At 36.3% G+C, this 72089-nt stretch overlaps 3 protein-coding genes across 6 annotated transcripts; 1 reads left to right on the top strand and 2 right to left on the bottom strand.

Moving 5' to 3' along the window:
* Positions 1–16897: 16897 nt before the first annotated feature.
* Positions 16898–17989, bottom strand: GPR15 (G protein-coupled receptor 15). Its single transcript, XM_049785656.1, has one exon. It carries the CDS (start codon positions 17987–17989, stop codon positions 16898–16900), a length of 1092 nt encoding a protein of 363 aa, XP_049641613.1.
* Positions 17990–27264: 9275 nt separating this feature from the next.
* On the top strand, positions 27265–35669 carry CLDND1 (claudin domain containing 1). 4 transcript variants are annotated; one of them, XM_049785668.1, is made up of 6 exons: positions 27265–27348; positions 29262–29312; positions 29520–29802; positions 32061–32171; positions 33972–34109; positions 34264–35669. In XM_049785668.1, exons 3-6 carry the CDS (start codon positions 29538–29540, stop codon positions 34482–34484), a joined length of 735 nt encoding a protein of 244 aa, XP_049641625.1. In that variant the 5' UTR covers positions 27265–27348; positions 29262–29312; positions 29520–29537; the 3' UTR covers positions 34485–35669. The 4 variants fall into 4 exon arrangements, with proteins under 4 accessions (XP_049641625.1, XP_049641623.1, XP_049641622.1 ...); XM_049785665.1 differs by having other exon boundaries at positions 27293–27348; positions 29269–29312; XM_049785667.1 differs by having other exon boundaries at positions 27314–27348; positions 29247–29312.
* Positions 35670–52490: 16821 nt separating this feature from the next.
* LOC126025940 (olfactory receptor 5K1) lies at positions 52491–53459 on the bottom strand. The gene has a single exon (XM_049785658.1). It carries the CDS (start codon positions 53457–53459, stop codon positions 52491–52493), a length of 969 nt encoding a protein of 322 aa, XP_049641615.1.
* Between the last annotated feature and the right edge of the window lie 18630 nt (positions 53460–72089).

Raw genomic sequence — 72089 nt, 5'->3', positions numbered from 1 at the left:
AGCAATGTGACTGTCCAGCATTCCAAAAAGCCTGATTGGCTGGTCACATGTTTACCATATGGGCAGGGAACGTAATGGAATGTAAGCCTGAGGTGTATAAAGACTTTTCCAGAGGCTTCCAGAACTATCTTCAACTTTTATCAAACACAATAGAGTTGAATGGGTTGGAGTTAGGTCTGAGAATGGATTCTAGCACAACCAAGAATGTTCAATACAATTGAAATTTTAAATTTTTGTTATTGATACTGTATGCAGAAGAACAAATAAAAATTAACACCTTGCACTCACTCCCTAGGCAATGTGAAAGGCCACTGGACCAGGATCTCTAAGGGAAGGTAACAGGCAGAAAACTATAATAGTTAAGCACTCAGGGGATTCAAGTAAGTGCCTATTTTTCATTTGGAAGAAAAATGCCAGTATATTGTTATCTTAACAATGCTTATAATTGTACCCATGAGTTGAAGATGAATGTTTAAAAACGAAAACAAAACAAAGGCTTTTGGTGTCTAAATAAACTCAACTAATATCCTCTTTTGTATAATGAGTGGATTGAAATAGATGGTCTTCACAACTTCTTTATCACAATGTATATGTTATATTCTATAAGCATTTTTTAAAATATGCTTTTAATTCTATTAATGTGTTATGATAATGTCGATGTTAAACATAGTATTTTAAGTAGTTACCATATTTTGAAATTCAGAGAGCCAAATTTCTGTCTGAAATTTGGCACCTTAAATGTAGCTGAATTAGTCTTTTTAGCTAAGTTTTTATTTTAAATTTTTTGTATTTGTTATTTTTAAGATTCATGAGGGATTTTTTTTATCATTCCTTAGTTTTACTGTTCTGCATAGTGTTCCCAGAATTTTTTTTCATAAACCCCCCAACTGTTTAACATGCTAAAAAATCCCACATTAATATTGTTTTAACTGTAATGGAAAGCAGAGATGCATGAAAACAGATATAGCTAAATATGCATGAAAATAGAAATAGTTCAAGAGAAATTGGGGTTAAAATGGAGACACTCTTCAAGTAAAGTTGAGTCAGTGAGTGCAGTGATCCATTAGTGACAGCAGTGTTGCCACCAGTGTTGTGCAAGAGGATGAAGGAGTGGTAGTGGCCTCACAGTCATTTCTCACTAGCCAGTGACTTGACAGAATTGAACCGAAATACAGTTAGAGTTATTAATATTTTCTTTAGGGTTTTGCCAACTAATTATGACATTTTCTGAGAATGCTTCCAATTCAGGTTCTTATGTGATTTATAGCTTAGATACATAAAACTACCATGGACAACTTTTACCTAAAGAAACAATTAGAAATAATGAAGGGGCTATTTCCTGCCTCCAAACCCCTTTCTTATACTCCTTTCTCATCCCTCTCTACCTATCAGATAATGTTCCAGAGGGCAGTTTGTAGGCAACAGAATTATAAGCATGGAAAAAAATATATTAGCTGTTAGTTTTCCTACATAGAGGCAAGCACAAAATATTCATGGTATTTTGAATTTTGGATTTGTTTGATGGAATACTTCAAACTTTTGAAGATTTATATTTATAGATTTCTTCTGCTCTGTAAGTCATCAAAAATGTCAATGCCAAAAAAGACTTCAGCTTTACAAGAAATATCTTGCCTGTCTCAACATTCCTCCTGTCTTTAGAGTAAAACCGTGGTCCTTTTATTCCTCCTTGTCTCTTCATATATAATTTGTATAAAATTATATAACTATATTTTGGTGTTAATCAACCTAATTGGAAAAACTATTCACAGAAACTTTGAGACATTGGCTCATAGGAATAAAGATTATCCTATTTTTCTAACGGTGTTTTCTGTTAGATAACTGGAAGCTAAAGAATAAGTGTATTCTAAAGTTTTGAGTAAAAATACTTGTTAAATATAATTTAAAAAATGTATCTCAGAAGATAAAGGTACAAACCATAAGTGAGAACCCTGAGTCTTACAGACCTGCCTACTTGGGGATATACTATATAATACTATAAGTTTATATGTACTTCCTCAATACTAAAGTGATATATCTTAAGTCTTCATGATTAAATGATTTTAAATTAAAATTTTACTTATTTTTCTTATTTTGGAGTCTACATGGCAGTGTTTAGGGTTTACTTGTGGTGTGCAGGGTTACTCAGGTATAGCTTAGGGCATCGTGTGTGGTGGCAGGAATTGAATCTGGATCAGCTGTACTCTCTCTGTGGTCCTAAAATTCACTTCTGCAAACATGTTGATTTGTAATTGTGCATTGTTTATTAAATACTATTAAAAAACAAACATTTCTTGGTTAGTTTACTTATTTAATCTCCAAAGACCTCAAAGAAAATAGTGGTATCCTCATTTTTCAAGTGAGAAAGCAGAAGCAAAGAATACCAATAACTTCTTCAGGTTTGCACAACTTTAAAAGTGATTTTTTTTATTACAGTTTACAAAACAAATATGTCTGATTTTTAAGCCATCACCATCACATTTATTTCTCACTTCATTATTTTAAGGCATTCCTAATTTTAATTTTCCCAGGAAAGCTGGAGAAAGTTTGGAAATAGTGAAAAAGTGCAAATAAATAATGTCTATAAGATTAGTCATCTTTGTAATTCTAATAATTATTCCCTATTTTTAAGATGTCACTGAGGACTTTACTAAGTCAGTCCCCCCAGACATTTCTCAGGCCATTTTACCATGCTCTGCTTTTTTGATTACTTTAATATGGAAATACATATACTACTAGTTTTCCATTTTATGATATCCCTCTTATTTTTATTTTTTTAACTTTTATTGAGACCAATGTGAATTACAAGACTTTTACAGTTCTATTTAAGGTACATAGTGACAATGAATTAGGGCCGTTCCCATCACCATTGTTGACCTCCCTTTGCCTCTGTTCCCAGCATACATCCCATACCTCCTCCATCCTTAGCCCCCTGGACTGCTAGTGTAACAGGTCCCTTTTGTGTAGAGCTTGTTGTGGTTTGGGTCTCTTGATTCTATTGACATTGACTTCAGGTTGGGCATTTAGTTCTGATCATCTTTTTATTTCCACTTGATGCTTATGAGACTGCTTTGCTCCTGGTACCATTCCCTTTAATTTTTTTCTCAATTTGTAGGAAGCTATAGAAATATGAGGCTGAAAAAAATTATTTTTGTTCTATGGTTCTGTTAAAAAAAGAAAGAAAGCTGGAAGGAGCCCCTGTCTAGAAGCTATAAATATAAATTTAAAAGAAGAAAAAAAGAAAAAGAAAATAGCCAAGACTAATGTGGCAAGTTTTATTTTTTGTTTTTATTGTTTGTTTTTTGTTTTTGTTTGTTGCTTAGGCACAGTAAGTATTGGGAGAAATTAGAAAGGAAATTCCATTGGTCTGAGAGATACAGGGTATCTGCACCCTTGAAGCATACCCTTGAAGCAAACCTTCAAGCATACCCTTGAAACCGACTATAGGCTCTGGAGAAAACATTTCTCTCGAAAGGGTTCTCAAATACTCCAGAAATTTATTTTGTGTAAGCAGAGAGATACTACAATGAGTAAGGAGCTTGCCTTACATTTTGCTGACCCAGATCCCATTCCCGGCAACACATATGGTCTTCCAAAGCAAGGCAGTAAATTCTGAACATAGCTATTAGCCCCATATTAAGCAAATAAAAGATTTTATATTGTCTCCAAAAAAATGTTATCCTCATTTGTTACTTGAAGTTTACCTGGAAATAAACTTCAAGACAGTAATAGTCGAGTTCCACTGGGAGAAGAAACTATAGAAAGAGGGGACAGGCCTCTAACTGAGTGGAAAACCTGACCTCTCTGGAAAACAACAAAAGGGAGCTGACTAGTTTCCAAAGGTTGATTTATATAGGAAATAAAGTGTGATAATATAGGTGAGTCATTCAACAGTTTAATCTCATAACAGTCAATCAAAAAATTGCATTCTCAGGGGCTGGAGAGATAGAATGGAGGTAAGGCATTTGCCTTGCATGCAGAAGGACGGTGGTTCGAATCCTGGCATCCCATAGGCCCCTGAGCCTGCCAGGAGCGATTTCTGAGCATAGAGCCAGGAGTAAGCCCTGAGCCTGCCGGGTGTGATACCAAAACAAAAACAAAAAATAAAATAAAATAAAATAAAATAAAATAAAATAAAAATAAAAAGAGGGGAAGCCACTGAACTCTGCTGGAACTCAGATGCCAGCACCCCTGTCTGCCTATCTTCTGTGCTGTGCTCCATTTCCAGCCTGATTTCATCCTGTGTGTGGCTCATCTGAAGATGGCTCGCCTTCCCTGGAGCCTTCCCTGGAGGTGAGTTTACAAGCCCAGAAAGGGTGGAGCCAGAGGAGCATGGCAGCTCCGCTTTGCTTCCCGGTTCTTGCACATCATTTAGCCAATGAATACAACCACAACACGTAGAAAAACCCACAATACAAGTGTGACAATGGGGAAACAATGTAGGCCAGTACCAGACATAGAGAATGACGATGGCAACTCTAATGACTTGAACATGACCAACCAACTAGTCAGCCTCTCAGATAAGCAGTTTAGAGTCGCAATATGGAAGATGTTCAAAGAACTCAAAGAAAGTATAGAAGAGAACACTAATAAGAATCAAGAGAATATGAAGATAGAAATCAGAAAACTCCAAACTGAAATTTCAGGTCAAATAACAAGTCTGAAAAAACAAGGTTGAGCTTTCCCACGGATTAACAGCAGCTGAGGATAGAATTAGTACACTGGAAGATGAGATGAATAACAATTACATACAGCAGAAGAAAATGGAAAAAAGCCTTAAAGCAATTGATTAGACAATGGAAAAATTACTCAAAGAATGGGAACAGATGAAAATAGAAGTCTATGATAAGCTCAACAGAAACAACTTAAGAATCATTGGAGTCCCAGAGATCCAGGAAGAAAATCTGCAGGAAGAATCAACGGTCAAGAACATCATCAAAGAGAAACTACCAGAGCTAATGAACACATGCGATCAAATCCTGCATGCCCGAAGAGTACCAACTAAAAGAGACCGCAGGAAAAACACCCCAAGACACATCCTAGTCACAGTGACGAATCCCACAGATAGAGACAGAATTCTGAAAGCAGCAAGATCGAAAAGAGAAATTACATTCAAGGGAAAAACCTTGAGATTTACTGCAGACCTGTCACCAGAAACACTATAGGCCAGAAGGCAGTGGTGGGACATAGTAACAAAACTCAATGAAATAAATGCTTCGCCTAGAATACTGCACCCAGCAAAATTCACTTTCAGGTTTGAAGGAACAATACATGGTTTCACAGAAAAACAACAGTTCAGAACAGACTCAAAACCATTCTTAAAAGAAAAACTGAACAGCCTACTTTAAGACAAGACTGACCAACAGACACACCAAACTTCGATATAAAGATGGCACTAACTTCCAGGACAATTCTTTCTCTCAGAAACTACTTTGAGAAACTCTATGCCACTAAAAATGAAAACCTGGAAAAAAATGGATTAATTTTTGGACTCATAATCTTCCACTGTTGAATGAAGAGGATGTAGCATATCTAAACACACCCATCACTATTGAGGAAATTAAGACAGTAATCAAATGTCTGCCCAAAAACAAAAGTACAGGCCCAGATGGATTTACTAATGAATTCTTTCAAACCTTTCAAGAGGAACTTCTACCAATTCTGGCAAGACTCTTTCATGAAATCAAAAAAACAGGAACACTTCCAAATAGCTTTTATGAAGCCAACATCACTTGATACCTAACCAGACAGAGATGCTACCAAAAAAGAAAATTACAGACCAATATCGCTGATGAATACAGATGCAAAGATCCTCAACAAAATCCTGGCAAATAGGATTCAATGCCTCATTAATAAGATCATCCACTATGATCAAGTAGGTTTCATCCCAGGAATGCCAGGCTGGTTTAACATCCGTAAATCTATCAACATAAAACACAACATCAACAATAAGAAAAATAGAAATCACATGATCATATCAATAGACGCAGAGAAAGCATTTGATAAGGTTCAACACCCATTCTTGATCAAAACTCTCAGCAAAATGGGAATGGAAGGAACCTTTCTTAATATAGTTAAGCCATCTTCCACAAGCCAGAGGCAAATATTGTCCTCAATGGAGAAAAGCTGAAAGCCTTTCCTCTAAATCTGGCACAAGACAAGGCTGTCCTCTCTCACCACTCCTATTCAACATAGCACTGGATGTATTTGCTATAGCAATTAGGCAAGAAAAAGATATCAAGGGAATCCAGATAGGAAAGGAAGAAGTCAAGCTCTCGCTGTTTGCAGATGACATAATACTCTACCTAGAAAACCCTAAAGTCTCTTTGAAAAAGCTTCTAGAAACAATAGACTCATATAGCAAGGTGGCAGGCTACAAAATTAACACACAAAAATCAATGTCCTTTCTATAAGGAAGAAATGGACATTAAGAAAACAACCCCATTCACAATAGTGCCACACAAACTCAAATATCTTGGAGTCAACTTGACTAAAAATGTGAAGATCCTATACAAAGAAAACTATAGAACTCTGCTCCAAGAAATAAGAGAGGACACGGGGAAATGGAAGCACATACCCTGCTCATGGATTGACAGGATTAACATCATTAAAATGGCAATACTCCCCAAAGCATTGTACAGATATAATGCGATCCCTCTAAAGATACTCATGACATTCTTCAAAGAAGTGGATCAGGCACTTTTGAAATTTATTTGGAACAATGAACACCCTCGAATAGCTAAAGCAATCATTGGGAAAAAGAATATGGGAGGAATTACTTTCCCTAATTTTAAACTGTATTACAAAGCAATAGTTATTAAAACAGCATGGTATTGGAATAAGGACAGGCCCTCAGATCAGTGGAATAGGCTTGAATACTCAGAGAATGTTCCCCAGACATACAATCACATAATTTTTGATAAAGGAGCAAAAAATCCAAAATGGAGCAAAGAAAGCCTCTTCAACAAGTGGTGTTGGCACAACTGGCTAGCCACTTGCAAAAAATTTAACTTAGACCCCCAGCTAACATCATGTATGAAGGTAAAATCCAAATGGATTAAAGACCTCGATATCAGACCCAAAACCATAAGATATATTGAACAACACATAGGCAAAACACTCCAGGACATTGAGGCTAAAGGCATATTCAAGGAGGAAACTGCACTCTCCAAGCAAGTGAAAGCAGAGATTAACATATGGGAATATATTAAGCTGAGAAGCTTCTGCACCTCAAAGGAAATATCGCCCAGGATACAAGAGCCACCCACTAAGTGGCAGAAACTATTCACCCAATACCCTTCAGATAAGGGGCTAATCTCCAAAATATACAAGGCACTGACAGAAATTTACAAGAAAAAACATCTAATCCCATAAAAAAAATGGGGAGAAGAAATGGACAGACACTTTGACAAAGAAGAAATACAAATGGCCAAAAGACACATGAAAAAATGCTCCACATCACTAATCATCAGGGAGATGCAAATCAAAATAACGATGAGATACCACCTCACACCCCATAGATTGGCACACATCACAAAGAATGAGAACAAGCAGTGTTGGCAGGATATGGAGAGAAAGGAACTCTTATCCACTGCTGGTGGGAATGCTGTCTAGTTCAACCTTTTTTTTAAAGTAACATTATGTAATATAAATTTAAGTTTTTCTCACTTAATACATAATAGAATACTTTCCTACATATTTTTGTGACTAATGGATACACTAACTTCTCTTCCCCCCCCCTTTTTTTATTTAAACAACTTTATTACGTACATGATTGTGTTTGGGTTTCAGCCATGTAAAGTACACCACCCATCACCAGTGCAACATTCTCATCACCAATGTCCCAAATCTCCCTCCTCCCCACCCAACCCCTGCCTGTACTCTAGACAGGCTTTCTATTTCCCTCATACATTCTCATTATTAGGATAGTTCAAAACATAGTTATTTCTCTAACTAAACTCATCCCTGTTTGTGGTGAGCTTCATGAGGTGAGCTGTAACTTCCAGCTCTTTTCTCTTTTGTGTCTGAAAGTTATTATTACAAGAATGTCTTTCATTTTTTTTAAAACATAGATGAGTGAGACCATTCTGCGTCTTTCTCTCTCTCTCTGAATTATTTCACTCAGCATAATAAATTCCATGTACATCCACGTATAGGAAAATTTCATGACTTCATCTCTCCTGACAGCTGAATAATATTTCATTGTGTATATGTACCACAGTTTCTTTAGCCATTCATCTGTTTAAGGGTATCTTGGCTGTTTCCAGAGTCTTGCTATGGTAAATACTGCTGCAATGAATATAGGTGTAAGGAAGGGATTTTTGTATCGTATTTTTGTGTTCCTAGAATATACCCTAGGAACACAAAGATAGTTCAACCTTTATGGAAAGCAATATGGAGATTCCCCCAAAAACTGGAAATCCTGCTCCCATAGGACCCAGATATACCACTCCTAGGAATATATCCTAGGAACACAAAAATACAATAATACTTTCATGCTTATTGGAAGCATTTTTTATAAATTTAAATTAGAGAAGCAAAATTATTGTAATTTTATTTTATTTATTTTTGGGGTACCACACCTGGTGACACTCAGGGGTTACTTCTGGCTATGCGCTCAGAAATAGCCCCTGGCTGGGGGGACCATATGGGACCCTGGGGGGATCAAACCAATGTCCGTCCTGGGTCAGTCACTTGCAAGGCAAATACCCTACTGCTGTGCTATCTCTCTGGCCCCAAATTATTGTAATTTTAAGTTCTAAATACTGTATGATATATTGATTTGCATAGGTTATTTTCAATTCTTTAGGAGTTTTCTAATTAAAAAAAAATTTGGGCCACACCTGGCTCCATTCAGGGGTTACTTCTAGCTCTGTGCTCAGAAATTGCTTCTGGCAGGCTTGGGGGACCCGATGGGATGTTAGGGATAGAACCCGGGTTGTTCCTGGGTGTTCTGCATGCAAAACAAGTGCCCTATCGCTGTGTTATCATTTCAGCCCCTTTCAATTTGTTTTTTATTAATGCACAGAACACAGTAGTTAGGGCACTGCTTGAATATTTCTCTTTTTAAATAGAGTAACTGGCCTGGAAAGCAATAGATCATTCAGTGGGCTGAGCGCATGCTTTGGATTCTGGAAAGTGGATTTGATACTTAATGACCTGGATTTGATACTAAAGTGACCCCCCCTGAGAAGCACTGGATGTGACCCAACGGAAAAAAAAAAAGAGCAACTGGTTGACTGTTTCCAATTGCCTTCAACTTCTTTGAATTTATATTTTTGTTTAAAACATGAGGCCACAGTCTGAGTTTCTTTTCTCATGTACCATTTCTCCACCTAAGTTATCAGTTTTGCTATCTGCTTTACTTATTTTTTTAGTTTGTAATTTAAAATAAATGTTTAGAATTTTAGAATATTAATACTCAAGAATCTTTAAGGGCAAAGAAAACATTTTAATATGGAATCTCCATGTGAATATTTATGTATATAATTGTGACAATATTAAAATGTAACCATATTAAAAAAACTAGAATAAGTGATTTGTATTTAATTATGTGCTTCTTCCTATATATAGAAAATAATCAAAGAAAGTTATTGATTTTCAATTTTCTTTGTGCATAGTAAGTTATTTATTTTTGATTAGAAATTAACTATAGAAACTGAAAACTCCATAAAGAAACCTATCTACGGGGCTGGGAAGGTGGCACTAGAGGTAAGGTGTCTGCCTTGCAAGTGCAAGCCAAGGAATGGACCGCGGTTCGATCCCCTGGCGTCCCATATGGTCCCCCCAAGCCAGGGGCGATTTCTGAGCACATAGCCAGGAGTAACCCCTGAGTTTCAAACAGGTGTGGCCCCACCCCCCAAAAAAACCAAAAACCAAAAAACAAAACAAAAAAAAAGAAACCTATCTACTCCCTCTTTAAATCTTTAGATCTTTCAGACACTAATAGTGAATTACATAGGATGAAAATGGACCAAGTTATTTGATCAACTATGCCTTTTATTTATTTATTTATTTATTTATTTATTTATTTATTTATTTATTTATTTATTTATTTATGTATGATGTATTTATGTTTTGGGTCTTCACACTGTAATACTCAGGGTTCACTCTGACTGTATTTTGGGATCATTCCTGGCAGTGCCCAAGGAACCATAGTAGTACTGGAGATGAAATCAGGATTGACTACATTCAAATCAAGTGCTGCAAGCTCTGAACTGCTTTTCTGGCCCTGATAGGCTTTTTTTTTTCCTCCTAATTTTCTCTTTATTGAAGCACTGGCTATAAACATGTATGTAGTTGGGCTTCAGTCATTACTTCTGAGCCACACCAGGGTGTTACTCGGGTTACTCCTGGTTCTGCACTCAAGGAATCACTCCTGCAGAGGCCCTGTTAGACATTTTAAGAAATAGTTTTCATTCATATTATTTTATTGTAATTAGTGACAAATTTATACTAATACTGCTATTTTATTTTGTACTTACTATATTTTTCTTTGCTTTATTTTCTCTCTTGCAGTCTTTCAAATACTTTTAGTCAATGAAAAAGATGCAGCAAATTCCTATCAGCTGCATTTCTATGCCTTATAATTTTTATTTGTGTATGTGTTTGCCTTTTTTAGGAAGGGACAGATTTATGGTAAGCTTTTGTGAGTGGGTGACTATAATATGCTAGCTTAGGGATCTAGAAGGCAGCTATCAGTGTAACAAAATTATGGTTGTCACAGTGTATTGTGTTTAAAAAACTGCATTCAAAGTTTAGGAATTTAGACTATTTTCAGGGAATTTTATATGTACAATTAAAAAAAATGGATAGCTTTAAGCTAATGGTTGCACTGAGGAATGAGTTACTTAACTTACAAGTCAGGCCAAACATCCACAATAGATACCTGAATTCTGTGTTATTTTCTGTGCATCATCAGTAGTCCCGGAGAGGTTAAATATAGCTAAATATATATGAAATGTATTAAATGTGAATGCCTGACTCTAAAGTAAAGTGAAATATTTCAAAGCCAGAGTGATAGTTACAGAGGTTAGGGTGCTTGCCTTGTGTGCAACTATCCTGAGCTCAATCACTAACACTTCATCTGGTTCCCTGAGCCTGCCAGAGTGATCACTGGCATGGAGATAGGAGTAACTCCTCAGCAACTCTGGGTTGCTCCTCAAACCAAAAAAAGACCAATACCAAAAAAAAGAGGTAAAGGATTATCGTAAAGACCTGCCCTAAGAAAAAAAATTAAAAGTGTTTTATCATGTAATTTGTATGCATAACTTTTTAACTTTATTTAAGAACATTACAAGAATATCTTCTGCCTTATAAGAAATTAAAAGCAAATGAGAAAGTGCATTCTGAAATGTAGAACATAAAGAATATAAAAAGGGAGATATTTCACAACTGATTTGAACTAAGAATAACATAAAAATGAAATACTTTATGTTAGAAATGATAGACCCTGGTAGAAAAAAGTTAATTTTTAACAATGTTGACAAACATGAGATACTCATAGAAAAAGTCTAACTTTTTTTTTCATGGTAATGATAAGAAAGTAGTTAAATTTTCTGAATAAAAATAATGTCAGATTAACAAAATCCTTTACTTTATCTACAGAATATTACAAAAGATAATCCAAATGCTAAATCATCATTCTTTTAGATCTGTTAGCTAAATTATCCACAGTGAAATTAACCCTCAATAGCCAAATCAAAAGAGCTTCACTGTAAAAATTTTTTGAGACTACACCCTGCTCTGTGTTCAGCAATGGTTCCTGGTGGGTCTTGGGGGACTATAAAGCAGATAAAAACCTGTATCATATATGTAAGAATATCTTTCTACCTGCTGTGCTATTTCTTGAATTATCCCTCTACCTCCTCATTGTAGTTAAATGTTTTGGATCTTAGCAATTTAACATTCATGTATGTCAACCAAGATTGTTTTAGTTTACAAATACCTGCTAACTAAAAAAAAGAAACTAAACAAAAATGAGGTCTTCTAACTAATATATTTTTGCCATTTTTAAATTAATAAATATTTCAATGAGTTTGTTTTTTTAAATATATTTTTTATTTAAACATCTTGATTACCTACATGATTGTGTTGTTTGGGTTTCAGTCATGTAAAGAATACCACCCATCACCAGTGCAACATTCCCATCACCTATGAGTTTGTTTTTACATTTTAGTTTATTATAAAAACATCCACTTTATTAACAGTTTGACACATGAGATATTTAAAGTATGTTTTACTTTTGTGTTGTTGTAGTAAAATTTAAATGCAATTACCATATATCAAATAAATTTGGAAAATATAGTTATATTAAGGAAAAGATAAATGTGAAAAGAATAATTCCTTCTAAAGTGGATTCTTACACTTGAAATATAAAAATCAGGGCTCTTTGATTTTCTTTTTCCTACCACTTATGTGTAAAGTCTAGATCAAATCACTTACTCTTACTCACATATTTGTAAAATTCAAAGAATGATGACTCAAGGGAAATAACTTAAAATAAGAGCAGGAGTCTCCCATAAAAATATATATACCAAATTCCATAAAGTTAAAAATGCAGTAATCATTTATAAATATTCTGGTAGTTAGAATTATTCTTTTACTTTCTTTCTGATTGATACTTCTTTCTCTCCCTGGCTAAAAGTCATCATCTTGCTACTCTAGACACCAGTCACACTTTTAATACATTTATTATTGATGACTTGTGAATGAGCTCTACAGAAAAACTTAAGAAAACTTTTTTCTGTGGTCTGCCTTGCACATTTGATGAATAATTTCTGACTTGAGACATAAAAGGGGAATTGAGAATGATTTGAGAATTCAAGATTAGTCATAGAGAAAGCTTTTTTTCACTCAGATTACCATCATATCCAATAATCCTGCATCATTTGATCTATTAACTGATGACCCCAAATAACACTCTATTCTCAGTCACGCACATAGCTTCCCTTTAAGACAGTTACTCTCCCTTGATTCTTCACAAAAGTGATTTTTAACTTATTAGAATGGACAAAGGAGGAACTCACAAAAATAACAGGTTAGTGTAATACTTCAATATTAGTGAAATGAAGTGTGTTTGTAACTGTATTTTAGTATACTTATCTTAAAATTAATTATTAGACTATTGTAACCAAACTTTAATGAAGAACTCTTTAGAAATATGATATAGAAAAATTACCTTAGAACTTCTTGGGAATTTACTTATCCTCTCATATTTATCAATAAAATCCTGGCAGTGACTTGGATGGTCTAAACAAATACAGTGATAACTTAATATATTCAGTCCTTAAATATTTTATTTTAATTTTCTAACTTTAGATGACAAGGCATGATTGTGTTAGGATTCAAATTGACATATTTTCAAGAAATTTGTGTTAACATGCTTTTTTGTAGTAATACAAGTTGCAATAAGGTAACTAACTCTCAGCATAATTTAATTGAAATAATAAAAAGAAATAAAAAGTTACAAATATGTCATTGTTTTTCCCTATATCTACAAATACATATGTATATACATAAATTCTGTTTATATTAAAATTGAAAAACGTTATGGCTTTTAAAATATGAAAAGTAGAACATTACAAAATATACAACTTTTTAAATGCTATTATAAAAGTTATATTTAATAATAGAGAATCTATGAATGACAAGATAACATAGAAACTTAGTCAAATTTTAAAGTTTTTCTATCAGGTTATAGTTAATCTTTGAAATTATGTATACTTTCTTCCATTACTAATGTATTATAAATAAAAATTACACTAAGATATTTCTATAGCTAGTTAAAACATTAAAAAATGAAAAATATATTTTCTTTTATGTCATCTTAAATTTTTCCAGAAAAAATTAAAGAAAATAATAGAAATAAGATTCTTAGTATTTGTTAGATTGATGTGATCAAAATTATTTGATATCTGGTTAGAAAAATTACTTTTTGGTTTGTAAATTTTTTATCAACATTTAATAATTAGTAATATAAAGCCAATTAATTTATAGCTTTGCAAAACTATGTTCAAATAACAATATAATGATTTGAGAATCCTATTGACATAACACTATCAATTACCTTTCAATCTTAAGGATTAAAGTAATCTGTTTAAGGTCTCAAGACTAAAGATAGGGCCGGGAGAGATAGCACAGTGGCATTTGCCTTGCAAGCAGCCGATCCAGGACCAAAGGTGGTTGGTTCAAATCCTGGTGTCCCATATGGTCCCCCCGTGCCTGCCAGGAGCTATTTCTGAGCAGACAGCTAGGAGTAACTCCTGAGCACCGCCGGGTGTGGCCCAAAAACCAAAAAAAAAAAAAAAAAAGACTAAAGATAAAGAAACACTTGCTAAACCAGGTTCCAGACAAAAATCTAGATGATTAGTTGAGTTACTGTTTTAAAGATAAAATTTCTCAAATGTAATGACTTTTGTGATTTAAAGTAGTGATTTTGTTGATATGATTTTATAAAGTGAATGTCTTCTACCTCTGTATATTTTGTTTTTAAGCTTTATTAATCTAGTTCATTACTTTGAATTAAATTTAAAAAAATACAAAATTTTATTTAATATGATTTGTTTACCTTATATTTGTTATAACTATTAAAAGTTTATTAAAATATGAACATTCATGGTAATATTAGTTAGAAATGATCACTGGGGACAAGAACTCGGTGCTGAAAGGAGGTAAAGTGATATGTATGTTAACCCTTTTAATAACAATATTGCAAATTACAGTGACTAATTAAAAATGGAAGTGTGTGTCTGTGAAAGGGAGAAAAAAGAGAGAGATGTAGGGGAAGAAGTCTGGGGAGAGAAGGAGGAAAATTAGGGGCACTGATGATGGGAAATGTGCACTGGTGAAGGGGTGGGAATTGGACATTGTATGACTGACAGTCAATCATGAACAAGTTTGTAACTATATAGCTTACAGCTATTTAATTAAAATTATTTTTAAAACCTCAAAATAATAATATTAAGTCAGTAATTAATATAAACTAATTTATGGTAGGTCACTTATGTAAGGAGCTTACAGTTCAATTAATAAAGGTTTAAGATAAATGAGCAGATTGACCAATTTATTAAACCAAAGTTTGTATTTTATAGTGCAAAGTATAAGAAGATATTCCTCAATATTTAGGATGGGGCCAGAGAGATAGCATGTAGGTAAGATGCTTGCCTTGCATGCAGAAGGACAGTGGTTCAAATTCTGGCATCCCATATGGCCCCCCGAGCATGCCAAGAGCAATTTCTGAACATAGAGCCAGGAGTAACCCTTGAGTGCTGCCAGGTGTTACCAAAAACCAAAAAAAAAAAAAAAAATGGGGATGTACTATAATGATAATGACAAATCTGATAAACTTGAATTACATCTCTAAAATGTTGTAAAGCTTTATCTGATTTTTAAATTTAATGTTTACAAGTAAAATAGTAATTTTCCAGTTAACAATGGGGTAAAACCCCCTTTTCTCCCGAATCAAATAATGTTTACTTCAATATTCTTGCTGCTTCAAAGCCTTTGGACACTGATACAATTACATGTTTTTCATTTCAAAGACTGTATAAAGAATATATGTACAGGGCCAGAATGATAATACAGTGGTTATCTATATATGGAAGATATATGGAATATAGTATAGTGCATCTTACTTGAATACAGTGAACCTGGGTTAGACTCCCGGCACCACTTCAGATCCCCCAGACCAATCAGCACTGACTTATCAATGCACAGCCAGAAATAAGCCCTTAGCACCATTGGATGTGGTCCAAAACACAAAGAAAGAATATATGTACAAGTTGGGCAAAGTAATAAATAAGTTTCCTAGATTTGGAAAAATTATATATAATACCATGAACATTTAGATATTTCACTTAGACTGAATTCAGAGCTTCTTATCCTCTATCACTGAATAAATTTTTGAACTTATTTATATACAATGAGCAAATAATGTTGTGGGGAATGTGTAGCACTAATATCTTAATTAAAATACAAAACAATGATCTAAATAAGACATAGCCTAGCATTTAATAACTTTAATTATAGTAGTAGTAATGTATTCATTTGATTAAAGAATAAGATAACTGAATAATTAAAACATGTAATTAAAGCTAAGTCATAGCCTAATTTATAAAAGCAACAAAATATAGTAAAACCCCACTGAAAGTAGTTATTAAAATAATGTAATGAGCTACATATCTACAGAGAAAAAAAGGTCAAATTTTGCTCTTCACTTACTTACTAAAATACTCTAGAAGACAGAAAAAAATCCCAAATCATAAACACAAAACAAAATGACTTTATCTCCCATGATTTTTGCCTATGTAAAGTTAATATCAATGATAGAAGTTGAAAGATAATGTTGGAAGATATGAAGGATTGAATACAAAGGTTTTAAGTTGTCAGAACCTTACTCTGTTCCTCAGGAAACATTAGTTAATGTGCATAGTAATATTGTATCATTATTATTTAACACTTTTTTTTTGCCATTTGCTTTGCTATCACATTTCTCATAGATGCAAGTCAATCAAATCCTTTCAAGGTGGTCTTGTTGGAGCTGAGTATGTGAAAAGTGTGTAGATCAAGATACCATTTTTCTCTACAAGAAGAAGACATGAAAAATGCATTAACAATCTTGAAGGAAGAAACTGGTATCAAATAGAAGTCTTAATCTCAGAATTGAAGGACATAAACGAATTATAGTTTGTTTGGTGAACTTAATTGTCAAAGCTCAAATCAGGCTACTCAGTTGAAAAAAAAAAACACATGGCCTAATTTCACAAAACTAGAGATTTTTCAGTCATTGCTTTAAAATCCGACCTTGTATTTATGAAGCACGTTGCTGCATTCTTCTTTCTTTGTTGCTGACACAACTAAGCCACCAGTAGATCAAAAGAATTTTAATGTCTAGCTCCTTTTAGAGGGACCTAGACCTCTTCCTCCTTCTGACAAGATCTTCTGAATAAACATAGTTGGAGAAAACATGAGAGAAGTGAGTATCTGATGTTTCAGTACTACTCCCAAAGTCAGAGTTCTTCAGGCAAGAACAAAAGCAATGCACAATAGCCCTGCGGATATAACTGTCAAAGATATAGTAAATGAAAGGGTTGACACAACTATTGGCAAAGGCCAAGGGCCCACTCACCTCCATAGCTAGCTTGAGAAAGTGTGAGGTAAAGTGGGGCTCTTGCTCTTGCTTTTGATGCAACCCTAAAATAATGGACAGGAGCTTAAAAGTGTTAAAGGGCAGCCAAGAGAAGACAAAGGCAGCCACCACAATCAAGATGATCTTCATGGATTTCCTCAGTTTTTTGTTATGCTTTCCCGACTGCTGGTAATGGACAAACAACTTCCTCATAATACAACAGTAGCAGGTCAAGATGCTCACCAAAGGAGCAAAAAAGGTGAAAATTAAGGCCACCAGAGCCCAGGTCAGCTTGATGAAAGAAGCCTTCTTCTCTGCGCAGTATGGCTTGCCATCAATAAAAGTGAGCTCTCGGGACAAAAGAATAGGCAACCCCAGAAGGCAGGAGATAATCCAGATACTGACACAGACTTTATAGGCACACTCTCTCCTTCTGAATTTCCTGGATGTGGCTGGAAATATGATGGCCAGGTAGCGATCAACACTCATGCAAGTGAGCAGGAAGACACTGCTGTGCATGTTCACTGAGATCACGTAGGAGCTACCTTTGCACAAGAAAGAGCCTGTTCTCCACTGTCCTACAGATGCTTCTTTGTCCACCCAGAGAGGCAACGTGACCAGGAAAATAAAATCTGAGGCAGCCAGGTTGAAGATGAAGATGTCAATCAGTCTTCCATTGCTCCTTTTGAAATGCAAAGCTCCCATCAAGGCGAGGTTGCCCAACACTCCAACCAGAAACATGGCACCGTAAAGGATGGGAAGCAAGACTGTTGTGTAAGAAACATGGGAGTTGCTCTCAGTTGCAGGATTCTGACTTGTAGTATAGAAATAATCCAAATACCCTGAGGGTTCTTCTGGATCCATTTCGAAAGGTGCCAAGTCAGGTAAGTTTTCTTATTAAGGAAATTTTGGTCTGAATGTTAGAAATTTCAGGGCCACTTCTTTTATATAGTGCTTGTTTCTTGCCCCACCCACCTACAAGAACTCTGAATAAGTATAAAAACAGTTTTTAAAAATTAAGTGCTACCAATTCTTTGAAAGGGCGCACAGAGCATACCACCTGCTTCGTGTGTGCTGTGGTTGTGGTTTGCTTTATTTTTTGTTTGCCTTTAAAACTGAGATATCTCCCCGCCCCTCACTTTTTCCTTTTATTTTCTTCAAGACATTAATTAATTTCTTAACAAGCAATTGAACATAGAATTACCTTTTCTTTTTACTTTACTTTTTACTCTACTTTCTACATTTTTGTTTTTCTGACAGTGAAAAATTAAAGATAGCCTCCATTTCACATAGAGAATGCTCTTTTGAGTTTTAGAATTTAAAGGTGATATGAAGCTGTTTCTTAAAAATTTACACTGTGGTGTTAGATGAAGAAAAATTAGTCTTTCGTAGCCAAAAGGAATTTAATTAATGATTTTGTTTAGAAAAACTGTATTTTTGTGATCCGGTATAATTTGCAAAGGCAAATTTATTGAATTTTCAATATATTATTTTGTAAAACAGACATTTCGTTATTTTTGTAGCGTACAAACAGCAGGGTTTAAAAAAGCCACAAAAAGCTATTTTTACTTTCTTATCTGCAATTGTAATTCAACCAATGAAGTTTTCTTTTGTTACAAAGATATTTACTTGATCTGCATTTATCTCCCTTACTATCACTTAAAAAATGAGTCTTTATTAGATTTTAGGTTCCCTCTCATCTTTCCTTCTTTACACTTGATCTTTGTGAGCGCTTTTTTTAGCCTTGACCTATATGTTTTTCATTAGTACTTCTAAACATTAGTGAACATTAGAATTACTGATCTTGTCACAGATGTACCTATGTTAAATGATGCTATATGAGTTCAATATAAGTACTACAGAAGGATGGTATTTGGTTCAAGCAAAGCATTTAAGCAGACAAAAATAGAAAGGATCTTATCAGATTTTTCCACATATATTCCCCTCTTTTGTTTGGTTTGGATGGTTATTTGGGGAATAATATCCAGGTGTATTCAGGAGCTATTCTTACTCAGTGCTCAGAAGTCACTCCTGTAGGTTTCCTGTAGGGAAACATGGTGCCAATTGAATCTAGTGCACACCAGTGTTTGGAGCTCTTTTCTGTGAATTCCTTTCTATATTAAGAAAACAAGAGTAAAAGTGAACAACTTGTGAAAATGACTCCATTTATTTTCATGTTTTATCCACCGAAGTGACTCATTGTTCTTTCATACTCTTCTTTCATTCATCTCATTTAATCTTCCAAATTACAGTTACAGGTTTATATTATTGTTTGTAGAAGAATTTATACCTGCAGATGACAAAACCATTGTTTAACTTATTTTAGTTCTTTCTTCCGAATCTTTTTATTTTATTTTATTTATTTATTTTTTTTTTTGGTTTTTGGGCCACACCTGGCGGTGCTCAGGGGATACTCCTGGCTGTCTGCTCAGAAATAGCTCCTGGCAGGCACGGGGGACCATGTGGGACACCGGGATTCGAACCAACCACCTTTGGTCCTAGATCGGCTGCTTGCAAGGCAAACGCCGCTGTCCTATCTCTCCGGGCCCTTTCTTCCGAATCTTTAATTTTATTTTACATTAGTATATCAAAAACAACAGCCCTGTCTTTGTGCCCACTCCACCTCTCTTCTTATGTGATTTAATGTCATTTCAGTCCCATGCATGTAAATCTAGGCAAAGAGAGTCATGAATTCTCTAACTGAGGGCAACCTCAGGGAAAAAGTCACATGGGAGAAGATTTATTGACCAAATCTTTATATTCTGTGCCTCTGACTATTCACTAGGGCACAATCTTCAGAAAGGTGAGATATTAATACTTTGAAATTTCTGGGTTAGAAATATTTTCCACTAGTAATACCTAAATATTTAAATCACATCCATTTTGTCAAAAAGTTGAAGTAGTATAATATTTACTTGCAATGATTGATAGAGCTAAACATAATACATGAACACTATATATGTGATAATCATATATATATGCCATGCACCATATAATCATACCAATCATATAAGACATTAAGTGGTCATAATGTGTATTTTTACATGTAAATACATAAAATATGTATGTATACATATAAATGGTTAAAACATGCATGTAAATGGTTATACAAATGAATGTATGCATAAAAGATTATGTATATATGTAATGCATGATTATATCTAGATAAACATATATACTATAAGATTAAAATATTACATTCGCAACCAGAATGTTTTTTGGTATTTGAGAAGATAATATTTTTAGATATATCAAGAGTTCAACACAAAACAATTAAAAAGTTTATGGTCACAAACTATAGAAATAATATAACTATATTTATTTTATAGGCTTTCAGTTTTCTTGTAATAGTAAAATGATTTTGTCTGTTGATGAAGGTTATCTCAAATGAACCCTATTTTCTCAGCCAGCTTTTTATTTGTTTGGGTTTTTACTGGGTGGAACTCATAATCTAATCAGAGCCCAACGTTTAATAGTTGCTCTGGTTATACTCAGGGGACATTTTGTTGCTGGATATTGAAGCTGGGGCTTCAGTTTGCAAAGCATGTGTACCGGTTTTTGATTTATATCTCAAGTACTTCTCAACTTTGAAGCAGCAATAGTTAAAATGACTTGTTTTTGATGTATTTCATAGTTCAGACTTTCAGTAACTTTGGAAGATGGTAACTCATAGTAGAATGCTGAAATATAAGAAAATAAATCAAAGAGGCTAATCATAGATCAATTTATATGGAACTCCATCAGAAACAAATGAAATACTTTAAGTGAAAAGGGAAGTGGAAATAACATAGTACTATATAGTTATAATAGAAAGAGTAAAGCTATTATAAAATCCTTTTTCTAGTTGGCTAGAAAATGTTGAAGAGGTCATAATCAGAAATAAGTTTCATGAAACAGTGATTTTTAAACACTTGGGATATTCTTTATAATAAACTACCAGCAAGCTAACCAACCTCATGTAAACAATAAAATAACCAACCTCAGATGAACCAAAACTCAAAAGCAAAACAGGCTAACAATAAGTATGTGAAAGAGTAGTCTCAATATGGTGACAAAAAATGAGTAGGATGTATATTTTATCATTGAATCACAGCATGCATTGCCACCTATTAAGAACTGTTTTTCTAAACAAACAAAAAAGAAAGCAAAGCAAAACAAAATCAACCATTTCCTTCAGTTTATGGCAAAAACAGTGCCTCCATATCTGTATTCTCTAAGAATTTCTACAATATTGTTTATAAAGAAGTTATTATCTCATTTTACCATTAGGGCTTTGATGTATGAACGCAATGATAATGAACAACTAGAAGACATAGGCAATCACTATTTCTCCACTAGTCTTTAGCATATTGTAACGATCCTATTGTCTTTTTTTAACTTTCAACTCCAATGTTTAATTTGTTTATAGATATGACATTTATAACATTACATAGCTTCCAGGAATTTATCAGCATAAATGTGCATTTGTATATATTACATTAAACATACCTCTAAAAGTCCAACTTTTTCAAAGTCATTATTTTACAGCTGTGGATGCCAGGCCACATTAAAGTTCATTGGAGCACATACTAAACTGAAGTTTTCCGAACTCTCATATTCATTGAATAACACTCATTAGGAGTGACCTCAATAACTTAGAGTTAATAATCATTCAAAGCAATTTTTTTTTGAGGGGAGGACAGCCACTGGTGCTCAAAGCATCCTCCTGGTTCTGTGCTTAGATATCACTTCTGGAAGAACTCATAAAGCAAGAGCCTTTCTCACCATTCTTATAGCTCTAGCCCCCAAAGTGATTTTTTACACATACTGAAGTTTAAAGTTACTGTTTTATTTTATTTTATCTGTTTTTATTTCTGGGGCACATCTGACAGTGTTTAGAAGCTGGCTTTTTTTTTTTTTTATCTTGGGGCAACTCCCAGTGGTGTTTAAGAGACCATATGTGGGACCAAGTATTGAACTAGTTGGCTGTATGCAAGGTAAGTGCCTTAGAGTCTTTACTCTCCAATCCCTATGAGTTAGGTTGTTTTTTTTTTTTTTTTTTGGAGGGGGGGAGAGTATGGAGAGAGGGAGAAGTGAGTTTTTTGGACCACACCCAATAGTGATCAGGGACTTATTCATAACTCTGTGCTCAAGTGTGATCCCTGGACATGCTAGGATCATTGTGGTGCTGGGGGTCAAACCAGGATTAGATGACGGATGAATCCAAGACAAGTTACCTTGAGCATTATCTTTCCAGTCCAACTATTTTAATTTATATTGCTTAAACAAATATATATTTTGCTTTGTTATTGTTTGAATAGCTTCTAAAAATTATTTACCTTTAAAATTAAACTTTTTTGAAATATAGCCAAAGTGCTGTGTTATCAGATTGCATGTAGCCCTTGTCTGATCTTTTTTTTCTTTTTGTCTGTATTCATTTTCTACTCTTACCTTTGTGTACATTTCCTAGACTGGAAGTGAAAATACATGAATTCACATAATATTCCTAAACAGTCTATCTATGATAGACTTATCTTGGAGTTAAACTCGTTTTAATAATAATAACAACAAAATTGAGTCATTAAATTTTAGAGATTGAAGTGGCATTTAAAAATATTTTAGTAGAACAGTTTTACAAATGAGCAAACTTGGATTCTGCCCAAAAGCCAATATAAATTACTTAAAACAAAGTGCAATTGAAATTTCTCATCTTTGGGGCTGGAGCACAGTGGTAGGGCATTTGCCTTGCACAGAGCCAACCTCAGATGGACCCCAGTTTGATTCTCAGCATCCCATATGGTCCTCTGAGCCTGCCAGGAGCGATTTCTGAGCACAGAGCACAGAGCTAGAAGTAACCCCTGGGTGCCACTGGGTGTGACCCAACATCCCCCCAAAAGAAATTTCTCATCCATATGGATCAATTTACCACTCTATTTTTTTTTTTTTTTTTTTTTTGGTTTTTGGGCCACACCCAGTGGTGCTCAGAGGTTACTCCTGGCTGTCTGCTCAGAAATAGCTCCTGGTAGGCATGGGGAACCATATAGGACACCGGGATTCGAACCAACCACCTTTGGTCCTGGATCGGCTGCTTGCAAGGCAAACCCCACTGTGCTATCTCTCTGGGCCCAATTTACCACTCTTAAAAAACATGCACAATTTGATAACTGTTGATAAGAGGAAATAACTATCTTTGCCACATTTTTCTATTTGCCATGTTCTTGATTGAGTTTTTTTGGTTGTTCTTTAGTGAATGGGTATAAGAAAATTAAAACTTTTATGTATGTTTTGAGGATGATTATTTATTGGAACCCAGAAACCCAGAAATTACATATATTTTTATTTTCCTCCCTTCTGCACTCCAACGTTCAAACAAAAAAACATTCAGGACAAAGGGAAGTGAGAAACGCATAATGTAGGCACTTGCCAAACAAGTCTCGAGGTATGTTAAGTAAAGAATAGATATAATGCCTGGGAGTTAGCTCTGAGGACTGCAGAGCATGCTTTACATACTGGAGGCTAGTTTGACCCTACTTGTACTTCACTACTGCTGGGAGTGACACTAAACCCAAGCCAGAGCATTGCTGGGTATGTCCTCCAAACAAACAAAATTTAATTACATTAAATTTCAATAGAATTTGGAATTAAATGAAGTTCTCACACTAAAAGTTTTTCCATAAGCACAAAATGTTAACAAATTCAAATAAATGACTATCTAGATTTTTATCTTTGGGCCTTATTTAAAATGTAGCATAACACCTTTCAAGTAGAAACTAAACATATCCTTAACAAGTTAAGGCAACTATCTAGTTCACTTTTGCTTTTATAATCTCTATAAATCACCTTCATATTTTATTAGAAATATGATAAGCCAACTCCTGTTTCCAAAATGACTTAATAAGGAACAGAGGCATAAAATTAACTTTATTAAATAGTAAGGATTTATTTTACTTACTAACACAACAATCAAATATACATAGACATGAAAAAAAGATCTCCACAATGCATTTGGTAGTTCTGGGATTGGATATGCTGAAACAGTTTTGATCCTCTGTGTTTAGTAGGTGAGGATGTTTACAAGTTCAAGCACGCACTTTCAGATCCATTCTAAACTGATGAGTCAGGTGTGTCTTGTGTTTTCTAGGTTTTCTGCAGACTTCAGAGCTAAAAGAGTACCTTATTTTTTCCCCGTGTCCTTTCCAAAACATCTTCTGAGTAGTAAAGACTTACACAGGCTTTAAATTCAACCAGAGGGGCTCCTGAACAAAGATCTTTTAAGTTCTAAGTGAAGATGCCTGAACTCAAGTGGCAATCTTCCCTAAAAAAAGTGGTCCTTTACTTCATGAATTTGCTAAAGGGAGTAAGAACACCTCCCTCTATAACTAAATTATTTTCAATAAGCTGAGGAGTGAGAGAACTTTTAAAAGTTTTTTATACTGATCCTACTTAAACATTATAGTCACACAATAAATAGTAGGAAATGCTAATAAAAATTATTATCAACTATACCCCAAGCACTGAGTTGGACATTGTATATATATATTGATTCATTTAATCCTCAAGATGATCATTTAGGATATTGCCATCATATATATTTTGAGGCAAACTAAGACTTTAAGAGGTAAAGTGAATTGTTTGTTGCAGAACACATTAGCTTACCCCAGTTTTAAGTTGGAGAAATTGCTTTTCTCCCTGGGCTCAGTTCCCTTATTGGTATATTGAGAAACACGTCTTTCTCTCCCTTTTACCTGGTGCTACACATGTGATTTTACTGGAGAGGTAGTTCTGAAGGTAAGGGATTTCTAATGATGGCCAAAGGATGACATATCCTAATGCGTGCCACTGAAGAGTCAGATTGCACATTAACACCTGTGCATCCCACCAATTTCTTTTTTTTTATATATTTTATTTTTGATCAAAGTGAATTACATATCTCTCATAGTAATATTTTAGGTACATATTAGCATCGAATCAGGAGAATTCCCACCACCGAAGTTGACCTCCCCCGCCCCATTCCCAGTATTCATCCGATACCCCCCTCCTTTACCCTCCGGGCTGCTAGTATAAGTGATCCCCTCTGTATCTAGCTTGTTGTAGGTTGGGTATCGATTCTGTTGTTGTTGGCTTTGGATTTGGTGATTAAGTCTGATCATTTTTATTACTATTTAATGATCATACAGTTATTTGGACTTGGTACCCTCTGTTATTTCCCTCTCAATTTGAGGGCAGAGCAAGATGGTTCCAGTTATGTGGGTCTGCAGAAAAAAAAAAAGAACCAATTTATTTAACAAGGAGAAAGTGTCTCTGACAAAGTTTTTCGTGATCAGCTATTTCACAGGAAAAGACAGTCTGTTTGGTTATTTGGTTATTTTATTATTTTTAATGTACTGTTATGAATAGTTGTTTCTCAACTAAGGTGAAAGAATTTTAACTACATAAACCAAACATAAGGCCTTCAATCTGTCAGAATAATAAAATTTTAATATCAGTTTTGGGCTCCCACGTTTCACCTATGATAGAATTAATTTCTAAGGCATTGGGGTATAAATTAGGATTAGAGAGGTTTGTTCCTTAAGTCTGTTTCTTTGCACATATATGCAAAAACCTCATCATTTGTTGGTAGGCCCTTAAGACCACAATAAAGAGGCCCCCCCCCTCTCTCTTTGGATTTTGGGCCACACTTGGTGACTCTCAGGGGTTACTCTTGGCTATGCTATCAGAAATCAGTCCTGGCTTGGGGGACCATATGGGGCGCTGGGGAATCGAACTGCAGTCTATCCTAGGCTAGTGTGGTCAAGGCAGGTGCCTTACCTCTTGTACCACCACTCCTGCCCCAAGGTCCTTGTCTCTTAATTTTCTTGCAATACTTGAAGCCTCAGAACCATTTTGTTGCCTCTGCCTTAAATAATCACCATAAATCTCCAAGGCAGTTCCTTGATCTTATCTACTTAAGACAATATTTCCCCCAATTCAGTCTTACTACATACATAAATTTTAATTCATGTTTTATGAGATGTTTTGTATATTGACTATAATTAATTCAGTACCTTTTGTCTGTTTTTGTTTGGGTAACCATGACGACTGTGCTAAGGGCTTTTTCCTGCTCTGCACTCAGGCATTACTTCTGGAGGGGCTAAAAGGAACATGCAGTGTTAGGGATTGAATTTGGACTTTCTCTTATGAAAGACACGTGTCCTATTTGCTACAAGTTTCCTTTCTTAATATTAAAAATATTTTTTCATAGTTTTGGTCCAAATTTGGGGTGCAGTGATCTAGGTTACTCCAAACACTGTGCTCTGAGGTCACTTCTGGCCATCTTGAGGAGTTATATACCCATTGATGCTGGAGATCTAATCTGGGCGATGGTGTTCTAGAAAAGCAAGTTCCTTAAGCTGGGGATTATATTTCACCCTGTGTCTATAGCTGTGATTTTATTTTTTATCAAAAGAAAATTTACTACAACTGAAAACTAATTAGTCATAAAGATGATTAAATTGTAAACATAAATTACATGAAAAGCAATTAATATATACACTCTAGATTAATATTTCCCAAATATCTGATAATAGTTGAAATAATTTTGGGAATATCTCTTCTAGATATTGCTTGAAAGCCACATTTTTGTTAAAAGTCGAGAATTGAATCCAGAAAGATTCTCTTCTCCAATGGGCGTGAGGGTGGGTATGAGTAACTACATCCAGTTAATATTTCAAAATTCACATATTTCACAGATACAGAGATGTGTGAAAGGCCAGTTACATACAGGGCTCATAGAAATACGACATAAATACGCTATAAATGACAATAAAAAGACTAGCAATGACCTTCTATCAAAAGACAGATTGCCTTCATTTGAGGGGGACCTTCTCCCATTCCCTCCTAAAAATTCCAGAAGAACCCATCATCCCCAAACATCCTATGGGAGCGCGGGGGGAGGGGGGAACTTTCCCTAAAAACCGAACTACAACCCCCACAATGCACCGCGTCGGGATGAGGGAGGCGGGGCCAGGCATATGCCTTCCTCCACCTCTCGCCGCCGTCTCCCTCCGGCCTTTCCTACAACTCCCACAACCCCCTTCGGCTCCGCGCCTCTGGCCGGGCCGGGCCTGAGGTGGAGGCGGAGGCGGAGGCGCGGGAGTTATGGAGGGGGCGGGCTCTGCAGGGAAGTGCGTCAGAGGAGGCGCGGGGAGAGCAGGGTGCAGTGGTCAGAGCTGGAGGGAGAAGCTGTGGGAGCAAGAGGATGGGCGGTGAGTGCGGGAGTGAGTGGATTGGCGTGGATGGCGGGCACCACAGGGGTATCCCTCACACCCCTACCCCGGGGCTGGGCGGGTGGAGTCTGGCCGGAAGTCGGGGGCTTCATATATGGGGCGGGGCCTGCTCGGGCACCTGGGCCTTGGCGCCCCCCCTCCCCGGAGTGCCTCCGACCTCTCCGCTGACCCCGTCTGGAGTCTGGCCTGAGCGCTGCCCCGCCCCGCCCCGCCCGCGTTGGCCCGGGACCTTTTTTTTTTTTTTAAGGTCGTCCGTGAGTCGTTCGGATGGGAGAGGAGCTGTACAGCCCCAACTTCGGGAGTGAAGGCTCCTGATCCGTGCCAATGGCCCGGATCTGTGTCCTGACTCACTTCCCATCTTAAACCAACAACTCAGCCGCCCTGTTGGTTGGTGAACCTGTTTTGGCTGAGCCTTTGCAAAGTGTTTTTTTTTGGTATGTGTGAGTGTGTGTGCGGTCATGGTGGGTCGGTCTCCACTTGCCTTGCAGACTTTGACTCAGCGTGATAGATCTTCCTAGGACTCATTTTTGTCCTGCGGCCATTGACGACTGCCACCGAGCCAGTCCACGCCTGGAGTGTTGAGTGTTGTTTGTTTGTTTTTTTTTTTAACTAAGGTGGTGGTTGTAGTTTTCTTTCTTTCTTTCTTTCTTTCTTTCTTTCTTTCTTTCTTTCTTTCTTTCTTTCTTTCTTTCTTTCTTTCTTTCTTTCTTTCTTTCTTTCTTTTTCTTTCATTTCTTTGTTTTTCTTTCATTTCTTTCTTTCTTTCTTTCTTTCTTTCTTTCTTTCTTTTTCTTTCATTTCTTTCTTTCTTTCATTCTTCTTTTTCTTTCATTTCTTTCTTCTTTCATTCTTCTCTTTCTTTCTTTCTTTCTTTCTTTCTTTCTTTCTTTCTTTCTTTCTTTCTTTCTTTCTTTCTTTCTTTCTTTCTTTCTTTCTTTCTTTCTTTCTTTCCTCACCTTCTCTCTATCTCCTCCCTCCCTCCCTTCCTCCCTCCCTCCCTTCCTTCTTTCCTTCCTTCCTCCTTCCCTTTCTTCCTTCCCTTCCTTCCTTCCTTCCTTCCTTCCTTCCTTCCTTCCTTCCTTCCTTCCTTTCTTCCTTCCTTCCTTCCTTCCTCCCTCCCTTCCTTCCTTCCTCCCTCCCCTTCTCTATCTCCTTCCTTCCTCCCTTCCCTTCCTCCCTCCCTCCCTCCCTCCCTCCCTTCCTTCCTTCCTTCCTTCCTTCCTTCCTTCCTTCCTTCCTTCCTTCCTTCCTTCCTTCCTTCCTTCCTTCCTCCCCTTCTCTCTATCTCCTTCCTTCCTTCCTTCCTTCCTTCCTTCCTTCCTTCCTTCCTTCCTTCCTTCCTTCCTCCCTTCCTTCCTCTCCTCCTTCCTTTCTTCCTTCCCTCCCTCCCTGTCTTTTTTTATGGGGTGAGGGGTTCTCTAATACTCCAGAGTTTTCTTTGCGGTTGTGGAGGGAACTTAGAAGTTTGCAGTTTAAGAGGTTCCAAAGTAAGAAGGAAAAGGGGTGTCATTTGGCTTTAATGACTTTTGAGTGCAGATTGCTAACTTGTTAGGCATTATTATAGGTTGTATTTCTCTCTTTAGCCTGCTGCCCCTGATCCGCCCTTAACCTGGGAATTAACACAAACCTTCTTAATTTGGTTCCTAATAGCTCCTGACTCTTAACCTGACATTCTAGGAGATTAAGAGTTCAGGAGGTGGATTTGCCCTATTTTCTAAGCCTTTTTTTCTTTTTTCACACATCGAAACCCGGAACACTTAATACTGCCCTATAGTTTGCGTGAAGATTCCTTCTGCGATTAAAAAATCGATGCACGACTTACAGCTGACTCTGGGCATGTCTATTGTTTGTACCTGTAATGTGTATGTCCATTTCAGTGTTGTCTGTTTTAGTGTGCAGGTGATAGACTAGAGAACAAGACCTCTGTCTCCGTAGCATCCTGGGTATGTGAGCATGCAATGAGTACTTTGATGATAATAAGTTTGTTTTGAACTTATTTCTGTACGAAGATGTGCTTGCCTTCCCCTCCCCTCCTTATTAGACCTTACTTTAAAGAGCCAAGGGTGGGGGAACAACTGGTGACTTGTTTTCTTTCAAAATAATCTTTGCTTTGAAGCCTAACTTGCTTTCTTTCTTTGACTTTTAAACAGAGCAGTCTGAATGCCAGAATGGATAACCGTTTTGCGACCGCGTTTGTAATTGCTTGTGTCCTTAGCCTCATATCCACCATCTACATGGCAGCCTCCATTGGCACAGACTTCTGGTATGAATATCGAAGTCCAGTTCAGGATAATTTCAGCGAATTGAACAAAAGCCTTTGGGATGACTTTGACAGTGACGAGACAGATGAAAAGACTTACAACGATGCACTTTTCCTATGTAATGGCACTCTGGGATTGTGGAGACGCTGCATTACTAGACCCGACCATGCAGGTTGGTATGGCCCATCTTTACAAAGGACAGTTACCTCTCTTAAGTTCTCAGTCCTTTATTGACTCAATAATAAAGTGACTGGATGAAGTCCCAGTTATGTAGAAATGCGCGTATGGATGCTCTTCAACTCCATTAATTATCTACCATGGCACTCATTTAAGATCTTCGATTTGGATGAATAATTAACATGCAGGAACTATTTTAAGTCTTTGTACTTATTTACCTACTCATTAACTTATTTTTATTAATCTGAGCACATTGTGAGAAGATAATTGGAAAAATATATTGGAAAACTTTAAATGGTAAAAGAAATAATACTGAGCCAAGTGATAGCACAGTGGGAGGGCATTTGCCTTGCAGGCGGCTGATCCAGGATGGACGTGGGTTCGTTCCCTGGTATCTCATATGGTCCCCCGAGCCAGGGGCGTTTTCTGAACGCAGAGTCAGGAGTAACTACCCCTGAGCATCCTTGGGTGTGGTCCAAAAATAAAAATAAATAAAAGGAATAATACTCAAAATCAAGTACAATACATGAATTGACAACCCTTTTATGTATTAGGTGTTTATCACTTGGCCCTAGATCTTTGGAGATATAATTTAACCAGCTTTGAATTTAAATCTAGGCGTCTTACAGAGTTTGTAGTTTAATAAAAAGCAGCACAGAAGTAAAACCTAAGAAATTATATCATGTTTATCTTAAATTTTATCTTGAATATTAAATTGTCTTTTTTTTTTTTTTTTTTTTTGCTTTTTGGGCCACACCCAGTGACGCTCAGGGGTTACTCCTGGCTATGTGCTCAAAAATTGCTCCTGGCTTGGGGCACCATATGGGGCACTGGGGGATCAAACCTTGGTCCATCTTAGGTTAGCGCATGCAAGGCAAATATCCTACTGCTTGTGCCACCACTCTGGCCCCGTCATGTTTATTTTTCATACTACAAATAAATTCTTTTAGTTATATAAATGGAAGCAATACTTTGTAGGAAAAACTTTCCAGTTTGTTTTCTTTATGCTTATTTCTTTTTACCTCTTACTGGGAAACATTGCCTTTAGTTATAGCACATCCGGGTGTATTATCATGTAGTACAAAGATGACAGTTATAATTTTTTATGGAGAAAATAATATAGTTTAGATAGATGAAAATATTGATGAAATTCATTCTAAGATGTTCAGTTCTATTTATTAAAGCATAGGAGTATTTGATATTTGAATTTTACCAATCATTTATCACCCAAGAAGTAATTTCAAGATGACACGTGTTATGAAAATTTAAGTAAGATACAGGGGATTCATAAATGCATAGGGAAGGGGAGATGTTCTTAAGCATAATAAGGTTATTTATATTAATTATGGTAGATTTCAGTAGGAGGTTACCACTTGCTGAATAAAGACTTGATTTAGGTGAAGGAATTGGCCATATGGGTAGTTGGTAGAGGCAGGGAAAATCAATTTAGATTAGGAGGAATAGCTGCTGCAAAGGTCCTGTGGAAGGGGCATGCCTAAAATATTCAAGGACTAGTATTTAAATTCCCTGGGTTGAAATGGAGGGAAGAAGGAAAGTGCTTTAATTCTTTAATTACTCTGGGAGTAGGACACATGATGGCCTTATTCTCCTGCAACGGTGAGTTCTTTGATTTTTATCCAAAATGAGATAGTCTGGAGTGGGTGAGGTTTGGGGGGGGCCTTGTAGAAGAGCACCTGTCTGATTAGTCTGATATGTATATTGATGTATTGAAACTGACTAAAGTGAAAGCCTGGACACTAGTCTATTATGGTGCTATTGTGTTAATTCAGGTGAGAGTTTGGTGTTTTGTTTTGTTTTGTTTTTTTTTGACTTAGACCAAAGTGATAGCATTGAGCATTTTGAAGGTAGATTCTCTTAGATTTCCTAGTGAATGCATGTGAACAAGAGTGACTTTAATACTCATGGCCTGAATAATTAGAGGATAGCATTGTTATTACCCGAAATGGAGAAATCATTCTTTTTCTTTTTGTCTCCTCTTCCTCCTCCTTACATATATATTCTCATTCATTTTACTTACTTGTTTTCTTTCTTTGTGCCTATCTTAAGCCCACCATTTATAACCACTTATATCCATTGAACATTAATGAACTCTGCATGCTACTCAGGGCTGAAAAGTTTGCTGACTCTTCTAAAAACATTCTTATATGTCATTTTATATTTTAGAGAATAATTACAGACAGATCTTTATTGAATGTTTTTTTTTAAAACAATAAATCATTATTTTTGTTTCAGATTCACTCAATATGGTCACAAAATGCACTAGTTTCACACTGAATGAGCAGTTTATGGAGAAGTTTGTTTATCCTGGAGACCATAACAGTGGGATCGATCTGCTGCGGACCTGTGAGTACTTGGATCCAAGCAGAACATTTAGAAAGAAAGGGGAAATAATTTAAAGATTTTTCTTTTTTTTTTTCTTCATTTTTTGGGCCACACCTGGTGACGCTCAGGGATTATTCCTGCCTATGTCCTCAGAAATCTTTCCTGGCTTTGGACCATATGGGATGCTGGGGGATCAAACCGTGGTCTTTCCCACAGTCTGTCCTAGGCTAGCGCCAGCAAGGTGGATAGAAGCCTTACCTCTTGTGCCATTGCTCTGGCCCCCAAAAGATTTTTTTTTTTAATTAAAAAAATTGCCTTGCAAGCAGCCGATTCAGGACCTAAGGTGGTTGGTTCGAATCCCAGTGTCCCATATGGTCCCCCGTGCCTGCCAGAAGCTATTTCTGAGCAGATAGCCAGGAGTAACCCCTGAGCACAACAGAGTTTGGCCCAAAAAGCAAAAAAAAAAAAAAAGTGGGCTTCTGTCTTTCTATGGTTAGGAAGACTGTTCAGTGTCAGGGATCAAATCTGCCTCTCAGATCCACAGCATGCCCTCTAGCCCTTTGAGCCATCATCAAAAGGATGTAATTTCTTTCACCTTGTGTGGAATTTTTTTTTGGAATAAGATAGTATATCTTGAGTTGAGATCCCTAAATGTGTTCTAGTGAACTTCATTGTTCACTATTATGTTTATTTTAGAGGGTAGATCTATACCAAATTGCAAATAAGAAATTCAGAAACAGCTAATGCATTATATGAGAAAATCTTAGCCTCCCCTAAAGTTTCTATTAATGGGCCCATTAAATAAAGAGTAAATTTAATAGGGGTAAGTACTAAATTCCTTTACATGAGTTAAATACTTCAGCAACCTGAATTGATAAAGGGGAAATATGGAAAAAAAATACTTGACTGCAAACTGATTCAGCTGATTCCCAGGTCTGCCAAAAAGTTGGCCGTTCATTTGTAGGTATCATTAAAAGAAATAAATATGTTAAGAACAAATGAAAGTTTTTATTTGAAGAATTCTCCTCAGGGAAGATCAGGCCTCCCTGAAAATACTCAGATTTATTTTAAGTTTTAAGGTTACAGAGACTTGCTGCAGCATGTCTGGAAAAATAATCATGCCATGCAAGAAAATAGTGAATAAATGGCAGGTATTCAGGTATTTAGTTTTAAAATTGCAAATGTGTAGGAGGCAATGTATTACTAAAAGTTTGAAAAGAAGTTAAAAGTTAAGTTTAAAAAGAAAGATTTATATATTTATGAAAGTAACACCAGCAATTTAAGTTAATAACACTAGGGCTGGAGAGATAGCTTAGTTGGTAAGGCACTTGTCTTACACATGGTTGACCCAGGTTCAATTCTTGATGCCCTCTCTGGTTCCCTGCCAGGAGTGATCCTTTAATGCAGAGCCAGGAGTGACCATGAATGACTGAAAAACTTAAAAACAATGATTTAAAAAAAACTCAGAATGATATATGCACTAAACTATCATTCACCATATTGTAAATCACAGTACTTCAGTAAAAATTGGGGGAGATTGTATTTGGCTGAAGGTCCTGGACAGGGCCAGCATATTATTCTGAGGCCCTTGCATCGAATTTTTGGCCCAGAGAATTGCCATGGTGAGTCCCCGAGGCTTCCTGAGTATACACGGGAAGCACAACACCCAAACTTTGGTATTTGGTTTAGTAAACAGTAATGATTGCTTTGAATTTAAGTTGAATTAGGATGCTTTTTAAAATCATACAATTCCCATATTGTGGGAAAAACTTTTGGAAATCGCAGTAACATTTTCTTTTCTCTCTTCTTTTTTAAAATCAGATCTTTGGCGGTGCCAGTTTCTTTTACCTTTTGTTAGTCTAGGTTTGATGTTCTTTGGGGCTTTGATTGGACTTTGTGCTTGCATCTGCAGAAGCTTGTATCCTGCTATTGCCACAGGCATTCTTCATCTTCTTGCTGGTGAGTTCTTATCTCAGCGGAATATTTTTCTGTTTTCTTTAAGGACCAGTGAATTGATTCTTATCTATTCACAGGTTATTTCCTTGTGATGAGCAAAAATGTAAACAGCTCATACCACTTTTGTTTTGTCCTGTTTTTCAAACTTTACCCTCAGGTCTTTGTACACTGGGCTCAGTCAGTTGTTATGTTGCTGGAATTGAGCTTCTCCACCAGAAACTAAGGCTGCCGGATGATGTGTCTGGAGAATTTGGATGGTCCTTCTGTCTGGCCTGTGTGTCAGCTCCTTTACAGTTTATGGCATCTGCTCTCTTCATCTGGGCCGCTCATACCAACCGGAAAGAGTACACGTTAATGAAGGCCTATCGTGTGGCATGAGAAGGAAGCCGCTTACTTTAAAATTGCCAGTTTTATTTTTTTTTAATATCAATGTTTTCCCTTATCACCCTCCCAAGTTGTTCTTCAAACTTTGTGAGTAAACCATTTTATCCTGAAAAAAAAAATCCATTTAATTTATATACATCCAGTCTCCTGTTAACAAGACTAAAATTTACATGGATAAATCTGAGTGATTTCATTTTACAAACTGAGCTTGGTTTAGTCTAGACTGAAAGAAATAAGAAGACACTTGACACACTGGTGGAAGAAAATTGCTACTGGAAATGGAGCCAAAAGTTTTCTTGATCTCTTGTGAAGACTTTTCACTAATGTAATTGTATCTGTTTAACTGGGAACATTTGTTTCTTTGGAAAACTCTCATGGTCATCAAAACTTTATGCTCACTTCACTATTACTGATAGCCACAGCTATTCTGTTTTCAAAGACTACAGCTGTATAAAATAAGGACATTATCTAAGATTCTTTTTCATAAGTATTCACTTATAGCTTCATCAGAAGTGGAATACACTGACTATAAGAAAGGGAATGACACACAGTGATTAATTGCAATTCTGATTTTGTCATTGAATGAATTTCAGTTCAACCAGACAAGAGAATTAACTTTACTTCACTTTTCTTTAAAGCTCCATTTTTGTTGGATTTTTGGTACCTCAAACTAATTTTTTTTTCTCCATTCCTCTTTAAGTTCTGTGCTTATTAAGAGTACTTCTCCATCCCACCCCTACCCCTTTCTAACAGTATATTGGATCACAGAGTAATTCTCCAATTGTTGTCCATTCTAGCTATGTACCACAAAAAAAAAAAAAAAAAGTTCCATCATAATGACCCTCCAGAGCTAGGAAAACTACCACAAGATTAAAGCTTTGGCTGGTCAGTGATTTTCAGCTATGGTCTTTATTTCTTGTGGTGAAATGATGTGCCTTTCCTTGCCTGACTCCATTCCTGATGTATATCAAGGTTATTTAATGTCTTCTAATTCAGTCATTTTTTATAAACATGTCTATAAACATCGAACTTTTAAGAAATCTTATTTATTTATTCCATTACTATAGCCCTTACAGATTTTAAAACAATGTAACTAGTAGTTTCTTACACTGTCCTAAATCTGTTTTTTTTTTTAAAAAAAAAAATAAAAAAATGAAAAGAGATGTCTTGTTTCTTGAATGCTTGAGTTGATTTATATTTTAGTACATTAGGATAAAGAAATACAGAATTCTGAATGGTAGTATTTTCTTTATTCTGTGAAAAAAGTTTTTGTTGCATAAGCCTATCTTTATGTTTAGAGTTGGATCTCGGGGACTCTTTACCTCCAGTAGAAAATGAGACTAAACATTTTAGAGAGTTTTAATATACCATACATGTTGTGCTTAATTTTTCATGAAGTCCTTTATTGATCAGACATTTGTGTTCCACATTAAAGAAATAATCATGTCAGTCAGCTTCCGAGTAGCACAAAGCCAATATTATTCCCAACATTTTATTGCTAATAAAATGGATAGCTGTTTAGTTTTCAATCATTTTTTTTTTTGATTTTTCGGGCCACACCCTTTTGATGCTCAGGGGTTACTCCTGACTAAGTGCTCAGAAACTGCCCCTGGCTTGGGGGGACCATATGGGACACCGGGAGATCAAACCACAGTCCTTCCTTGGCTAGCGCTTGCAATGCAGACAGATACCTCACCTCTAGCGGCACCTCACGGGCCTCAGTTTTCAACCATTTTTTAAAATTAGTTTATTTTAAAACCATGTATTACATAGTTGTTAATACTAGCCTTGGATGCATTTAAGGTGTGGGTTGCTTTGTATTTTATTTTCTCAAAGAAGGTAAATTTCGGGGTCCCCATCAATTTTTTTTCTGAAAAGGTGAGAGGTCAAAACAAGTTTATGACCCTTTGAAATAACCCAAAATTCAGTTTAAAATGTGCCATTTTAATCCCCCAAAATAAATTATATTTAGATTTATTTTAGGATATAAAGTTTATGGCAATTTAAGAAATATATTTTAAAATCTTTATTTTATGTTTTCTAACCTTATTCAATGATGTGTGAGTAATTATCTGATATATCTTTTCAAGTAAGATATTTCCATTTTTCTTTGGGATAATTTAAAAAAAGGATGATAGAATAAAAAAGGCAGAATAATTTTAGTAGAAACTATGTGTTTAAATGTTACTGGCTACTTAGCCATGATATGCTAGCATTTTGAATTTAATAATTTAGTAGTAGAGTGTTCAAAGCTTATTTGAAGATACTGTGAGTGTCTTAGGGAGATTGAAAGCTGATCAGTTAGAATTTAGACATGTGAAGAGTAGCATGACCACATACCAAATAAACTTAGTTTTTAAGTTTTAGAAACATTAAAAATTGACTGTTGGGGCTGGAGAGATAGCATGGAGGGAATGCGTTTGCCTTGCATGCAGAAGGATGGTGGTTCTAATCCCGGCATCCCATATGGTCCCCCGAGCCTGCCAGGAGCGATTTCGGAGTATAGAGCCAGGAGTGACCCCTGAGCGCTGCTGGGTGTGACCCCAAAACAAACAAACAAGCAAAAAACAAAAATTGACTGTAAATTTTGAAATCTAATATATCTAGTTATTGTCAATGGAATATATTACATAGTATGAAGGGCATGTTAACATTTAGTACTGATGAAAGCATTTCCTCAGAACTCAAAAGCAACCTTTAAAATATGTTGGTTTGTATTCATAGGTCTGCCGGTCTATCTAAGCCCTATGTTTTCATCTTTGATAAATTATTTTTTTCAGCCTGACTTCAGAGTTACAATAAGGATTTTGATACTTGCAACATTGCCTGAAGTTTCCTAGCAACTAAAAATGATAGATGCAAATTTGGAGATAAAGTCGTTATTTCACAAACTTCTTGCAGTTCTGGCATAGACCGAGAGTCCTCTTGTCCACTTTCAGCCCTGTGCTCATAAGCGAACAGTAATTCATATCTTGAGAAGAGAAAAAAAAAACAAGGCAATCAACATAGGATTGATTTTCTGTTTAGGTGTTTCAACATTATTATAATGAGTTGCTTTCCCTTTGATTTGATTAACTATGGCAATTTCCTGCAGATTCAATGTGTGAAAATTCTCAGTTGAAAAAGAAGTATACCTACTTGTCTATAGATGTTATGAGTCATTGAAGTTCATTCAGTACTAAAATTTCTATTAGTAAAATTAATAGCATTATTTGATTAAACCTCTACATACTTTGAACAAACATATAAAGTAATATTTAGTTTATATTTTTACCTTTAAGAGGAAAAAACATACCAATGAGGATTGGACAGATAATACAATGGGCAAAGTGCTTATCTTGATATAACCAACCTGGTTTGGTTCCTGTCACCACAGACGATCTTTCAAGTACTACCTGGAGTGATCCCAGAACACAGCTGAATGTGACCTATTTTAAATGAGAGAAAAATAATTCTCAGTTTTATCTTTATCTTAAAAACAGATGAGTACAGAGCCAAGAGTAAGCCCTGAGATATAGCAGGTAGGGCATTTGTCTTGAAAACAGCTGATCTATTTCTGGCACCCCATATGATCCTCTGAACCAGGAGTGATCCCTGAGCACAGCCAGGAGTAAGACCTGAGAACCACTGAATGTGGCCCAAACCACAAACCCCTAAAAAAAAAATGCAGTTACTGGCTAATGTATACTCTTTCATCTTCTGACTTGACTCAGAAAATGAACTTTACCTCACCTCTCTAGTCTTGCAGCTTCTCACTGACTTTTATCTTTGTTTTTCTCAGCTTGTATTGTTACTGGTATGTTTGCAAACAATTTTGGTTTCTGTTACCATAATGTCCACTGTAGGAATCAATTTAATTTTGGCTGCTTGACATTTTTTAACTATGATTTTTATTGCTTCCTGACTCATTTTCCAAATCTCTACTAAAGCTGGAACACACTATTCCTCTAAGATTCGCAAGAAAGGGTATTATGTTCTCTTCAAGAGGAATAGGTAGGCCAGTGAATACAACAGGTAAAATGCCTGCCTTACATGTACCAATAAAGGTTCTAGTCCTAGCTCTAGATATGTTCCTCTTGCTCTGGCAAGAGTGATCCCTGAGCACAGAATCAGGAGTAACTTCCAAGCCTGGCAGATATGGCCTTCCCAAAAACCCCACAGAAAATAAGACATCCAGTAAATAAGTATTGAACAAAGAAAGATCATATTAACGAGTGGTTTTTGGATAATCCATAAAACCTAGCAAAGTAGTTCAAATTTTAGCCTGAAAGGTAGATAGCATACTAGATATGTAATTCTAAGATTGACTTTTCCAAGACCTGCTTTTTCCATCTGAGAAATGACATTTGTATCTGTCACAGAGTTGTTAAGTATTAGTAAATTGTCCAACATAAAATAACCACTCAAAAAATTCTTGAGCAGGGGTTAGGTTCCTGGCCTATAAAATGAGCACTCAGCCTGGACTCCATATTGAAATAGAAAAAAATACTCACAAACACTGTACCCTAAAGATTCTGATACTTTCGGTCTCAGGCCTGGCAAGGTCTAGGACATGGGAGATAAAGCTAATGTCATTCATTTTATAGCTGGAACTTCAGCTGGAATTGGGGCTAATGCTGGAGGTACGTTATAGGGAGGGTTTAAGTTTCTAGTTAAGAGTCATTTCAAAATAGGGGCCGGAGAGATAGCACAGCAGTAGCACAAGTTGCCTAGCATGCAGCTGATTCAGGACAGATGGTGGTTCAAATCCTGGCATCCCATATGGTCCCCCAGGAGCGATTTCTGAGCACAAAGCCAATAGTAACCCCTGAGCACCGCCAGGTGTGATCCAAAAACAAAATAAAACAAGTCATTTCAAAATAGGGTTTTATTGCATGGGCTCTGAATTACTCCTTTTATCTTTAGTTGGAAGAATTTTTTAAAACTTGTGATTCTCTGGCCCAGAGAGATAGCACAGCAGCATTTGCCTTGCAAGCAGCTGATCCAGGACCAAAGGTGGTTGGTTCGAATCCCGGTGGCCCCCGTGCCTGCCAGGAGCTATTTCTGAGCAGACAGCCAGGAGTAACCCCTGAGCAATGCCAGGTGTGGCCGAAAAACCAAAAAAAAGAAAAACACAAACAAAAAACAAAAACAAAAAAACAAACAAACTTGTGATTCTCAAGATTGGGCTAGTGTGGAATTTTGGATCTTTCAGTGATTTTGCTAAGCATTGGTGATTCAAAATTAGCTGCATCAAAAATAGATTTTATTGTTTACATTGGATTCAGGGCCAATACGGGAACACAAGGAAGTTCTGGCTGTTTTCAAGGTCTATCACATTCAATACAATTTTATTTCATTTTATGATCTGAGAATGGCATTAGATTTTGGAACATACTGTATAGTATGATTACTATTTAAGATGAGTACTTATAATCAGTTGTAGAATGGTACTTTTTTTTTTGGTTTTTGGGCCACACCCAGTAACGCTCAGGGGTTACTCCTGGCTATGTGCTCAGAAGTTGCTCCTGGCTTGGGGGACCATATGGGACACCGGGGGATCAAACCGCGGTCCGTCCAAGGTTAGCGCAGGCAAGGCAGGCACCTTACCTTTAGCGCCACCGCCCGGCCCCAGAATGGTACTTTTTGGGTTTGCTCAGGACTTACTTCTGGCTCTGCATGCAGAGGTCATTCCTGGCAGGTTCCAGGACCCTCTTTAGTGCTGAGGATCAAAGCTGTGTGCAAGACAAGAGCCCTACCCACTGTACTATCTCTCCAGCCCACACACAAAATAGTAATTTTCCTGTTGCTTTGGTCTTAAAGAAATATTTAAAGATGAAAGAAAATCATCTTGTAAAAAAATCTAGTAAGAGTTCAAACATTTTATACTAACTCCCTTTCTAGAACTTATACAGCAGAATCTGCATGGTGATTTAGTTCGCAGCAGTGGGATTGCTTCCCCTTATTTAAAGTAAAGACATTGCTGGAGGAGGAAATGGAAGGAAGCAATCCTACGTGGCAGCTTCTGTTTCCCCTTCCACCACAGAAAGAAGGCCTGAACCCCTTTCTGTGTGCTAGACACCATTCTAAGTGTCTAAGTTAAGGAAATTAATCCCTAGGTATTCATAAATTTTACCTCTACACTGCTTTGAATTTAGAAAGGTTTGCTTGTAGTCCCAACTTTTTCATATACCGTTTAAGGAGGTTAGGGAGAGTTCTATCACTTCTTTAGGTCTCAGTGGGATAGCAATGTAAACTTATACTTAGATAATACACCTTAGGCACAAGGCCTAGGGTTCAGCACATATTACACTTTAAACAAAAGATAGCCATTATTAATTTTAAGATTATTTTAAATACCAGCCATGCTTTCCCGTCTTAACTCTAGATTTAAATTTCTAACTGTCTTCAGGACTGTTTAGGTATTTTTATTATATCTAAAATCAGTGTACTCAGTTTTAATTTATATTTTCATTTCTCTAGTTTTTTTAGTTATGGTACTCCCATCACTAAACTTTCAGGTGGGACTGGGACATCATATTTGACATCTGTTCCCTTTCTGTACATATAACCAACCAATTTACAGAGATCTTTGGTTCTATTCTTGTTGTTTCCCCAAAACCTTATTCTACTCTAATGCAGGCTACTAGATGTTGGTTGGAGCTTTCCTGTTGGCTTGCACTTTTCTCTTTGCTGCTAGCTTTTTTTCTGTAATCCATTGTACACACCTGCCACTCTAATTTACAATAGCATGATTTGATAAGATCACATCAGTTTGTTGCTCAAAAATGTAGAATTTCTCCCCATTGATTATAAAAACAAACTTAAATCTGTCTGGAGTTAGTCTCACTGTCTAACATTAGCTAGTTCTATCTTTGTAATATTTTCAATTCCCCTGATACTGTAGTGAATCCATTGCTAATTGTAACTTTTTATTTTTTTTAACTTTTTAAAATTTTTAATTATGAGAACAAAGATGCAAAGAAAGAGGACAAGGTAAAGTTACAGTGGAAGGACAATAACCCATAAACAGAATTCTCAGTAATCCCACTGCTGATACCTTAACTTTGAACTTTCAGCCAAAGAACATTAAGAAAAATAAAACAGAACCCATGTACAATTACTTTGTCCCTCAAGTCCCCAGATTGTAGTACAAAATATTTCTTAACAGCACAAAAGCAATCTAAAGATATAAAACTTATGTAACTCCTTAAACATTGAAGGCAAAGTACTTTTTTACATTTCCATGCACATGCATATTAATTTAAGTTAACCTCAAAAGTTTAAGTGGGTTGTTTTTCTTAAGGATTAGAGTCAAAGGAGCACAGTAAAAACGGTGTTAGAGTGGCAATTATTGTTTGCATAGGCCCACCCAAATATGAGGGACATGGAAAGGAAAAGCCTTGGCCTAAATACAAGGAGACCCTACCCCTGAAGTTTCTGGCAAAGACCAACTCTAGGCTCCAAGCAAACTAGTTTGTCCAATCCAGGTCATTGTCTGTAGTGCCAATACACTTTTATTTTTTACACAGTCTCTGTTGTTGGTATCATGTTTATGTATTAAATGTCCTGGAATCTGCATATCCTATATTGCACGGTGGTACAGAGTGTCCTCTCGTTTCACCTCACAATTAAAGGGCAATGCAGAGAACCCTGTCCTGTAAGCAGGTCGTTGTTGTTGTCAAGTCTTCTGAGTGTTAAGGGAAGTCTCTTTTGAGCAGGTCGAAGTCAGAGCCGTGGTAGTGTCTTCCCTGGTAGAGGATTGCTTCCAGGTGTTGTTATAAAAAATCTTGGATGTTTTGTAGATAACTTCTCTGGTTCAGGGGTGAATGGAGGATGCCAATTCTTCTGAGGCCTGTGCCAGGTCATTATATCAATGTTCAGGGTGTTAGGTCCCATTGCACTACAAGATGTGTGTGTTCCAATCTCTATTAGATAAGAAATTATTTTTATGTATATTATTTTCCAATTTTAATGTGCCTAAGCAAACCAGGAACAATGCCACGTGGTGTTATCGGCACATATGGGGGCCAAAAGAGCAAGTCCAACAATCCATGACATGGTTCAATTATAAGCATTAAACTGAGGGACTCTTCCACCAAAATTCCTTATTGAACAGCTCACAAAGAGAAGACAAGATAAACAGTGGGTAGAATCGTCAAGGTAAAAGAATATTTAGAAAGAGTTATAGCTGTTAAAGAAAATCACATAAAATATTAAAAAGACATATGGGTCCATTTTATGTCTTTTGAAATAGTTGGGGGTTGTTAAATCCAATGCATGACTTTGATCTGTGATTAGAACTATGTAGTACTGAAGTTAAAAAGGGAAAATGTTAGGTACTGATGGTTGGGGGTGGGAAAGTTAAGGAGTAATAATGAGCTTTGTAGGGGTGTTCGAAAGGGCAGAATCTGTTGGGGCAGGAGGTTGGTCTTGGTGCCTAACAAATTAAAGAACTGAGGGTAAAGAGGGTTAATTAAGGGTAAGATAATGAATCTGGATTGGGAGATGAGGGAGTAGAAGGGGCTCTGTGTGGAGAAGGGGAAATATATCAGAGGGGATGTATACATTGTATAGATGAATTGTTTATGGATTATGCTTCGCAGTCAGAGAAGACCACTGTATAGGAAGTCACGTCTACATATACACTGATTTTAGAGACCTCTTTGAATATTATCCTCCAAATCTAGGGAATTACATTTTTTTCCCTAAAAACAGTCGAGAATTAAGAATATTTTTGGTGTTGTTAAAAAGTATATATGTTGCACCTGCGCGCTTTTGAAAATGAATAATAGTAAGAAGAGAACTCCTGAATGGGGTCCAGGCTAAGTGGTCAGCCCAGGGGGCCTATGGCTAGCTGTCCTGCCCAGAGCCCCCAACATACCAGCTGAAGAGAAACAGAAGAACTGGCATGTGGAGTCTTCCGGGTGCAGCTCTGCCTCTGTAGTTTCTAATTGTAACTTTTTAAATCCATGCTTCTTGTCACATTCTTTATGTATAGAATACTATTTTCTACATAGTTAGGCCCTTTCCACATTACTTCATTGAAATTATAGGTTCACTAAAATTTTCATTGCAAAGCTGAAACTATAATTTAAAACATGTTAGAATTTTGAAACCTAATAGAATCATTTAAAACTCTTCATATAACTAAAGCTTCTGAATCCATATAAGATGCTGGGTAGGCATCCCATCTTATGGTTTTCTATAACTTTCTAATTTGTATAATTGATTAATATGAATATTATTTAATACTAGAATTTATTGGCTATTTAATTTTTCTCCCCATCATCTACAGTGTCTTCACATTAGTATCTCAAGAAATGAGAGGTTTTTGAGAGATAATCCTTGGAATTAGAAAACATGGTAAAATGTATCCATAAAATTATATCAAAATTGTTAGACAAAAACTAGATTAATTTTTGAGGTGAAATAAATGTTTTACTTAGCTTTGATATTTATAGGTATGAAGTATTTTTAGAAGAGGAAGTGGGTTTTTTCTTTGAGACTACACGCAATTTAAATCAGTCAGTCAAACTTTTGTTACTGTTCTACTTCAATTGAAATTCTTATACTACAAAATGTTTAATTTTTTATTGGTTTTGGAATTTTTTTCCTAAAATACCCTTTAAAAATGAATTGCAAACCTTTATCATATTCTATAGGTTTTAAGTGTACATGATTGAAAATCTATACATGCAACCTTTTATCGTGACTAATCAATATCTCCATAGCTTACAATCTATATCTCTGTACCTCCTTTCTGGTAATCATTGACTGGTTTTATAATTAAAAAGTTTCTTATGCTTTATTTCATTCATCTGCTTTATCTATATCTATATAGAAAAGTTATGTTATCTAGTGTGTTTATTTTTTGATATGCCTATTTCACTGTGTATAACTGCTCGTTCCACACATTACAAGAGACAGGATTTAATTTTTCTTTCAAGTTGAATACTATTTTATTGTGGTGTATGTACATGTCTTTATCAATCCATCAGCCAGTAGATGATTAGGTTGACATTTCTTTTTTTTTTATTTTGGTTTTTCGGGTCACACCCGTTTGATGCCCAGGGGTTACTCCTGGCTAAGCACTCAGAAATCGCCCCTGGCTTGGGGGGACCATTTGGGATGCTGGGGGATCCAACCACGGTCCTTCTTTGGCTAGTGCTTGCAAGGCAGACACCTTACCTCTAGTGACACCTCGCCGGCCCCGACATTTCTTGATATTTGTAAATAATGTTTTAGTCAACATCTGAATGGATCCAAAATTGGAATAACTGGATCATGTGGGATTCTATTTTTAACATTTTAATGAATCTTTGTTTATTTTTCTCATAGTGGCTGGATTAATTTGCATTTCTACTAATAGTTTATTAGATTTGCCATCTCTATATAATTTTATTTGTCTAATGGAAATTGGCCATTCTCACAGGTATATATCACAGGTGATATGTCTATTGTAGTTTGATTTGCTTTTCTCAAGTATGAAATAATACATATCTTTTCATAATAGCTTCTGTTCAGGTCTGCTAATTTATTTTTTTAATTTAAGGCAAAGTAACATAATAATATGATTAGTAGTAATGTTTCAAGCGTACAGTGTTGTTACACCATACCACCTCGAAAGTGTCAGTGTCTTTCTATCACTGTCTTTACCTCCACTCTCACAACTACTTTCTCATCCTACCATTGCAAACTAGGTTCTGTAGACTGACTCAGGTTTGTTGTTGTCATTGGCCAGTTTTCATTCCCATACTATTTATTATTTGCATATTATTTGAGAAATAATTTGGCATTTTTCCTTCTCCCTTTGAATTACTTCACTCCTAGAGTATATCTTTAGGCCATATAAATCTTTCATATTAATTCTTGTGGTGAAAAAATCCTTTTTTTTTAAATCACTTATGGTAACTTTATTCTAGTCATCTCATTTGCAACACAGAAAATTGTTTATTTGACGTAGTTATTTTTTAAAAACTTTATGTATTTACTAATTGATTGGTTTTTGGGCCACACTCGGTGGTGCTCAGGGGTTATTCCTGACTCTGCACTCAGAAATCACCCCTGGAAGGCTAGGGGACTATATGGAATGCGGAAAATTGAACTGGGTTCCTCCTGGGTCGGTTGCATGCAAGGCAAATGCCCTACTACTGTGCTATTTCTCTGTCCCTGATGTAGTTACTTGTTTTTTCCTTTTTTCTCTTTGTTTGGACAATGACATTGAGTCACAATGTAAACTCTGGCATCAATTTTATGAGGAGTATTCCTTATGTTTTCCTCAGTGTAATTTGTGGATTCAGGTATAATATGAGGTCTTTAATATATTTTGAAAAATTTAGTATATAAAGGGAGATGAGTTTATTTTTTGAAATACTGAAAAATACTAAAAAAAAGGCAAGTTTTTTTCAGTACCAGTTGTTGAGGACTGTTTTCTTGCTCTACTGCATATATCTATATCTTGTGTTTTTTCTTTCTTTCTTTTTTTTGAAAAGTAGCTGTCAATCCTGAATGACTCTTGATATTCAATTTTATTTCATTGGTCCAAATGTTTGCCTTTATTTAAGTACCAATAAGTCTTGATTACTCTAGCTTAATAGTGTAATTTAAAATTGGTAAGAGAGAAAAAATACCATATTTTCCCCCTCAAGATTGCTTTGGCAATTTGGTAAGTTCTATTACTCAACATAAAATTCAACTGTATTTTTAGTTGCAAAGAAAGCATTTGATTGGGGCTGGAGTGATAACACAGCAGGTAGGGCATTTGTCTTGCATGTGGCCAACCAGCATTTGATCCCTGGTATCCCATATGGGGGTCCCCTGATCCTGCCAGGAGCGATTTCTGAGTGCAGATCCAGGCGTGACCACAGTGTACCACTGGGTGTGACCCAGAAATTAAAAATGAAAAAAAAATAAAGAAAGCATCTGACAACATTGTTCAACATCCATTTATTAAAGAGCTCATCAGAATGGGATTATGCTTTTATCAATATAGTGACTTGAACCCATGATTCACTTACTGATGCTTACCAGCATACTTAATGATTAGCAACTGAAGGCCTTTCCTCTAAGGTCAGACAGAAGACAAGATGCTTACTCTCACTGCTATTAAACATTTTATAAGAAGTCTTTGATGCAGAAGTTAGGTAAGAAAGAAGCATAAGCAAAGTAATAGGATTACATCAAATTAAGGGACTTTAGCATTGGAAAAAAGATCACTAGAATAGAAAGACACCCTGTGAACTAGGAGAAAATATTTGTTCAGTACACATCTAATAAAGGACTAATAGCTAGAATACATAAAGCGCTCAGAAAATTTAACACCACCCCCAAAAGACAACCCCATAAAAAAATAGGATAGCTAAACAGACATTTTCTCAAATAAAGTACGCAGTTGGACACTTCATATATGAAGAATATACTTCACTTACCATCAAGAAAATTCAAACCAAACAACAAACTTACTCCAGTGAATAAGCCACACATCAAAATGTGTAGAAATAAATGTGTTGGCAAGGGATGTGAGGAAAGGAATTCTCGCTCATTGTAAGTGGGGATGTCTCCTGGCTCAGCTTCTAAGGAAAGCATATAAATATATATACACACATATATTTAATCTTTATTTAAAGAATTATGGTTTACAAATTTATTAATATAGCTATATCTTTGAAAATTAAGAACTGAATTTCCATATGATCATAAATTCCTCTGCTTGGCATCTACCCCAGAGCACTAAAGTAATATTTTTAAAAGCCATTTTCTTTTTTTTTTTTTTTTTTTTTTGGTTTTTGGGCCACACCCGGTAATGCTCAGGGGTTACTCCTGGCTATGTGCTCAGAAGTTGCTCCTGGCTTGAGGGACCATATGAGACACCGGGGGATCGAACTGCGGTCCGTCCAAGACTAGCGCAGGCAAGGCAGGCACCTTACTTTTAGCGCCACCGCCCGGCCCCAAAAGCCATTTTCATTCCTATATTTATTACAACACTATTTACTGGAGCCAAGATCTGAAAAAAATCAAGTGCCCAAGAACAGATGACAAAATGTTCTGGTGTATATGTAACATGTAGATGTTATATATATATATATATATATATATATATATATATATATATATATATATATATATATATATATATATATACATACAATAGAATATTATTCAGTTGTAAGAAAAGATGAAATCATGTACTTTACTGCTATGTGGATGGAAATAAAGTGATCATACTGAGTGAAGTCAGCTAGAGATTACAAATACAGAATGATCTCGTATATGTATAATATAAAGAAACCCAGTGAAGGAATATCAAATATTCAATAGCAACACATTTGACCTACAGGATTGACTGGACCAAGGTAGTGAGGTAGTGGGTGTTTGGGAGAGGACCTTGAGACATTGATGGAGGTACCTTAACTTCTGGTGATCTGTGTAGTATTGAAACAATATCTAACAGTATTGAAATCATAGCACTTAAATAAAATTAAACACAAAACAGATAGTTTTTTAAATATTAAAAACATGTCATATTTCAGTTTTTAAGACCATGAACAAATCCTAATCATTCACTAGCAGAAAAGATAAAATTTATTCACTATGGCTATCTCAGTTCTAATACTGGAATGTGCTGATGTTGTATAGCGAAATAGGGTGATCAGGAGGAGATTAGTTAAAGCACTCATAGATATGTTTATAAATGGTTTCAGGGATATTAACTTTTCCTGATGTGTTTTTATCAATTGTAACAATTTCAAACAATATTTCATATTTCTTGATTTACTCAAAACATGCTGAATATATATCTCTTGTGTTGTTACCACACCAATAAGCATAGGTTCCTGTGCTTAGATGCCTTAATCTTTCCATCAGAGTCTAATAGCAAGAGAAACTTATTTCATCAAGTTATGTCTCTGGCTTTATAAAGAATTGTTTATACAGATAAATATCTACAAATGGAGTCATTTTTAAAACAATTTCTCGTAGGGTCCTGGAAGCTCAAGAGATTGATTCTAATATTTGGGTCCCACTACCACATGTCTCCCTGGATAGCACCAATTACAGCTCTGATTGGTTCCAGCCCCACGCATGTGGCCTCTATGAATAAAATAAAGAAGAAAACCAAAAAACTCCAGTGTTTAATTCACTGCATAGAAATATGGAGATTTTTTTCATTTCCCTTTATTCCCTTTATTTATTACCTGTATTTATTTTGTTTTCTTCTAGTGAGAGAATCAAAGTTCATACACCTATAAATATTATCAGTACATAATAAATCCTTTCTCAAAAATTACCATGGATTTCATAATATACTTTCTCACATTTACATTTGACTCACTTCCATTTATGGAAGGAGCTGCTTTAATTATTGGCACACTAAACAGGGCTAACTAGTTTTGTTGTCCCAGATGCTCAAAACTGATACTGATATCAATTCACCAACAAAAACAAAATAGACAATAATACAAAGAAATAACGATGATGTAAATTAAATAATACACTTTTACTTATATAAGAATAACAATCAGTGGGTATTTTTAAACAATGTCCTTTTCTTTAAAGCTCTTTTGTTCTACCTCATCAGAGAACAACACCTATTCCTGGCTGGAGCCCTCATGGATTTGTGCAGTATGCATGTTCTTTCCACGGCTGTGTGGATTTCTTTTTCTTTCTGTATTCTGGTTTACTCCCACATTCCAGAGGTATGCACAAGAGAGTCTTTGTTGGTCTAAATTGTTCCAGTTAGAGTGGATGTGGATGTCTCGGAGGGTGATGCAAGGTGACCTGTCCAGATTAGGCATCTGTATTGTGGACTGAACTGATATGCAGGTTTTGCTAATGGAAAGTGAGATTTGTTAAGTTGGAAAATGATTGAATAAATACAAGTGATTGTGTAATATCACAAGTGTTTTGAATCTTTATTTGGAAATTCAAGAGATGTATTTGTAACTAGAAATATACTGTAGAACCTGAACTTTTGTTTATATCAGTAGGCCTAAGATAAAATTGGTTTTACCACATATCTTGTTGCTAAAATTCAATTTCTGAAAAATTTTAATGATGTTAAGTCAAAAGTTACTAATGTTTATAGTAAATAGAATTGACTACAACTTATCTCAAATATTTGTAGATTAAATAGATATCTAAATGTCCTGCCAATAAAACAATTAAAAATAGAATTTACAGCTCAAAAGTTAACTGTCCACAATATTTTCTTTAAAAAAAAAAGAGGTAATACATTTTGCTTATTTCTTTATATTACTTTATTTTGTTAATGTGTAAATTAATATCTTAGTTTTTAAGCCTGTAAACTTTTATATATTTTAGGAGCATGTTGTTACCATACTATACTCATCACCAATTTGCCAACAACTCTCCATCATAGTAGTTAGGACCTTTTCCCTTGTTTTCCTTCTTTATATACCACATTAGAGTGACCTCATCCAGCTCTTGTCTTTTCTGGTTTATTTCATTTAGTTTAACATCATCTAGTTCCATCCTGTTGTTGAATTAACAAAACTTAATTTTTTTCTGTTTGCTTTGTTTTGTTTGACACCACACTTAGCAATGCTCAGGGTTTACTTTTGGCTCTAGCTCAGGGATCACTCCTGATGATGCATAAACTCCCATATGTGCTGCAGAGGACCCAGCCATGGCTTTGCTTTATGAAAGACCTTAATTCTGATACTATATTTCCAGAATCATCTTTTTCTTATAGATGAATTGTGTCCTGCTATATATAAATATCTACCAAATTATTTTATTCATTCATATATCCTTGGGCACTTGACCTTGTTTCCAAATTTTGGCTATTATAAACAAAACTGTGATTAATAACTATGCACATATGTCTTATGAATTAATTTTTGTGTTCATGGGGTATATACTTAGGTGCATAATTTATGGGTCATATGATAGTTATGATGTTAAATACTGTAAAATAAAAAGTTTAATATTTATTATAATTTTTACAGTTGAATGAATTAAAGATCACACATCATGCCTCATCCATATCTCATCAGTGTTGTTTATGAATCAGTAAGTAAAACTGGGTATTAAAGTTGACATGCAATGCCAATTTCAGGGAAATCTTTCTGGGCTAGACTTGGATAGAAAATAAGGACTAATAAAATACTATTAAATAAAGATCTTTCTAAGAGTGTTAAGTAACATAGATATAGATTGATATATGGACTATTATTCTTCAGTTAACTATTGGTGAGTTAACAACTCAAACTGGTAATTAGAAATAGAACGTTAGGACTGAGGCAAGACTCTAGTAATTAAGTGTATAAATAACAGTACTTTTTGTTGTTTTGGGGCTATACCTGGTGATGCTAATGGGTAACTTGTGGCTTTGGATTCAAGAATTACTCCTGGAAGTTATTGGGGAACCATATGTGATGCCAGGGATTGAACCTGTGTCAGCAAGTGCAAGACAAGCACCCTACCTGGTGTACTACTGTTTTGGCCCCTATAAAATGTCCAAATACAGCATTTCCAGCAGTAAACATGTTTAGAGTAACTGAAAAGTTAATTTTTACATATATAAGGAAATGTTTTGATATTAACTGATGAACTATAAAATAGATTCTCATTATGATTGGCTCAATTCACAAGCCTGTGAAGTGACAATACTTTGGTAGAGAAGAGTTGTCATTACACAAATGCCTGAATGAACAAACCACCAATAGCTACATTTTCCGAAATACCCGTCCTTGAGAAACACTTCTATCCTTATCTTTTGTACCAACTTATTGAAGGTAATTATGACTAAGTAATATTGTTTAAATTCAATGTGACATGGTCTTAAGGAAGATGCAACATACTTCATAAAGTTAGTGAAAGTAGTGTTTAGAATTGGAGGGAAAAAAATGCAGTCAGGTGGTTGACCTGCGAGGATCCTAGCTGCAACTTGACAATTAACTTCTGGAAATTTAAATGTAACCTTATGGCACCAAGGAAAATGAGGAAGCGGAAATTTGTTTTTTTACTTTATATGAATCCTCCTTGTTCAATAATCCTCCGTATTCAATATTAAGTTACTCAGTAAAAATCTTGGCATTGTTCTATTATTTGACATGATGAAACACTGCTATTTTGGTAACTAATTTATCCTAGAACCTACAGCAGTCCTTGTACATATTAGGGTTTCATCAAATACAATATTAAATGGATAATTCAAACATAATTCTTACATTATGTCAAACTAGCTTCATTTCTTCTCAAAATTCACAATTTTGGATTTTGCTAGAGAAAAATAGTCTAATTTTTTGGATAAACCCAATTAACAGTTCAATAATTATGATTTCCTTCAGGTCTATATATATTGGTATTCCTATTGTGAAGCACATTTTCATCTTTTAGGAAAGGAGATAAGAAAAGTTAACATCACTCACTCACTAACAAAAAGTTACTTTAAATTCTACATGAGTTGGATTAGACTACTTTTGTAAGACTTTATAACATATTTATGAATAATTTGTATGGAAGTTAATAGAACTATGACGACAGTACTATTGAATATCTTCTGTTTAATTATTCAACCTCATGCAAATTTCTGGTTGGCCATATAATACTCACTTTATTTTGAAACATTCACTTCTTCACTATCTTTCTCTAAACTATAAAAATGTATTCAAAATTCACTATTCTCAACTTCAGCATTCAAAGTTGTAAGTGATATCATAGGTTAAACTCTCATATGCCCCTAAAGTCTTTCAGCCTGAGTGATTATCTTTAAATTACTAAAATTGTCTGCTGAAAATGGTTAGTAGACAGTTTATATTTGGAATATCTATTCATTTTCTGATTATTTTATTGTCAGCTTAGAAACTTAATAAATTAGTTATTCAATGTTTTTATTATTTATATTTAATAATATTTAGCTCATTTATTTCTTCCTCTATATATTTACCCTTAAACATTGCTGCTTATGATAGTTAAACATTATACCTAAAAAATTTATATTCTTGTAGTTTAACTTGGAGATTTTTACATGTAGATCATTAAGATACAAAAAAATCATTAAGCCATAGTAGATGTCCTTTGTTTAAAACTTCCTTCAGTTGTGTTTTTCATTAAAATTTTACGCAACACATTTATTACTTCTTTATTTCTCAGACTATAAATAAAAGGATTTAGTAATGGAACTACTATTGTAAATAAAATAGCAGCTGGTATATCTTTGTCCCCTTCCTCAAGCAAATTTGGTCTAATATACATGAAGAAGAGAGATCCATAGAATAAGGAAACTGACAAAAAGTGGGATGCACAAGTAGAAAAGGCTTTGATCCTTCCCTCTTTAGATTTCATTTTGGAAATAGTAAAAAGAATGTAGAGATATGATACAACAACACTACCTATAGTAAAGACTTGAATTGAGCCTGAAAATACAAAGAGTACCAATTCATTGATGTACGGTTCAACACAGGAGTGTCTATATAAAGGAAGAATATCACAAAAAAAGTGGTTGATGTGATTAGATCCACAGAAAGTTAACTTAAGTAAAAGCCCTACATGAATCATGGAATGCACATTTCCAGCTATATAAGCCCCTATGGTCATCTGAACACAGAGTTTCTTTGACATCATGGTGTGGTATTGCAGTGGGTTACATATGGCCACATACCGATCATAGGCCATTGCTGCAAGGAGGAAGCAGTCTGCAGTTTCAACTGTACAGAGAAAATAAAATTGTGCCATGCATTCATAGAGGGAAACCTTTCTGTTCTCAGAAAAGAAGTTCCCTAGCATCTTTGGAGTAATGGCGCAGGAACAGCAGGAATCCACAATAGCAAGGTTGCCCAGAAATATATACATTGGCGTGTGAAGACGGTTTTCCATAAAAATCAATGCCACAAGGCCAAGATTTCCTACCATGGTGATAAGATAAACAATAAAGAATACTACAAATAGAAGGGGCTTTATCTCTGGATGATCTGTAAATCCTTCAAGGATAAACTCGGTGTTTAAGGTATTGTTTTCTTCAGCCATTCTTAATTTCTCTGTTAAGGGAAAAGAAGTGGAAATAAAATATTAATTTATAGTAAGATCGATGTCATTGCTTACTGTTTCTGATCCAAGAATAAAACTATTTTTATGTGTGACCTGATATATTTTCCTTGCTTAATTGCTATGCAATTACTTTTAGTACTATGTTGAATTGGAGTGGTGAGAGAGGCATCCGTGTCTTGTACCAGATTTTAGAAGAAAGTGTGAAAATAATATCTGCATTGGCTTGTGGTAGATAGAAAAGTAGATGGACATTGTTAGTGTGAAAGAGATAATAGGGATTTATTACTTAATAGGCACAGACTTTGATATCAGGAAGATTGAAAATTTCTGATGATGGATGATGATATTTGTACAGAAATATGAATATACTTTTTTTTTATTTTTAGGCCACACCCGGTGGTGCTCAGGGGTTACTCCTGGCTGTCTGCTCAGAAATAACTCCTGACAGGCACGGGGGACCATATGGGACACCGGGATTCGAACCAACCACCTTAGGTCCTGGATCAGCTGCTTGCAAGGCAAACGCCGCTGTGCTATCTCTCCGGGCCCCAAAAATATGAATATACTTAATACTACTGTACTGTACTAGTATGGTTAAGATGTTACATTTTTGTTACATGTAATTGACCACCATAATTTTTACATGATTATCTTTATTTGAATATTTTTAGCAATTTATAATTTCCAATGCCAGTGGAATACACATTTAAAAAAAAGAGGCTTTGCTAAGGATTGAGCAGTCATAGAACCCAGCAATTTTAATTCTGGATATCTACTCCAGAACACAAAATATTCACTAATAAGGATATATAGACCATTGAAGGCTTGAGTGGTAGCACAGCTATAGAGCCTTTGCCTTTGCACGTGGCCAACTGGGACTGACCCAGGTTCAATCCTCAGCACCCTGAACCTGCCAGGAGTGATTTCTGAACTCAAAGCCAAAAATAGCCCCTGAGTGCTGCCGGGTGTGCCCCTTCCCCTCAAAAAAAAAAACAAAACAAAAATCAAAAACAAACAGAAAAAAAAACACCCTACAACAACAAAAGGACATATAGACCATAACACAGAGTACAATAACTAAGATATGGTATCAACCTCTCTGTCAAATAAAAGACTAGTGAATTCTGAACGTGTGGTGTATGTATATAATGGAATATTGTGTAGCTTCAATGAAGGACAAAATTATGCGATTTGCTGCATCTTAGATGGAATTGAAATGTATTGTGCTCAGTAAAATAAGTCAGAAGAAGTGCAAACACACAATGATTGAATTAATCTGTCACATATAGAAAAACCGGGCAAGGGAAAGCAAGATATAAAAGGGAAAAGGAAATTACTCAATCACCCTAGACCCTAGAGTATATAAAAGAAGACAGAGAAGCAATAAATCAAGGGGGACAGAAGAAGGAGATGGTAAATAAAGGCATGGGAGTATAGGGCCTTGAGTACATTGGTAGTGTAGAGGAGTGGTATATTTATATATGCAAAGCACAGAGTCAACAACACTGAAAGTATGAGATTCAAACTACCATCACCAAACATAAAAGTGTGTCTGTTAGAAAGTCAGGCTAGAGTTGAATGGAAGCAAAATAGGGACACTGACAGAAGGAAGCTGACACTGGTGATGGGACTGGTGCTAGGATATTATATGACTATTAGTTACGAATAGTTCAACATCATGAAGCCCTAAAAAAGAAAAAAAATATGCTTTGGATAAAAACTATTTACAAGATACTTTTAAATTTGTGATTTTCAGAAAGTGATGTGTATGGAAACAGGGAGTAGATTAGAGAGAAAGGAGGGGAAAGAGCAAAAGGTAGTACTAAAACCCTTCCGTTTACTTATAATACCACTTATACATGTAATGTGTATAAAAAAACTTACACATGTGCATATGTATGTTAAAAAATTTAAATGCCATAAAAACTTGAAAAAATCCCAAAGGTTAAAGATCACTAAACCCTTAGGGCCGGAGAGATAGCATGGAGGTAGGGAGTTAGCCTTGCATGCAGAAGGACGATGGTTCAAATCCCGGCATTCCATATGGTCCCCAAGCCTGCCAAGGGTGATTTCTGAGTGTAGAGCAAGGAGTAACCCCTGAGCACTACCAGTTGTGACCCAAAAACCAGATAAATAAATAAATATTATAAAACTCAATTATAGAACTATGTCAAAGACATGTATCAGATTAAATGACAAAGAGGGAAATTATTATCACATAGAGAGTTTTGTAAGAATAATCAATAAATGGGGACTGGGATATAATACAGTGAATACGGCTCTTGCCTTGCACTCAGCCAATCTAGGCTCAATCCTGGATATCCCCTGAGCATTTCCAGGTATTATTCCTGAGCACAGAGCTACTAGTAACCCCTGAGTATCACCAGGTGTGGCCACCAAATAAAACAAAATAAAAATCACTAGAAAGAAATAGAAAAAAATTAAAAAGAAATTTTAATTTTAACAAATAAAATTTTTGACCTCACTACTAATCAGAGAGTATAATTAAAGAATTATGAAACACATTTATTTTTGTTATTCAATACTAAGATTAATAAAATGATAAGTGCTGTCTAAAATGCAGTAAATGGTACAAAAATTGCATTTCTGGAAGAAGTATAAATTGTTACAATTATTGGAACATAATTTGGCAGGAAATTCTTAACTGCTCATATCCTATACCAGTAGCAATCACTATGGAACAAAGAAATAATTAATAACTCAAAAATAGCAAATGATGATATTATGGTAATGTAATTTATAATAGGGAAGAATTCAAAACAATAAATGGTAACTATTTGATCAGCATGATTAAGTAAAATTCATATAAGCTTCATTGCACAACCATTAAAATGGAATTCTGCTTAAAATAATGATAAACAAAAGAAAAAATGTGAAAAATAAACTATTGAATTTATGTACAGCATAACCCTATTTTCCAAGGAAATCTGAAACATAAAGAAAAACAGCACAAAATATTACAATAATAATTTGATAATAGAACCTTAATGAAATCAATTTTTCTTTACTTTTCCTTTATTTCAAATTATATACAGTGAATAGAACTTTTCTTCTTTTATTGTTTTTTTGCTTGTTCGTTTTTGTTTTGGGACCACATCCAGCAGCACTCAGTAATTACTCCTGGCTTTGTGCTCAGAAGTCTCTCCTGGCAGGTTCGGGGCACCATATGGATGCCAGGAATTGAACCCAGGTTTGTTCTGGGTCGTCTGCATGCAAGGTAAATGTGCTACTTCTTTTTTTTAATATATATTTTATTTAAACACCTTGATTACATACATGATTATGTTTGGGTTTCAGTCATGTAAAGAACACCACCCATCACCAGTGCAACGCTACTGCTGTACTATTGCTCTGGCCCCTCCCCTTTTGTCATTTTGAAGGGTCAGACTTGGCTATTTCTTAGGAGTTACTCCTGACTTGATGCTTGGGGGGCTACTCCTGGACTCAAGGGACCATGTAGTACATGAAAAACTTATTTTCCTGCACTCTGAGCTATGTCTTTCGCTAGCCTGAGTAATACTTTTCTAATAAGAAAACAGATATATAATAAGTAAATAAAATGCCATACTCTTAGGTCTGTCAGGTATATAATTTGTTAACTTCACTATAATCATTGGGGATCTAATTAATATTTTTGTGTTTTACAATTCTAAGGTGGATACTGTCACACTGGATGTATTGAGGAAGGATCTTTTCTGTCCTTATATATACATTCATAATTACATATAATATTATGGAACTGTTAAAAGGAAAATCCTGACACCAAAATAATTACTGCTTATAAGAGACAAAGAATACATAGCCACAAAACATGAATATATTCCTAATGAGTATAAATATAATAAATAAATTAAAATTTCTGTACGCTTAAAAATTGCTATGGGAGATGAAGAGTTAGTGCAGTGGATATGGGATTTGTCTTGCACACAGCTGCTTTAGGTTTGATCTACAGTACCTTATTGGTACCCTGAGCCCTTCTAGGAGTGATCCCTGAGCAGAGCCAAGAATAAATCCTGAGCACTGCCAGATGTGACCCCCATCAATGAACAAGAACAAAAACAAAGAAAAAATTCCCAAATATAGCTCAGTAACTCAGTGGTAGAGTACATGGTTTGCATGTATAACACTTGGTCTAGGGAAAAACACAGGCACACATACGCACACTTACACACACTTGGGTGAAGAAAAAAATTAGACTTATAAATAAAAATATATTATCTATCTTTTAGATTTTCATCATAGGAAAAAATTAGAAGAGAAACTTGAAATTTCCTTAATATCAGATAAGAGGGTTAAAACAGTTTGGAATTATTTTCCATTCTCAGTTAATTTTTTTTAACATAGTGAATATCCAACAAATATTTGTAAAACACATTTTTCTTAAATCATCTATTTCATCTGTTAAATTATGTTTGATGTTGAACTTTTTAAAAGAGCTAAAGTGTAATGTTTTCTGTTACTACTATAAAAGTATCCTTATTTGTATTAATTTAATGTTCTCTCAAATTTATAAATGATACAAACGAAATACCATCATTTCTAGTTTTTACATGGCAAACTAGGCTAAAATAAATAATTTAAAGATAAAATTAGAGAAAAATAGTCATAAAATTATAAATAATGAAATATTTCTATGGATATATGTTTCCAACAGAAATGTTTTTACTTACTTTCTCACTTGGATTATTTCACACAAGACAATAAAAGCTAATTCGTTGTCTGATGGATTTGAAAGCAGATAAAACTCTATCTTCTTGATTAAAAAGGAGACTGTGTCTACCAACAGGTCATTGATAATATTTATGACATTGGTAGAGAAGAAGTCAAATATTTTAAGTAATCCTAAAGGGATTTATATGACATTTACATCAGAGAATCGCCTAAGAGACCTAATCTGCTAAAAATTACAGACGTAGTAAATTGGAATAGGTAAGTGTTTCCTTTGAGACCTGAAGAGTAGGGAAGATGCTCACTCTAATGAAAATTTTAAGGCATTTGTTTTTCTATGAATTCAATTGAATTTTTAATATCTGTAAATATTGTTATTCTGAATATAAAATGGAAAAGATGTTCTTGTTTGGACTGCTCATCAAAAGTTTCTTAGAAAAGATGAGATTCGGTGCCTCAGAGGGAAGGGATATTGTGAACACAGATCATAAATCAGTATTTCCCACCCTTTTCATTTTTTTAGTGAAGTAAATTTGTTTTAAAGGGATTTTTGGACAAGTAGAGTGGGCCACACCTGTTGATGCTTGAGAGCTTTTCCAATTTCTTTATTTTTTTCTTTCTTTTTTTTTTTTTTTTGTTTGTTTTTGTTTTTGTTTTTTTTTGGGTTTTTGGGCCATACCCGGTGGTGCTCAGGGGTTACTCCTGGCTGTCTGCTCAGAAATAGCTCCTGGCAGGCACAGGGGACCATATGGGACACCGGGATTCGAACCAACCACCTTAGGTCCTGGATCAGCTGCTTGCAAGGCAAACACCGCTGTGCTATCTCTCCGGGCCAACAATTTCTGTACAATTTCTGAGTGAGCTTTGGCAGTGGTTAGGGTACCATCTGTGGTTGCAGGATCAAGTTGAAATGATCATATGCAAGGCAATGGTTTGTTTTCATTTTTGTTTTTTAATTTCTTATTCTTTTAACTCTTTTTATAGTTAATAGACAAGCTCCAGAATCTTCCTCTAAAAGTATATTCATACTACCTTCTATTTTATATCCTATCTGCTAAACTTTTTTTGTTGTTTTTCTAGCTCAGATTGTACTTTCTAAAATTATATTTCCACAATTATTACCTTATTTAGAATATCCACCATTTGTAGTTTAAAAAATCTATACAGTTCAATTTGTTTAGCAATATTTTTATTCTTATTTTTCAATTGTGCACATTGTACACCTCATGTACTATTATTAAGCTTAGCATTTTCTCCTCAGATTTCTTTATGCATCTTGTCTTGACCATTTTTTCTACTACTCTAATACTCTACCTCCTTTATTGTTTAGACCCAATATATATTCAGCTTCCCAAACAAACTCCACACACTCATCTTCTTTTAATTTCCTAAGCTCATTTTATTCATTTAATAACTCAAGCCTCGTGATACCTCTTGCCTTGCATAGACGGATAGCATTTTAAGGATATAAAGCATGTTTTCCTCAGTTTAATTACAACTTAATTAATATCAAGATTATACATGTATATTTTTATGTCATACACTGAGAACACAACAAAGTAAAAACCAAGACATAAAAACAAAACAAAACAAACCTTATATTACATCTATGACCTGCTAGTGGCTCTGTAGTGACCTGTTTCATTTCCAGGTGTTCAAGTTTGCTAGTAGCTCTGTAGTGACCTGTTTCATTTCCAGGTGTTCCAGTTTTATCTCTGTGTATTTGTGATTTATTTCTATTTTGAGTGCATCATAAATGAGAAGATAGTTGATACTATTTCAATCCTCTTGAGGTATGTTCTATGGCCCCACATGTAGTTTACCTTGAAGAATGTTCCATGTGCTTTGGAGAAGAATGTGAACCCATATTTTGGGTTAGAGAGCCCTATATCTATTATACATTTTAACATATATTAGATTTATATATAAAGACTGTTCAATTTCTTTCTTCAGATCCAGTATATCCTTGTTAAGTTTTAGCCTGGTTGACCTATCAAAAGGTGACAGATGGCGATGAAGTCTCCCACTATTACTGTGTTGCCATTGCTGACTTTCTTCAAATCTATTAGCAATAGTTTTAAGTACTTTGCTGGCCCATCATTGGGTACATATATGTTTAAGAGTGTTGGGGCCGTAGAAATGGCATGGAGGTAAAGTGTTTGCCTTGCATGCATAAGGACTATGGTTTGAATCCCAGCATCCCATATGGTCCCCCAAGCTGGCCAGGAGCAACTTCTTAGCATAGAGCCAGGAGTAACCCCTGAGCGCTGCTGAATGTGTCCCCCCACCAAATAAAGAGTGTTAATTATACCTGGTGAACATATGACTTGATTAGCAATCATTATCCATCTCTGTCCCTTATAACCTTTCTAAGCCTTAAGTCCATGTTGCAGACAGCTACACATCTTAGTATGTCTACCCCAGCATTTTTAAGGAAGCTGTTTGTTGAAGGATTGTCTTCCAACCTTTGACTTTGAGTCTTTGTTTGTTCTGACTATTTAGATGTGTTTCTTATAGACAGCAAAATGTTGGATTCTATTTTTTGTTCCATTTGTCACTCTGTGTTTCTTAAGAAGTGCATTTAATCTATTGAATTTAGAAAGATGATTGGCAAAGGATTAAGTGTCATATTTTTGTAAGATTTGGTGTGATTTTTGGGTAATCTTTGCCTTAAAATAGACCTTTCAGTTCTTCTTTTAAGGTTAGCTGATAGTCTGTAAAGTTGAGTTGTTTATCTGTAAAGTTGTGCATCTTTCTTTCAAATTTTAATGAAAGTCTGTCTGGGTGAAATATTCTTGGTGAAGCATTCAGTTCATTGACTTTTGTCACTCTATCCCACCACTGCCTTTGGGCCTTGAAGATTTCTTGTAATAAATCTGCTAATGAAAAACTGTACATGTTATCACTAGTCTGTCTAGATTTTTACTAGGGAGATCTTAAGCTAAACAGGACTGAGGAGAAGTAACTCAGAGACTTGCTTTATGTGCTGTTACTGAGCCTAGTGGGAGTCCTAGGCCTTCTCTTCTTGTTTCTTTTTTCCAGCCACACCCATTTGATGCTCAGGGCTTACTCCTGGCTAAGGGCTTAGAAACTGCCCCTGGCTTGGAGGTACCATATGGGACGCTGGGGGATTGAACCGCAGTCCTTCCTTGGCTAGCGTTTGCAAGGTAGACACCTTACCTCTAGCACCACCTCGCTGGCCCTGGCCTCCTCTTCTTGTAACACCTGTAGCATTAGAGAGCCTTTCCTAAAGAAGACTGATCTCACTCAGATGCCTAAATGCTCAGGGAACAGGTATAATGCTATGATGGTTTAGTTTTTTATTGTCTAACTGCTGTATCATCATTCCAAAGGGAACTCTGTCCAAGAATAAAGAGAAACATTTACTGCTCCAGGGCCAGATAGGTTCAAGTTGTAGTCCCCTGTCTAACTGATGTGATTTATTTTGAATGTTGGAATTGCAGGACTCAACCAGTTAATTACTTATTAAGAGCTAAGGTAACATGATATTTTACCCCTTCTTATGGGTAGGGTTTACAGTCCTTTCCTAACCTGAAGAAGTTACAGAAGATGGTCTTTTGCCCACACCGCCCTTTCATGACTTCAAAGGTGGTGAAATCTCTAGTAAATATGTAAAACAGAAAGATCAGCAGGAAGGCTCTCAGAGAAATAAAAGCACAAATTGCCATGGATCTCAACTCGCTAAATCCATTGACATTCCTTAGAAATTATACTATGCCTATCTACCCCAGAGGTTGGGGAAGATTGTGGTTTACCCTGGTAATGTTAAGGGTAAAAAATTAACACCAGGTGTAGGAGGTATTTCTGTTGGATCCACTGCAGAGAGGGCAACAATGTCATTGTTCTCTTCACTCTAAAAAACTATTTAAGTTACAGGATGGAAGATGATGCAGGATTCCTCTATCAGCAGGAACTACCTTTCACCTTCTGGTGAAAAATCACAGCCAAAATGAAAAGGATACCCTGCAGATTAGGATGATTCTGCTCCTAGAATTTAGAGTCCTGATGCTTCTGCTGATAGCGTTGATTTCCAGATGGTTGGCAAGAATTAATACCCAATTTGCTTGTGGACTATATTTGCACTGATACAGACTGAGGCTAAAAGATTATGAGAGGAAAACTGTCACCACATAGATTCCCTCCTCTAAACCTTGACTTATGTAATTTGTTTGGAATTTCTGATGATACTCCACAAGATTTCCTGAGAGTGAGATATAAGTGTTAAAAAAAAAGTAGTTGCCAATCAATGGTTGTGAGTGTCAAGAGAGGAAAGTGGCCTGAGAGCATTCACATTTTATTCTTGTCCAGAAGGATGCCCCCAAAATGTGGGGGAAAAGTGTACTTTCTCTTCAGGGTATGAGCATATGTCAGGAAAGCAACCTAGCAGCAAGCAAGCCCCGAGATCAAATTACAGAGGGAACCAGACCCAGAAGCTGAGGCTGGAGGTCTCAGGAATAGTTTTGCTGTGATTTTAGGGAAACCCTCTTGGCAAAAATAGGATCAATAGGATGCTTTGAAATGCATCATGAAACACCCTACAGCTAAGCAACTTTAAGGTTAACTGTGATGGTTTGAAGCTTCTGAAACTCCATAAAAGGAATCTGAGAGCTCGGTAAGGGATCATTGCCTATGTAATGGTGACCCCAGCATGCTGGCAATAAAATCCAATGCCTTGTTGCAGTGCTTTTCTTCTCTTCTCTTGTCTGTGGGATGGATCTTGGATCTGGATCTAACATGACACTCTGTTAAGCAAGTTAGTGAATACTGTTAAGGATAGAATCAATACAGTTGAAGGCAGCAGTATCAACCTCTAAGTGGAAGAACCATATAAGTGAGGTCAAGATTGACCACAAGTACAAGAAGATGGGGAAAGAAAAACATTAAAAACTAGAAGGAAATGCAAGTTTGGAACTAACTGATTTTTTTCCCCCAAACCCCTGGCTTTGCTTTTGACATAAAGACTGCCATGACAGGCTTCAGATATGTGGCAGAAGGGACGAGGCCAGAAGATCCAGTTCCAGGAACTTCAAGGGCACGTACCAAAACAGTTAAACTAATGACACCCTTAATTGCACGTCAAGGTCATGGACACCCAGCAGGCTCCAAAGTGCCTCCTTTGTTACTGAAGCTGATGCAGACCCCAAAGTCCTATAAACGACATTTCACTCTAGATATAGAGAGAGAAAGAGAGAGGAGGGAGAGGTATAGTCCATAATACAAGTATCCTTTTTGTTTCTGCTCAGAATCTGCCAAGTCTGCCAAGGCCTGGGAGTTTTGGAGAGATAGAAAGAAATTTACACTGGCCAGAAGGGCCAGCTAAGGCTCATAGATCCAATTTGAGAGAGAATAGAAAAGGAAAGGTAGATAAAGAACAGGCAGCATCTCCCTGATGGTTTACCTCTGGCCTCCCATGGAAAGTCCTGAACTGCTCTGGTAACTTCCCTGGGCTGTCCTAGCTGTCCAATTTCTTTTTTTCTTTTTCTTTTTCTTTTTTTGAAGGGGGGGCAACACCAAGTGACACTCAGGGGTTACCTCTCACTATGTAATCAGAAATTGCTCCTGGCTTGGGGGAACATATGGAACACCGAAATTCAAATCACCTTCTGTCCTGGATCAGCTGTATGCAAGGAAATGCCCTACCACTATGCTATCACTCCAGCCCCGCAAGTTTCATTTTTATACCCAGCTACAGGGGACATGCCCAAGGGACAAGTCCATGGGGCATGTTCAAGACCAACTAACATTACATCAATAGGGCACAACCAAGCTTTCTAGTCAGATTTGCTGGGAAAGATCAGAAAGCTCTAGTCTAGACTGTGGGGAGTCACAAATACCTCAGCCCAGATTGCTATGCCTCATTTCACAGAATGGTACACACACACATACACAAAAACACACACAGAGTTAGTCATCTAGAATATTCTTTTCCAGTGACATTAAGCATTTCAAGAACTTCCTCGAACAGAAACATGCTGTGGGGAATGTCTCACTGATGTACGTTTGAATGTGTGTATTTGTGTATATGTGTGTGAGTGACATAAGTAAGTCATCAAAGAAAGCAATCTCAACTCCCAGTACTCTGTGAAGTTGAAGAAAATTATGAGAGCTGTGAGCAAATGTTCATACTGGTATGAAGGGCTAGTCAATTGTGTCCTACAGATCAACCATGACCAATGTTGCTCATAGGTCAGATGCTTCTGCTGCTGAAATCTGGGGTATAGGAAGTTGAAGTTAGGGGAAATATACTAGATGACTCCAGGCCAATTCCCCATTTATATTTTGGGAATCATACCTTGAAACCCCAGCAGCATGAGGACTATTTTAAGATACCCATAAAGGCATCAATCTTTGCTACTCAGGCCTCCTCTGTGAAAGTCTGCCCCTCTTGAATATTTGTCAGTGACTTTTCTGGTCTTTAAAGAAGTTGATGTGCTGCAGATACAGGTGGTGTGCACTGGACACTGGAACCCTAAAAACACCCTCCCTATAAATCTATAGGAGAGAGGAAAACTTTGGCTTAGTTTCTTCACCGTGCATAAGCACCCCCAATCCAATTTGCTATTGCGTCTTGCATGTGTCTAATGAGAGACACGGTAATCACACCTTTGTTCCATTCCTCAGAGGGCCATGGTTTATTCTGGGGAGTCATGATTCTCTGCATATTGTTTCTCCCTTCCTGTTTAACCTCCTTAGGATTGTAGGGAGAAAAGCCTTCCAGCCTACGGAACATGCATTGCGCAAGGCATAAGAAGCAGATAAAGCACCTTCCATGCACATTCTCTGATGGAGCCTATCGGGTTTTTAAGCTTTTGCAAAATCTAGAGAGTACCAACAGGACAACTGAGTCTGCTACTGAAGAGTCACATTCTCTCCTAGATTGGTCGAGGCTTGATCCCCAAAGAGCTCCCCGGAATCGGAAAGCGATTCCCATTTCCCTGATCCCTGGGACAGGGAAGCGATTCTGGTAGTATCTATCCACAGCAAATAATCCACACAGACAGATGGGTAAAAAAAAAAAAAAAAAAAAAAAAAGGTGAGAAGGTCGGACACAGGATCCTTTGTTAGCCTGCAGAAAAAGGACCCTGACTTCCCAGCTCATCCTCTATTTATTGGGATCTGAACAGCACCCCCCACCTGAAAGGTGGTAGGTGGGAAAACATGCAGGGAAACAAATATCGAAGAGAAATATTATGAAAGCCCCTAAATACTTAACAGGATACTTCAGGTGCTCTTAGGTTTTGTTCAAGTTGAAAAGAGCTGCTGAGTTGCTTGCTTTCTGTTAATTAAGGCACAAATACCTAGTTAAAAGTTTTGACCAGGTAAATTGTAGTAACCTCTCTTTTTGACCTCAAGTCTTCTGAGTCAATGCAGGCACTCAGCACTCCCCCCAGAAAGGCACAGAGGCCAGCATGTCTCATAACAACATGAGATTTATTGGATCATGGAGAAGCCTTGTGCCCTAAGGAACCCCATAGTAGAAGGAGGAGCCTTTGTGAGAGGTGCATCTCTTCATTTGCACCACCTTGAGTAGGGGGATGGCTGTGGTTGCTGAGGGTGATTTTCTCCAGAATGTGACCAATTGCAGAGCTCAGTTCTTCTGCATCAGTAGTGAGATATCTGCTTTTCATTCTCTGTCCATGTTTTGATGTTTGGATGTTGTAGGCTTGCAGTTAGGAAGCTGATCCCTGACTTCTTTGTCCTGGGTGGAGAAAAGCTACTGCAGAAATGTTGGGATTTTTTGGTCAGCTGATTTCCTGGAGGTTTCTGTTCCTCTTCTGAATGATCACAGGGCTTACTCACTAGGGTCTCCATCCCTAAGAAATTTGGTTTTTGTCCTTTGGCCTGTGATACTTCACCTCATTTCTGTAGTGGCTGCCAGACTCAAAGGCGTCAGATGGCCAAATATCTGCAGTGAGTAACAGTATGCTGGCTGTCTTAGGGAAGTGTCTGTGTGGCAGCATCTTGTAGGTGGACACCAGTCACACAGTCCTGAATGAAGATATTACTGACAGTCTCTGGAGGCTGCTTCTGAGACCTGGCCAAGCGATGCTGCTCTGCTGGTGGACCGATGCATTCTAAATATTGTCCATGCCTTTCACTGATGTGCTGGATAGATGTGGAGTAAGTACAGTTTATACACTGAACTGGATTCCAGTGAGCCTTTTTGGAGAGGAATATGCATTTTGGGTCCTAGTGGATCTTTTGTCTCTTGTGCAGACTGGAAGGAAGCCTTTTGTGACACTGTATGGTCCTATTTTCAGGTGACAGTTTATAAAGGATTGAAAATCACAGTTTTTGCTTTCCTCAAGACTGAACATTCATGAGTTGTGGTCTGGAGTTGTGTTGCTTCTGTCATTTGGGCTCAAGGCATCATGGTTTACCAAGCTGTGCGTCAGAGATGGTGGCTAACTGTTTTGTCTAGTCAGGGAGGTCTCTGAGGGCCAATTTTCACCATAATTCTCTTTCTTTTGGACCCAAAAGATTGGGTTTCTCGGGCCTGGAGAGATAGTACAGCGGCGTTTGCCTTGCAAGCAGCCGATCCAGGACCAAAGGTGGTTGGTTCGAATCCCAGTGTCCCATATGGTCCCCCGTGCCTGCCAGGAGCCATTTCTGAGCAGACAGCCAGGAGTAAACCCTGAGCACCGCCGGGTGTGGCCCAAAAACCAAAAACCAAAAAAAAAAAAAAAAAAAAAAAAAAAGATTGGGTTTCTCAGAGGTGAAATTTCCTGCTTCTCTGCCAGTGTTTGACTGTCCATGGTCAAGTACCTGTTTGCAGTAATGGTTATTTATGGGGATCTCACTCTGATTGTTATCCTATTTCTTCCTGCCATGCTGTCTTTTGAGAACATTTTTCTAGATTTTTTTTTTGGTACTGGTCCATTGTGGGGAGTTTTGAAAATTTTCTTCTTAATGTCTTTGGTTTTGCATCCACAGTCTCTCTAGAGTCCATTAAAGAATCCCTGAGGATCTGACCCACAAGTTGTCCTATATTCTAGAGATTTTTTTTCCTAAGGAGATGTTTTGTAGGTACTTAATATAGTTTGTTTCTTTTCTTAGTTGATTGTGCCCATCCAATTCAATGGTTTCAAGATTCCATGACTCTCCTGTGCCTGATGCTACCCTGGGTGACTTCTCTGAGCTTTCTTATGTTTGGTGACCTGTTGGTTTTTCTCGTCATCACGGGATACAAAAGCCTGTTCTGAAACTGGTGATTCAGTTTTTTTCTGTATTCTTGAACAGTTCAAAACCTTAGGAAGGACAGACACTGGCCAGTGGGCCTGGGAGTTTCCATAGTTCTGGTGGTACTTAACTGGAACTTGATGAATTTTGATATTGTTAGCATAGCTTTTATGATTCTTATATATTCTCAATTTTTTTCTAATGTGTGGTCATCCCACCGTGGTATGACCGTGGGAAGGGAAGACTGCCTTTCTCTGGGCTCTAGGACAGGAGTTGTTGAAACTGCCACATGGTAAAGAAGGGGGTGTGAAGTTACAATAGACCTCTGTATTCATTTAAATCTGACTCTGGCACTGGGCCTGGTTGCAGTGCAAGGCTGTCTTTGGGCAACTGGATCTGGCAAGGGCTTGGATTTTCCTGAATGAGAAGCTGAAGTTTTCTGCATCTGTTGTGACAGAACCTTGTGGGATAAAAACCCTTTCTATAGGATCAGCAAACCTGACATGGGCCACCAGAGATTCACTATCCAGCATGTGGAGGCCCTAGAAAAATTGTCTAAATGTCTGTTTAGACCTTCACATTATCTGAGAAAGGACACTTCTCAACATTCAAAACTGTTACCATCTGCTTTTTGTGTTCCAGAAGAACTGGCCACTCAGAGAGTCTTGCTCACCAGGAAAAAATAAAAATACACTTCTCCAAGAATTCATGGGGACTCTAGGAAACTGCCTTCTTCCCCTTTACAAAAGCTTGGCACCAGTTTCTTGCTGGTTATGTTTAGCAACTTTTGGAAGTTGGTGTTGACAAAAGACAGGCAACCAACTTCTGCTGTTCCATTCTGGGGCTCTCTGCAGATTCTGATGAGAGAAGGAAAATTGCCTTTTTTGGGACACAGAAGCTGATGAATACTGAAGGATTAGGGTCATGACAGTAATCTGGTACCATAACAGAGTTCTTAAAGGACAGCTTGAATAACCCTGGCCTAAAACGATTTTCACAGGAGCTGGGTGAGAGATGTGTGATCCTAGAGAGGAGCCATTGGATATGGTGGCCAGTTGCTGGGGGTTAGAATCACCAAGGCTAGAAATTGAGGTGGTGTGTTCACAGAAGGCTGGGGTAGAGGGAGGGTACAGATCTGGTTCCACAAAGTCTAAGATGGGGTTGACAGAGATGGGACAGTGATGGTGAATGATGGTGGATAATGGAAGATCTAGAACTGCTAAGAAGCAAAGGGTCAGAAGCTGAGCAGATATGGAGCTGGGTTGAAGTTACAGATTATAGGAATTTGGCAGAAGATGGAGGTGGAGAGAGGATAGTAGCTGAATCTTTTTGAGAATCCTAATATGGCCAAGATGGGTCATGACCTGACATCTTTTTTAAGTTTTTGTGTTTCCTTAAGTATCTGTGGGATATTTGAGGCAACAGTGTCAGTGAGAGCCACATGATGCCCTAAGACTGGAGGTTGAGGGATGCAGGTCCCTGCCTCCTATGGACCCTTGTTTGGCCAGCACTGACTTCAACATTTCACAATGGGCCTGATGACCGACTTAGCAGCTCTGTGTCTTTCTTCCCTTCTAATTATTTCCACAGAAGAAACACAAGGAGCCTCTCTGAGTGACCCTCCAAAAATTTCTTCCTTCTCTATGGCTCAGGGGCACATATATAATCAGGCTTCAGGTGCCTAATTGTCAGGAAGAAACTGCTCAGAGACTCTCCTCAGTGACCTCTGTTGGTTGCAAAGGGTCACACACTTGCCAAGGGAAGGTACCTGGTTCATCAGGGTTAGGGGCATGGCCTCCCACAGACCTCCCAACTCCGACTTCTCTATTTTTTGATTATTGGTAACTACTTTCAGGTTCCCTCCTAGAAGATTCTAAGGGCCCCACTTCTATCTAATTCGCTAGAAATTCTGAGCTCAATCTTTTTCCTAGCCTGACTAGTCCTCAGACGTGTAAGGTTTCATAGTTTCTGAGAACAGCAAACCTCATTTCTCCCATAGCCGGAATGTCTTCGATTGCTTCAGAAAAGTAACATGGTAGCAGCAAAGAGAGAATCATGTTATCTTGGGTTCCCTATTGTCTTACCTCCTGGATTTTTCTAGGCAGGTCAGGTGGTGGTAAAGATGGCTTCCTCTGAATAAAGGGTAGTATTGAAAATAAAGTGCCCATGGCACAAAATATAGGGAAGATTTCATTAGCCACCCATTTAGTGAAATTCCAAATATATAAAGCAAAAAATGATACTCAGTATATAGAAAAAATTTCTCCATCTGAATTGCACAGTTGCCCATAGGCAAATGAGCACTGGGCCTCCATGTGGGGACTCAACCTCAGAGCCTCATCACTATCAGGTCATCTTGTCACAAAAGACACTTGCCAGCAGCAGTGGTTGTAGTTGAGGAGTATTGCCAGTGCCCCTCCCTCACCTCCTCTACCACCCTGACTTTCCAATATCACAGCTCACTGCCAGAAACCCTCAAGTTAATTTTCTGTGAATTCCACCCAGAACTTTTGAATCTCCAATTTATGTGTGATGCCTATTTGCAGTATACCCACTTCCTATATCTTTTAAATTTGCAGATGTCTCTACTTTTCTTTTCATTTAGTAATTCATGGAAGTCTTTATCTTGAAAATGCCTTCTGTCTTTCTCCAATTTTCTCACATCATACCTTTTTCCTTGCAGTATCTCAGATGGCTAATGTAGGTTAATCATATGCTTATGTGAATTTTATCACACAGTATGTTTTTAATTAATTATTTATATACACATATATAAAATATATATTCAACTCTGCCTTTTCTAAGTTAACAAATGCTGATCCACTGTTGTCACCCAAAGGGACTTGTATGTTAAGGTTTATATTTCTAATTTATACATCTCAATCACTAACAACTTTGTCACTATGGTATTTAATAAAAGGGGGGAATAATTTAGAATACAAATAGAAATTCTAAATATTTGAAATATACTTTCCCCATTTAATCTTATTTTTTTCTGATGTCTTTAAAAAGTTTCAAAAGTGTTCGGAGCATACAAGTAGATTAATTCCACGGTGCTCTGTAAATATTAAGTAATTTCAAACCTGAAGAATCAAGTATTGCTTCACAAAGTGTATGTTTTATTCTTGCAAGTAGAATTACTGCAGGCAGGTTATTAAGTTTTATTCATTTATCTTTTATTATTTGTTATTTATTTACTTTTATCTTGTTACACATATTTTCTTTCTTTAGGTAAGATATCCTAGGTATTTAAGCCTTGGTTGACATACTTTCTCTTTCATTACTCTGATTATATAAACCTAGAGTCTTCATTTCTAAGTTTCAGATTTTGAGGTCCATATTTGATCTTTCAGCATTTCCTTCTTTCATGATTCAAGATAACTTCCTATTTTTCTTTTTTCTTTTTTTGGTTTTGGGGTCACTCCCAGCAGTGCTCAGGGGTTAATCCTGGCTCTACACTCAGAAATCTCTCCTGGCAGGCTCGGGGACCATATGGGATGCCAGGATTTGAACCACCGTCCTTCTGCACGCAAGGCGAATGTCCTACCTCCATGCTATCTCTCCAGCCCCTACTTTCCTATTTTTCTTCATTTGATTATATATGTGTAAGAATGTATTCCTTTATAAAATTTTATTATATGTAAATGTGGAAATGGTAGATTCAAATTGTTCAACTTTCATAAGTTTCTTTTTTTTTTGTACCACACTCAACAAGGCTCAGGGTTTACTTTTGGCTCTATCTAGCTCACGGATCACTCCTGATGTTTCATAGAGGCCCATATGTATTGAAGAGGATTCAACCAGTGCTTTGCTTTACAAAATACTTTAACTTTTATACTATCTTTCCAGGATCACTGATCACCTTTTGCTTATAGATAAGTTGTGTTTCACTCTATACACATAAACACCAAATTATTTTATTCATTCATAAATCTTTCAGCTCTTGACATTGTTTCTAACTTTTGGCTATTAAAAACAACACTTTGATTAATAACTATGCACATATGTTTTATAAATTGATTTTTATGTTTGTGGGATAGATACATAGGTGCAGAATTTATGGGTCCTATGATTGTTATGATGTTATATACTGCAAAATAAGTTTTAATATTTAGTATTATTTTTAAAGTTGAATGAATTCAAGATCTTACATTATGCATCATCCATATATCATCAGTGTTGTTTATGATTCAGTTAGTAAAATTGGGTATTAAAGTTGCCATGCACTGAAAGCAATGCCAATTTCAGGGAACTCTTTCTGGGCTAGACTTGGATAGAAAAATAAAGACTAATAAAATACTAATAAATAAAGATCTTTCTAAGAGTGTTAAGTAACATGGTATAAATTAATATATGGACTATTATTCTTCAGTCCACCAAACTCTTGGTGAGTTGACAACTCAAACTGGTAATAGAAATAGAATATTAGGACAGGGGCAAGACTCTAGTAATTAAATGTATAAATACAGTATTTTATGTTGTCTTTGGGGCCATACCTGGTGAGGCTCAAGGATGGAACCGAGGTCCATCTTGGTCAGCCTTGTGCAATGCAAACACCCTCTTGCTGCGGCCCTTCACAGGGTAACTTGTGGTTTTGCATTCAAGAATTACTCCTGGCAGTTCTTGAGGAACCATATGTGATGCCAGGGATTGAACCTGTGTCAGCTAGTGCAAGGCATGCACCCTACCTGCTGTACTATCACTTTGCCCCATATAAAA

Source organism: Suncus etruscus, chromosome 13 (assembly GCF_024139225.1).
Source record: "Suncus etruscus isolate mSunEtr1 chromosome 13, mSunEtr1.pri.cur, whole genome shotgun sequence".
Taxonomy (NCBI): domain Eukaryota; kingdom Metazoa; phylum Chordata; class Mammalia; order Eulipotyphla; family Soricidae; genus Suncus; species Suncus etruscus.
This window is presented reverse-complemented; position numbering and strand designations above follow the sequence as displayed.

Coding starts and splice junctions, on each gene's coding strand:
- LOC126025940 (XM_049785658.1), bottom strand. CDS start 53,459: ATGGCTGAAGAAAACAATACCTTAAACACCGAGTTTATCCTTGAAGGA.
- CLDND1 (XM_049785665.1), top strand. Junction 29,313..29,519: donor CTGTCTCCGTAGCATCCTGG/GTATGTGAGCAT, acceptor ACTTTTAAACAG/AGCAGTCTGAATGCCAGAAT. Junction 34,110..34,263: donor CATTCTTCATCTTCTTGCTG/GTGAGTTCTTAT, acceptor CTTTACCCTCAG/GTCTTTGTACACTGGGCTCA.
- GPR15 (XM_049785656.1), bottom strand. CDS start 17,989: ATGGATCCAGAAGAACCCTCAGGGTATTTGGATTATTTCTATACTACA.